This window comes from Cnephaeus nilssonii, assembly GCF_951640355.1.
Source record: "Cnephaeus nilssonii genome assembly, chromosome: 13".
NCBI classification, from domain to species: domain Eukaryota; kingdom Metazoa; phylum Chordata; class Mammalia; order Chiroptera; family Vespertilionidae; genus Cnephaeus; species Cnephaeus nilssonii.
Window position 1 is genome coordinate 60,775,284 of NC_137084.1, and position 72,089 is coordinate 60,847,372.

Below are 72,089 nucleotides of genomic sequence, written 5' to 3' on the forward strand. Positions count from 1 at the left end.
CCAGGGAGTGATGCAGCCCCATGACCCCTGCAACAAAGCCTGTTCCAAATAAATGCCAGCAGCACAGAAACCACGGGGGTTGTTTCTCTGTCTGTCTCTATCGTTTTCCTTTTAAATATAAAAATAAGTGCAATTTTTAAATGTCAAAAGAGAGAGAAACAAATCCATCCTTTCAAAAGCCAACTTAATGGCGACTGTAGATTTTTCATGAGCTTTTCAGTATCGAGCCATTTGGGCTCTGTACTAATGCATGCCTTGGGTTTTGTAGGTGGTCTCTTAACTTTGGCATTCATGCATTTCCCCCAGGTTATTGTCAAGCAAAGCCTGCAATCTAGTCAGAAGGTTGCCCCAGAATTGCAGAATGTCAGAGCTATATAGTATTTTGTAGATCATCTTCTCAAGGAATTCTTAACTACCTCTCCAGAGATGGGCTTCAGCCATTTGTATTGCTCTGGAAATTATATGTAGAATTCACAACAGGATGTGCACCTTTCTAGGGATAGTGATATTCCTGTTTTTCATCACACCCTCAAAGCAGTTTAGACCCCCAAAATTATCCATTCTTTCTACAAGTGTCACTGTGTGCAGCCACAACTCCAGGTGAGTGGGAGGGCTTCACATAGACTATAACACCCCCTAGAGTTGTGCAGTGCACACCCACGGACGGTGAGCCTGCATTCTATTCTACATTCATTTTATGGCTGGCATTGTAATTAAGTGAAAGCTCCTTCTGCTCACCACAATGACAGCCAATAAGTCAACTGACAAGGAAAGCGACTATTCAGAAATCCAGCAAGCCGAGAAAATGGAGGACTAGCATCCTAAATAACCATCTTGAGAAAATGCAGAATTCTGGCTTCTTTTATGTCCAGGGAAGGCCGGGGCGGGGGGGGGGGGGGGAGGGCAGTAATGGAAGGGGTTTGGAGTCAGGAGGTGATTGATAACTGAAGACATTTGTATGTCAGCAAGGGTTCCAGGGAGATGGTAAAACTTCTTTGCTTTTGGTCAACAAATTCTGATTGCCAAGGTCCCAGTCACAATGTTCCTATAAACCTTTTGCTAAACAATCATTATTGTATAGATACCTTCCTTATCTCCTTCAGCACCATAGACAGGGCCCTATCTTCCAGTACTATTTTGAGCTGGGAGGCTGTTTCAGTAACTCCTAGGCTACAGGTTAGATCCCTTTAATGAATAGCATATCTATGTGCAGGACTAGGCAGAAGTGCTAACACGCATGTTATGGAAACTGGGCAAGCACAAGAAAGATGGAATCAGAAAGACTGGTTATTTTATTCTATCACAGCACCAAAAGTCTGGGAAGTGGTTTGCCCTTTCCTACTTCCATGGCTCCCTACATACATTTTGTCCCATCACATTTAGATTACATTGGAATAATTTTAGGAGGTATGTCTGTCTAGTTCTAGGATTCAGGATTAAGAAATCCACTGCTGCACATACACTCATGTTCTCCAATGTCAACTTTATTATGAACAAAACTGGTATTTTATTCTCCTTGAGCCTCACTCATTTTTATTTTTAGTTGGTTCCCAAAATCATGTAAAGAAGAGGAATGCTATTTATTTTCCCATAATCTCTAAATATGTTCATGAAGAGTCAATCAACAATTCTTGAGTAGGCTGGGTGAAAAAGATAAAAAGATTAAGCAAAAAAAAAAAAACCCACAGAATAGTAAGGTGATTACCAGAAGGAAAGGGAGGTTGGGGAAGGTAAAAGAAAATGGGGATAAATGGTGGTGGAAGGAGACTTGACTTGGGGTGGTCAACACAGAATACAATATACAGATGATGTATTATAGAATTGTATATCTGAAATCTATATAATTTGATTAACCAATGTCACCCCAATAAATGCAATAAAAAAGTAAAAAAAAAACACAAAACACAACACCACTCACACAAAACAAATTCATGAGTAAAAGGAATGTAAAAAATAGTTGTGTGAGGCAGTAAGGACTAAGGACCCAATGAAAAATCAATCCCTTTTCTAATCACAGCTGCTAGCAGTAGTTTCCCTAAGGCTATTTTTGTACTTCGTTGTTTCTCTATTTAGAAACCTCAGCTCCCTTTTCTATTAAATCTTGACAAAGACTTCTATTAATTTTAACAAAAGCCAGTGTTTACAGCTTTCAGAACACTTGCAATTACATGAGTTCCTCTGCATCTCAACAGGAAGGACAGGTGTCATTTCCACTTTACACAAAGAGAAGAAATAAGACTCAGGGCAATGGAGGGACTCATTATTGTGAGTGGCAGAGCTGGAACTGGTAAACAAGGTATGTCTGATTTTAATTCATTGCATCAATAGTGTGGTAGACAATACAAATCATTACCAACACCTGGTTCTCCTCTATTTTCAGGTAAACGGAGAATTGCCCTTCCCTTCCTCCTTGAAGTTAGACATGGTTGTTCATATTGGACAGATATAGCCAATAAAATGAGAACAACAGGCATTTGCATCACTTTTGGACCAAAGCACTTAATTCTTGCTGGTCAACTCACCAGACCTCCCTCTTTCTTTGTTACAACTTTCAACACATGGAAGCAAGTTTTTATATGGAGATGCCATAAGATGAAGCAGCCTGAAATGATGAGCCAACAATATTGAGGACATTTGCTCTGGTGAGCCACCTGGTCCTGCAGCAGATGTTGCTTTAGCAAGAACTTTTCCTGCGGTCAGATGAGATCTGGGGATTGCTTGTTATCAGAGCATGACCTACCCTATCCTGACCAGTACTGGCAGACTCCATACTGGACTGGCATTCTCTCTATTGGAGCTCAGACTGGCATACAAAGAAGCACATGTAGCCATGCCAAGCTGCACTTCCCTCCTCCAATTCAGCAATCCCCTTGGCTCTTTGTACCATGAGCCTTAAGTTACCACATTTAAAGCCATGGATACAGCAGTAGAGTTGGGGTGGGGTAGATTTCTACACGGCTGAAGGCACTGACACCCTCAGGTGTGATGAAAGTTCTGGTCTGGGCACACATAAATTTGCCATGATTGGTTGCAATGGCCTAATGAGATGAGGTCAAGATTATGGTTCCAAGACCAGTGAAAAAGCAAAAGATCAAAGTAGCAGTGATCAGGGTCAAGTAAGAGAGGGGATGGGGTCAACCTGGCTGGGAGCTGATTCAGCACCACAGACAGGGCCCTATCTTCCCAGTTGTTTTTCCTGGGCGGCTCAATCTTCTCCGGTTAGCCTGCTGTGTTTCTACTTTCACATTTTAATGGTTATTAACAGCCCCACGTTGGTTTTGTAGGGCTGCTATAACAAATAATCGAAAACTGGCTATCTTAAAATAGAAATGTATTTTCTCACGGTTTCAGAAGCCAATAGTCCAAAATCAAGGTGTAGCCAGAACCATGCTTTCTCTGAATGCTCTGGGGAAGGCTCCTTTGTTTTCCCTTCCTAGCTTATGGTGGTTGCTGGCAATTCTTGGTGTTCCTTGGCTAGTAGGCACATCATTCCAATCTCTGCTTCCCTGTGTCTCTTCTCTTCTTATAAGGACACCAGTCATATTGGATTAGGGCTCACTCTAATAATGATGTCATCTTAATTTTATTACATCTGCAAAAACACTATTTCTAAATAAGGTCACATTCACGGGTACCTAGGGGTTAGAACTTCGACATATCTTTTTTGGGGGACAAAAAACTCATAACAAGCCTGATCTCATTTTCAAAATGTTTTTGAAGTGACTTACAAAAATGAATGAAACTGCGATAGCCCAAGCCTCTCACCAGCTTGAGAGTTTGAATTCATACCAGTATTAATCTCTTAATTACACTAACAAGTTCTCTCTACCTGTTTATGGGGAACCTCAGCACCCTTCCAAAACCAAACCGAACAACAAACCTAAGAGCGATTCTCCCACCAGGGAGGTAGACCACACTCACACTCCTGTGCTTTTGCTCTGCACCGAGCCATGTCTCCCCACCTCTGTGGCTGGGCACAGCCTGAGAGTACTTGCCACTGCTAGGCCCACTGCATTTCCGTGGCAGCGCTGCACTGTGGTTTGTGGCAGTGGAAGGAACTTGGGCCCTTTTTCTCCTTCTGGTTGCACTTTGTCACCTCCCTGCCTTGCTTTATAAAGTTCATCTTGAGCCAACCCCTGCAACCCGGGGCCCTATGCATTCACACAGAGGCTCATATCTGGGCTGGGGCCACTTTCTCAATAGACATCATTTCAGAATGTCTCCTCAAACACAGGGCACACAGCTCCACCCCCCTTAATTTCCCTTTTCTCCTCCCAAACACACAAATAAGCAAACACCATTTCTTATCAATTCATAAAACTAGACCCTAGCAGAGCCCTAAACAAATCCATAAGTTCCTTAGCAAACAACCTTTGAAACGTGGTTTGGGTTCACCCCAAAAGTAGGAGCCCAAAGGTATCTTCTTCATATACAAATCCATCTCCCCAAGATTGAGAAAGAAATGTTATAAAGAATGAAATAAATGGAGAACTGACATATAAGGCTGGAAGAAAAAGATCTATAATAATAAAGGCATAATATGCTAATTAGACTGGACAGCCGAGCGACCTTACGGACGTCATTCCAGAAGTCCTTCTGGACAAAGCCACGGTGGAGGAGGCCGAGGCAGAAGCGGTTAGGGGCGATCAGGCAGGCAAGTGGTTAGGGGTGATGAGACGGGCAGGCAGAGTGGTTAGGGGTGATTAGGCAGGCAGGCAGGAGAGCAGTTAGGAGCCAGCGGTCCCTGATTGTGAGAGGGACGTCCTACTGCCGGCAGTTGGACATCCCCCGAGGGGTCCCGGATTGCGAGAGGGTGCAGGCCGGGCTGAGGGACCCCTCCCCTCCACCACCTCCCCCCCATACAATAATTTCGTGCACCGGGCCTCTAGTTATACATAGAAGCACACATTGTGAAATTTTACAGTTGAGCTTTGTAGTGGCCAAAGTAAAGATAGAAAAAGAATCAGCAAGAAGATTCAAACTGTCTTCAAAAGAAAACAGAATGGTAGATCAGGAGGCGTGAGGCTTAGGCTGACGTTGCGGCCTGGAATCTTTATTTCAGTTAACTTTATGTATTGGTTTGCTGCTTTGTCATACTCAGCCCATTTCCCTCTCCTCCTAGGCACACAGCTAGGTGAAGCCATGTGACTGAGCTCTGGCCAATGAAATATGGCACAGGTGATGTTTGGGCAGAAGCAGATAAAGAGGTATACATTTTTAGAGTTTCTGCCCTCATCTATAAGCTGAATGGGGAAGACTCTGACCTATGAGGAGGGTGAGCCACACAATGGAAAGAACCTGGGTCCCTGAATATTGATGTAGAATGTGGCTGGCCATGCTACTCAAACATCAGACTGTGTCATAGAGATGGGCAACTCTATTGTGTTAAGCCACTGAGACTTGGGGGTTGAGATGTTATAGCAGCTAGTATCACTTGAACTAAAATAGGTGGGATAACACTGGCCTCCTCTGTCTTGTACTTCTCTTCCACCCTCTTTTTCTGAGGCACCAACAAAGGTTCCAAAATTTCAACTGCAATGTCTCCCAGTACAATAGAAAATATTTTAACGGCGGGGGAGGGGTCTTCAAGTCACTTGGATGAATTCTGAGCCCTTATGTGATCTTTGTTTCTCCTGGATCTCTGTGCCCTCTGGCTAATATATGTAATCTTGTTCTTTCCCATCTGACAATTATTCATTCTTCTTAATAAAAACGACCACACTGAGGTAGGACTTGGGAAATTCTGCGTTCCCTCTGGCTACACTACTGTTTTCTTTGATGACAAAACATGTGTCCTTCCTCCTGCTGAGTGGCAGAACAAGCTGTCCTCACAATTTTCCCAGAAGAGCCAGGCAGAATGAAGAGAGGGGAAAGGGCCTACTCCAGCCACTCGTGTTTTTCATAGAGTAGGTTAAGCATGGGCCTGGCATGATGTTCACAGGCATGCTGAAATGGCTAATGGAGTCGCTGTGTCACACCATTAGTACTCTGAATGACTCAGGCACTATTGTTTTCTGGTAGGTCATATTGACATAAAATTCTCATGATGATTGGCTTTGCAAAACTCACTGGTCAAAATGTTTATTTCCTGAGCACAGATTGCAGTTGGTAGCCAATCAATGAAGCCAATCATTTAGCACTTCCACTTACAGCTTGAAGAGGACTGAATTTCCTGATCATGGGTCACTTGCTAAGATCTAGAAGAAGCACAAATCTGGAAGACACACTGCCTATTATTGATCCAACAATAGCTACCACTTACGGGACACTAGCAGGTGTTCCAGAGCATTCTGGCACTTTGCATGCATCACCTCAAACATGTCCGTCGAAATAGGATATAATTTGCATGTCTGCAAATTGTATAGATATCTCTATTTTGTAATAACTTTACAAATATTCCCATTTTGCAAATAAAGACACTGCGGCTCTGTCCACTATATGCTGAACAGTATACTCATGCCTTCTGGAAATAGATTAAGACTCAGATTTTGAGGAGTTTAAAATCTCTTTAAGGAAGTGAGACTTTCTGGAAGTAATTTTGGAATTATATACAATAGCATAGAATGCTGGGTGAATCTGTTTGGTGCTCAAAGCTAGAGACTGAAGGTCGTGACTACAGTGGGTGTGAGTGTCATGTCCCACTTGAGAATCAGGCTAGGATATCAGGGTAAAATCAGTTCAGTTGCCAGCTGTCTGTATAGACAAACACGAGTAGCTGAGTGGGAGTGTGGCCAGCAGTGAAGTGTGGGTGGGGAGGCACAACAGACACCAACCTGGGAGAGAGGAGACGAATGCTCAGGAGGAAGTTCAGGATGGGCTGTTTGTATTCTGTTGGGCAGCTGGCCAAGGGTTGCCCTTAGAGCAGTGATTCTTAACCTTATTTGAACCTACAAGATGCTCAGGGGAGCTTTTAAAACATACTGATGTCTGGTCCTCATCCCCCAAGATTCTGACTGATTTAATGGAGTTGGATCTGGGTGTTGGGATTTTTTCAGAGCTGCCCAGATGTTTCTAATATAAAGTCAAAACCGATCATCTCTGCCTTAGAGGTGCCACCACTCACCTGCCTGATCATTCATGTGTGGTTTTAATAAGCTCCCACGTTCATTGGCTCTATTCTAACTCTTACAGTTGCTTTCCTGAGAAAAAGTATCGAAGGGCAGTCTTCCTGGAATCTGTGGGTCTCCAGTCAGTTAGTCCATGTTTCTCTCAGAGCCGGTGTGGTTGTAGAGCAGTGGAACTGTTGGTAGTAGAAAGAGGACTCTTTCACATTATCGTAGGAAAAGCATTTCAAGGATACAGGTATAGGAGGAGGGGTGGCATTGTGGCAAGATTTATTGGAGCAAAAACAAAGGAAGGTCTTAGGCCATGTCTCATCCACAACAAGGTGGTCTCACCGTGAAAGAATCCAGCCCCTGGGGCCTCAGGCCCACACGTGTCCTCACCAAGCCAGGAGGACCAGGGTCCAGAGATGCTGTGCCCTTGCCTGGGCGTTGATATTGGAAGCTCTAGTAGTCTAGCTCAGTCTCTGTTTCCGGCCGGCTGGGGGCTGGCACTGTGCTTGGGCCTGCACTTGAGCCCCTGTGACTGCTACAGAGAGAGAACGCATGAACTCTGGGCCTTTGTTAAACTTTGATTATATTATCTCTGACTTGGGAAAGAGCAGGCTTTCTTTCAAGTTAACCGGTCTTTTCCCTGACTCTTTGTAGCCGTGTGCTGGGGACCTCCCCCTGCACCATCTTCGCTTCTACTGTGAATGTGCCCAGCAGAAGGCATTTCCCTTTACTGGTGCCAGTAATGTATTGAATAGAGAGGTCATTCCTTTGGGAGATTGGAAAGCCACCAGCTTGAGGATTCAGTCCCTTTTGCGTAGGATGTGGCTGTCCCCTGAGGTGTCTGTGAAGTTGCCTCTTCCTACCAACAGCTACTTACCTACTGTAACAGACCAAGGAGTTGGGATGCCAGGTGAAATCCTGCCTCCACCTGAGGGTGGAGAGAAGCTGATAAAATATTTCACACGTTGGCTGAGGTCTTGCCCTGTGAGCATGGGCTCCTTCCGGGTCTTGCCTTCTAGTCAACCTTAGAATTTACATTTGCAGGGTTTCTTAACAAACACCGATGGAACACTTTTTGTGTTCCAGGCCCTGTGCTGGGGCTTATTCATGTTACCTCACATTAGGCTTTCTTCCTCTTTTTTTTTTTTTTTTACAATCCCTTTTTCTCTTAGGTCCTTGGAGACTTCATATAAACATCTTATCAGCTGGATTGTGGAAGAGGGATTAGCTTTATTTTTGGAGGCTTTCAAGAATAATTAATACTTATTACTATTATCATCATTTATTTTTAAATTTATTTTATTATTTTTGACCACAAGAATTACAAATATATTTAAATCTCAGACCTGGGAAATGGACTATACACAGCCTTGTGTGGGAGAAGAGAAATGCCTTATATGTTCTGACTGCACTGCCAAACCTCTGAATGACAAACCTTTGGCTTATTTTCAGTGGTTGGTGGAACATGAATAGGAACCACATTGTTGCTTGGAGACATGTCATTTTCACGTCTGTCTGACATTTGCTTCTGGGAAACAATGCGGTATATCTCTGTCAGAATTGTCTGAAAAGCAGCTTCTAACTTTGTAGAGTCTAGAGCTGATGTCTCAATGAATGACAAACCATTCTTTTCTGCAAAAGCTCTTGCTTCATCTGTAGGAACTGCCCTGAGATGATGCAAATCACTCTTATTGCCCACAAGCATGATAACAATGTTACTATCAGCATGATCTCTCAGTTCTTTCAGCCATCGCTCTACATTTTCATATGTGAGATGTTTAGCAATGTCATCAACCAACAAGGCACCTACAGCTCCATGATAGTATGCTGATGCTATAGCTCGATATCACTCTTGCCCAGCCGTGTCCCATATCTGTGCCTTTATTGTTTTCCCATCAACCTGGATGCTTCTTGTTGCAAACTCTACTCCAATGGTGCTCTTGCTTTCAGGATTAAACTCATTTCGAGTAAATCAAGACAGGAGCTTACTCTTTCCAACACCAGAATTGCCGGTAAGGACAACTTTGAAGAGGTAGTCGTACTCGTTGTCGCGGGTGCCCATTGCGCGGCCGAGGAGAGAAGGGGTGGGAGCAGCAGTGGTATCGGTCACTATTATCACCATTTATTGAGCACTTACTAAATCCCAGGCATGAATTAAGCATTTTAGATTTTTGCTCTCCCAATTCATTTTCATAGCAACTCTAGAGATGTATCATTCCCTCTTAGAGATAAGGAAACAGATGTTTAGAGACTTTAAATAAATGTCTAAAGGTCCTCTAATGGTCTTGCCAGGACTGGTGCTCAGATCTGTTTGTGTCCAATCAGACTGCTCTGATACCCTAGGATTGTGGTTCTCAACCTTTGGGGGCATAAGAGAACTTTCATGAAACTTTTAAAAAAAAATGTTTTATTTGGAATAATTTTAGGTTTGCAGAAAAGATGCAAAGATACAGTGTTCAAGCCCAATTATGTTGAGTGTTCAAATATAAATATGGAAAATTTGATTTAAAGAAACAAATGATGAATTTAATCCATGTTTGGGGTGGTGGTGGTGGTGAAGGATGGCTGCACAGATATTGGTGCTAAGTTCTAAGGAATGTGTAGTTTCCCAGCAGCCAAGTAGGAGGCAGCAGGGACCTCATAAACAAAGGCACAGCTGCCTGAAAGTGCATGAGGATATCTGGGCAAGGATAAGCTCCAAGGTGCGTCTGAAGTATGAGCTCATGGTAGAAAAGTAGATTAGGTCAGGAAGAGAATCCTAAAATATCTTTTTAGTAACACGATCAGGTATGTTCATCAGAATGAACAGTTTGGACTATGGATTAGAGGTTTGCTGGACTGTGGTTCTTCAAACTCCACAAGTCCAAATCGGAATTAATTCCCCATTGTTCTCCGGCATTTCTCATCTTGGAAGTTAAGGCTTGCGTGTCATATCCAATCACTCTCCAGGCCTATTGATTTTTTTTTTACCCCCTTCTCTCCAGCCCCACTGCCATTGACATAATTAAAGGCTTCATCTCTTTTCTGAGTATTGCATTAGCCTCCCACATATTCCCTTGATCATAATGTAGCTCTCATTTAATTTACCCTCTCCACTGTTGGTAATGTTTCTAGCATACTGAGTTGATTTATGTCACTCCCACACTAAACTCCTTCAGTAGCTGTCTTTATCCATAAAATAAAAATAGAAACCCCTCGGCATTGCTTCTAGGACCTTTCATGGCAGGACAGATCCCTACACTCCACCTCTTATTCACCCATTATAGCACTTCATGTTTTAGCAGCATGGAGCCACTCATGGGTCCCCCAAACATCAAGCTGTCTTAGGCCCCTGTGCTTTTGCATCTGCCATTTTCTCTGCTTCAGACACCATCCTTCCCAGCCCCATGTATCCACCTGCAAACTCTTGCTCCTGCTTCAAGTCTCAGCCTAAAGGGCACCTCCTTGGTGAAGCCTTCCCTGATCCCTCCAGGCAGACCCACAGCCTGTAGCAACCAGCCTGGAAAGGCAAACCACAGCCTGCAGCAGCCAGTCCATGACATTGAATCACAGCCTCTATAGCAATCGGTCCTGTGTGGCTGGGATTTAATCGATACCTGACAGCTTCCCTAAGCTTTGTCCTCACTTCCAGCTGAGAACCAACAAGAGAAAGCTAAATACGTCCCTCTAACCAATCGCACGGGATGCTCTGCTTCTAGTTAGCCTGCATCCAGCTTCCCCAGGCCAACAGCTGCCAACTGAAGCCTTCCTTTTGCCCACTACAAAGCTTTCCCACACCCCTGCCTGCTTTTGAGGCTCTGTCAAGATGCAAGTGATGGTGGTTGACTCCCTTAATAGAGCAAGTTCTGAATAAGTAGCCTTTACTTATTCTCATGTGGGTGGTGTTTATTTCCACCCTTGATTATGTGCTGGTACGCTTTAGTAATGGTGTTAAGAACATGCCAACCTCAAATGTGCCATTTTGCTATGTTGATTATTTTGAGCTGAAGCACTTGAAAAACAGCAAAAGGGGGGAGAGAGGGAGAGGGAGAGGGAGAGGGAGAGGGAGAGGGAGAGGGAGAGGGAGAGGGAGAGGGAGAGGGAGAGGGAGAGGGAGAGGGAGAGGGAGAGGGAGAGGGAGAGGGAGAGGGAGAGGGAGAGAGAGGGAGAGGGAGAGGGAGAGGGAGAGGGAGAGGGAGAGAGAGAGAGAGAGAGAGAGAGAGAGAGAGAGAGAGAGATCCTCTGAACTCCTCTTATCTATCTAAGGACCAGTCCTCCAAAAGGATCTCAATTGTCATAAATCCCCTTTCCCCTGGGATTTCATCAACCAGAGAAGACTGACTCTTACACAGGAGAGGAGGCTGGCAGTCAGCACCACACCGAGGCATACCTTCTCACAGCTGTTGTATCTCCCATGTATTCTTTGAAGGGCCCATTCATTCATCTTTTCTAGAAACCATTTACTCTCCCCTAAGTTGCCTACACCCCTTCCCCTATTAAGATGGCACATAAGCTCTCAAACCTCACCACTTCAGAGGGTATTCAATTTTGTTTGTGGTGCTCGTGTGCACAGAGTATTAAAAATGAATAAATGTGTATACCTCCCTCCTGCTCATCTGCCTATTGTCAGTGTACCTCGTGGACCTAGAGTAGGAGGGCAGAGGCAAAGTCTTTCTTCCCCTACAGCATCCCCTGGAGCCTTGCGAACCCTTTCTATGGAATTCAGATGACTCCTACCTTGAGGAGTTACTATAAGAATTAGAGACACTCCAACACAGGTGAATCACAAATGCATTATGCTAAGGAAAAGAAGCAAGATTCAAAAGGCCACATCACACATGACATTCTGAAAAGGGCAAAACTAAAGAGACAGAAAACAGGTCAGCGAATGCCAGAGGTGAGGGGTGGGAGGAGGGTGGACAAGGGGCACGAGAGAATTTGGGGGGATGACGGAACTGTTATACATCTTGATTACAGCGATGGCTGCATGTCTCTTAGTGTCAAAATTCACAGAACTGTACATAAAAGTAATGAATTTCACTGTGCAGAAAACAGACCTCAGTAAACTTGCTTTGAAAAGTCATGGCAGAAGTAAAAGGCACGGACACAATCATTCTCTCATGCCAGCCCCTGGAGACAGCCACGTGGGCTTAGATGGCACCTCTGAGCTTGCTGAGCTTAGTCCAAGCCTGTTTTTCCTCATACTTGCCTACATCCTCTAAGACTGCCCGCCCACACCTCCATGTCTTGGGGAATTTGTCACTCTGTGGAACACAGACTCGGCCCAGGGAAGGCGGGGTTGTGTGTGATCTGGAGTGGTACTAGGGCCACTCAGAACCAGCACAACCATCCTCACCTATGGAAGCAGAGACAGCGTCGTGCCCTGTTGCTCAGGATCCCATCAGCTAACACTTCATTTATCATCAGCATCTATGGAAATTCATGTTTCTTACTCCAAGCCACCAACTATGATGTTGACACAACCAAAGAGCACCGGCCACAAATCAGAAGTGTATGTTATGTGTAACCTGCTAACAAAGTGATGAATTTCCCCTCATTTACACCAGGGAGACAGAGAGCTGGAGTTGTGAGTGTTTAATCAAACCGGAAAGTGAGAAAGAAACAGAATATGGCAATGGAGCCTGTTAATCTCAGCCCAGCCACAAGCCTCCATTTCTATGGAAACCGTGAAAGGCAGTTTGGATAAAAGGAAATGAAATCAGAGAAAAGAAGGGATTGAATGCGTTCTAAGTAAGGCTGAATTCCAAGGCTGGTCAGTTGACAGGCAGCTTCACAGCTCAGGAGACCCGGAATTCCTGGTACTGGCCAAGGCCTTTCACAGCCTGGGGGCCAGGGGGGAGCCTGGGTCTCCAACCTCTTCAGGCCTCAGGGCTACTTAAGGAAATCCATGTGTGTGGGTGGGGCTGGTCAAAAGCACAGGCCCGAGAAAAGAACAAAGGAAGTAGTTCCTGCACCTCATATTGGGGATGGCACCCCTCCTCAGAATCGATTACATTCAAATTATTAATGCCTGATGGAATGTTCCTGATGCCTGACCAGCTTCATATCACTCTTATCTGTAGACTCTCCCACCAGGAGAAAAGACTCTTTGGAATAAGTACGGAGTGTTAGAGAATCCAGGTAAGCAATAGAAACCGTCTATGCATTCGCTTCTGACAATTGACTGCTTCCCTGACCTCCCACAACATGTAGATTCCTCATCCATAATTTATAAGCTGGAGAAAGCCCTGCATGTGCCTCCACTGTAGCATGGACCATGTTACCATAATAGGCTGTTTACCTGCTCTCTTCACCATCATGTTGCAATCCAGCTCAGTGCCCAGCCCTTCTAACAACTACTGTGAGAGGAGCAGCTAACCCTTATGTAATAACTAGCACACACTGCCCTTAGAGTGTCTGCTATACTCTACATTCTTACATGTATTAGCTTTTAAAATTCTCACGATTAATATATCCATTTTATAGATGAGGAAACTGAGGCACCGAGTGTTCAAGGTGCTTGCCTAAGTAAATGGCAGAGCTGGGCTGTCTGCTCCAGATTCTATAATAATGATCTCAAGTAAAGGTCTGCTGAATGAATAGCTTGCCAAGGCCCTGTCCTTGGCCTCTTCTCTCACTTTTTCCCAAGGTCTCACCTATCTCCTCGGTTCCAGCTATTACATTTCTGCAGGTGGTTCCTAGATCTGTATCTACAGCCCCGATCTCTCTCCTAAGAGCCGGTTTCCAATTGATAGAAAGATATCCCTGCTTTCCATATGTTTATGGTTAGGTCAAGAGACAGATACATAACCAAGTAGCTGTGAATCATTCTTCCCACTGCTGCCCTACCACCCTATCTCCTATCCTGCTCTCTTTACACACACACACACACACACACACACACACACACACACACACACACGCGCGCGCGCGCGCGCATGCGTCCCAGAAGTTCATACCCTACTTCCTTCTCCTCAGCTTGGTATAACTGACCAGAGCAGTATGTCCTGCTTTCCTCTCTCCTTGTCTCGCCATCTCTCTAAAGGCCCCATAAAATCCCCGAATTAAAAATGAAATCAGATCTGCAAAACAGTTCCACAAGGGAGACAGCTGAGCAAAGCCAGTTTTAATTTCCTCTGCCACATGGGACCTTGCCTTAATTCAAAATTATCAGTGTCTTGTATTTCTTTTAAAAATTGATGTCACGTTGACCTCAGGACCCGAAGGCTAAACTTGTAGACAATTTCAAATAAGATTCAAATTATTAATGCCTCACGTATATGTCCCCGATGCCTGAACAACCTCATGTCCCTTTTCTCCTAGTCTCTCCCACCAGGAGAAAATTCTCTTCGGAATAAGTCCAGAGTCCAGATAAGCAGCAGAAACATCCCATGCATTCGTTTCTAACAATCGACTTCTTCCCCGGCATGCCTTGCCATGTATCTCCTGAAGTAGGCTCATCCATAATTTATGTCATCAGTCCGATCTACAAAAACTCAGGTTAACTTGCTGGTGACTTGCCACTGTGCTTTTCTCAAAGAAAAAAGAAGGCTGCTATTCAATATGGTGAACATTTGTTGCAAGCCCACTGCAAGCCATAAACAGTGTCAGAGCGGACACCTGTGCTTTCTCCGTGCTGATGTTTTGTTTAACCGAGGAGACAGATACACAGACAAGAGAAAAACTATAGAAAAACTTATGAACAGTAAGGAACAAAGCAAAGAAACAATTTTGTTCCAGAGGTATGTGAAGGCAGGGGAGAATTGGGACTTTGAAGGGTTAGGGTCTCTTAAACTGAGACCTCAAAAATGAGGTCCCAACCCTGTGATCAGCTCAGTCCCCTGACCAGTCCCCTGTAACCATCAAATTTAAAATATGTACCAGTTTGAGGATCAGAAATTATATCATGTGGTTGTTTTAATTTTTATGACAATGAACTTGTAAGGGTCAACATCTTTTTATGTTTTTTTGTTACAATTTGGGTTTCCTCTGTGAATTGCCCATTTTTTTCTATTGAATTTTTAATGAATTTTTCTATTATTGATTTGAAACAGTTTATCAATAAATATGTTGAAAAAAATCTAAGTTAGTCTTTAAATTTCCTCTTGTTTACAGCACTCTTTGCCATGGAGAAGTTTCAACTGTGATGTAGTCAGACATACGGATCCTCTCCTCTGTGGCAGATATCTTCCATGTCCGATCAGAGACTCCATCCATACTCTGATGTGATAAAGATAGTCTTTTATATGATCTTTTAAAAGCTTCAGCCGAAACCGGTTTGGCTCAGTGGATAGAGCGTCGGCCTGCAGACTCAAGGGTCCCAGGTTTGATTCCGGTCTAGGGCATGTACCTTGGTTGCGGGCACATCCCCAGTAGGGGGTGTGCAAGAGGCAGCTGATCGATGTTTCTAACTCTCTATCCCTCTCTCTTCCTCTCTGTAAAAAATCAATAAAATATATTTAAAAAATAAAATAAAAGCTTTAAAGTTTTGATTTTCACCTTGAGGTCTTTTGTCCATCTAGGAATTATTTTGTATATGATATGAGATAGGGATTAATTTCTTTAGTCTTATAGTGTTACTTATTAAATAAATGATCCATTCTTTTATGCCAATGTTCCATCAAAATGTGGGTCTATTTCTGGGTTATTTTCCTCCTTCGATTTGTTTATTTCTGTACTGTGGCTCTTTTAAAAATAATGTTTCAAGTATAGTCATCAAACTGACAAAAATATGAAAATACCAAATGTGGAAAATATATAGAACATTGGAAATTCTCATACAAAGCTGGTAGGGATATAAATTAAAGAACCACTTTGGAGAACAATCTAACATTTGCATGTATGAAATTGTTTCTTTTTATAGTTGAGGAATATTCCATGGTATAAATATCCCACAGTTTGTTCATGGATTTACCTTTGGGTGTTTATTCCCAGGTTTTTGCTTTTGCTATTATGAATAAAGCTGCTCTGAGAATCTGTGTAGTACATTCTTTTTGTCTTAATTCAAAATTATCAGTGTCTTGTACTACTACATTCTTTTTGTACTACACAGATTCTCAGATCAGCTTTAAATATTTTTTTATTTCTGTGGGTAATTAGCAGTAAAATCACTAAAATCATGGTAAGTGTATGTTTAACTTTATAAGAAACTTCCAAACTTTTTCCAAAATGATTAAACAATTTTAAATCCCAAGTAGTAATTATCAGACGTCCAGTTCCTCTACATCCTTCACAATACTGGGCATTGTGACTCTTTAATTTTAGCCAGGCTAGTATAAAGTGATAACTCATGGTGGTTTTAATTTGTGTTTCTGATGATTGCTATTAAGTATATTTCCATGTGTTTTTATTGGACATTCATGTACTTTTTTTGGTGCAGTATCTATTCAAATATTTTACCAATATCTTACTAAGTTGTTTATCTTCTTATTATTGAGTTGTAAGAATTATTTATACATTCAGAATTCAAGTCCATCATCAGATATGTGTATTATGAATATTTTTTATTTTCTTAATGGTATCTTTCAAGAAGCAGAAATTTTTATTTTGACAAAGTTCCATTCATCAGCTTTTTCCCTTATGATCTGCCTATCAAGAAATTTTGCTTACCACAAGGTTGTAAATATTTTCTCCTCTATTTTCTTCTGAATGTTTTATAACATGAGCTTTTACATTTAGATCTATGATTCAATTTTTGTGTATGTTGTGAGATGTTTCAGAACTCATTTTTTCCAACTATTTCAGCACCATTTATAGAAAACACCATCCTTCCTCCATGAATTACCTTGGCAACTTTGTAGAAAGTAATTGACCATATAGGCGAGGGTCCATTTTGGACTCTATTCTGTTCCATTGATCTATATTTGTGACCTTGTACCACAGCTACACTGTGTTGATTACTGTTGCTTTAGAGCAAGACTTGAAGTTAGTATAAGTCCTCTCTTCAAACATTTTTATTAATTACTTTTGCTATTCTAGGTCCTTTGCATTTTCAAATAAATTTTTGAACCAGCTTACCAAATTCTAAAAAAGGTCCTGGTGGGTTTCTCTTAGCATTGCATTGACTCTATAGAGACCTATAGATCAATCTATGAACATGATATATCTCTCCATTTGTTTAAGTCTTTAGTTTCTTTAGCAGCTTCAGAATGAAATGTGTCCTCCAAAACTTAGATGAATGGGAAAAAAAACATAGTCAGATACATCATGAAAGTTCCACTAAGGATAAGTACTCCTAAAAGCCACCATAAAGAAACATATAGCCCTCTCTGACGTTGCTCAGTGGTTGGAGTGTTGGCCTGAGAACCGAAGGGCCGAGAGTTCAATTTTGGTCAAGGGCATGTACCTGGGTTGCAGGTTCCCTGCCCTGGTCAGGGTGCATTTGCATTGGGGAGGCAACCAATTGATGTGGCTCTCTCACACTGGTGTTTCTTTCTCTCTCCTTCCCTCCTCCCTTCCATTCTCTCAAATCAATGGAAAAAATATCCTCCAGTAGGGATTAAGAAAGAAAGAAAGAAAGAAAGAAAGAAAGAAAGAAAGAGAGAGAGAGAGAGAGAGAGAGAGAGAGAGAGAGAGAGAGAGAAAGGAAGGGAAACATATAGCACATGTAAAGTAGGTCAACTACAAGGGAACAAATATTAGATCGACAGCAGATATTGCATCATCAATATTGGAAACTAGACTACGTTCTAGCAATACCCCCAAGGTGTTGGGAAATGTAACCTGTGATAGTACACCCGGTGGCAGGGCTCTCCCAAAGGATGGTTGGAGAGAGGCATCAGACACAAGCAGAGCATTTGGGTCCCTCCCTGTAGATAGAAGATACAACTTATGGCCACACAGAGCACATCCAGTCAGAGTGCAAATTCTCTGCCTTCACATCCACCTGAAGGTGCAAAGCTGCTGCTGCATCACCCAGCTCAAGTGATCATTCCATTCAAGAAGCTCTACTTGGTGTGGTTTTTGTATTGAACCCTCTTCCCCACGCTGGCTGCTTTCCTGCCAGCCCACCAGGAGCAAGTAAGTGATTATGACTCCAGCTTCCCCCAGAATGTTCACTGTGAGAGAGGGTGAATCCAAGGTCAGTCTTCCAAACTCAATCTCCCCGAAGTACCTGCCCTCCAGCAGATCCATACCTGCTCTAATCAGTCACCACGGGGACTAAATTCACTTCAGAAGGGCAATGAGTTAAAGCTTTATCTCAGACAGTTTTTCAGGGGAGGGGGGAGGACTTGGGAAATTACATGGAAATTGGAAAGTGAAGCAAAAAAATAGTTTCAGAAAAAAATGGATTGGGGTAGAGGTAGTCTATGAAAAATAGAATTATTCCAAAGACACAATGAAAAAAACATATTAGGTGACAGTCCTACATTGAGTTTATAAAATAATTGTCCCAAATTAGAATATGAAGTCAAAGGACTCCAAGATGACTATCTCGAAGTAAAGAATAGATTTCCAGCAATGGTAGTATTTACAAGCTGGAAGTTATCTAGTAATTTAATAAGGAGGTCATTTGTTTCCCTCAACATGAAAAAAAGGAATTAAAAATTCAAGGAAAAACAAAGAAACAAATATGAGAAAATCCTAGTGCAAAGATGGAGCAAACGAAAATGACATGACTTAGAGCAGCGGTGGAACGTAAGAGGAGACTTTATTTGCTCCGTGTGCTTGAACATCTCCTTCAACGTGGCTCCATGAGTATTTGGTTCAGTAGTAAATAAAAAAATACAAAACTGTCATATTGGTGGTGACATTTATTTTTGGAGTCAATCTGTAGCCAAAACATGAGAGACATAATTATAGGTACAGAACAGAAGTCAGATGGTATGCAACCTTGTAAAAATGATACACTAATTGACAAAAGAGGTGGACAACACTGCATCCGCTCTAATGTGCCCACTTACCCAGTGATGACGGTGTCAAGTTTACTGAACCACAAGTACAGATTTGAGAATATTGAGAATATTGTTCAGTTCATTCTACAGTTGTTTATGAGATGACCTCCACATGCCAGGCATAGCTTTGGGTCCAGATACAATGCTGAGCACGTCTGCAGTGGTGACTGGCAAGTTTCCCACCCTCTTGGAGGTCATGCGATAATGTGGAAGAGAGTACAAATTGACAAAATTCACCATTGTTGACAACAGCAGGAAACAGTGGATGACTCATTGGCAATTTCGGTAATAACCAAAACAAGAAGTAAAATGAAAAAATAGTTAAAAGTGCTTGCTTTTAGGGCAGACTTGTCATTGAGGCAACAGATTTGTTTTTCATTTACCTCAATTTGTACTACTTTGAACTTCTCCAAGTAAAAGGGTTATTTTAATAATTTAAAAAATAAGTCCAGTATTGCTGTTCTTAATTATCAGGATCAGGGTGGTTTATACTAAATCTAAATGTTGCATGGAAGACCTGATGTCAGGGTTTTATGACCCAAAATTCAGTGCAAAGTATGTGCAGCTGGAACCATTCGCCTCAATATATCTATTTCTCTTTATTTTGCATTTTTCCATCACCATTATCCCCTCTCTGCTCTCTTCCATCTGCACCACTATTAGGATAAGAAAAAAGGCCTTTTTTTCCTTGCTATAACCTTTCATAAGCTTTGAGAAGCACCTGGTAATTAAACTCTAAGACTGATAGCTCCTCTGATTCAAACAATACCTCTGTTCAAACAGAAGGACAAGATAAGCTACTTTCAAGGCCACGTTCTTAAATACCCCTCCTCCCTGCTGTTTTCACAACTCAGGGATAATTCCCACTGAGGAGTCTCTAGTTAATAGTAAGTTCCCTTCCCCTCCTCCCTTTCAAACATGCCTCTTCTGAACTCTTCATAACTTTTGCTCTAGGCATGTTGTTACGGGCTTGGGAAAAATACTGTTAAGACACCTCTCTAGGACATCTGCCCAGACTGTCTCCTGAAGAATAAATTACAATGCCCCCGATGTGTGCTCAATTTTGGCTGGCCCCGGGTTCCCCTCCCCTCCTTATTGCTTAGCAACAGCCAGGGCTTAAAAGGGAAAGCTGCCCTTTGTTCTCTTGCCCTTGTGTTGAGTAGCAACACACTGGCCATTTCCCTTTGGAGAAAGTAAAATAAACTTCTTTTCTGCTTCTCTTCTTTTAGTTGTGAATTCTCTCGCAGCCCAAGTCACAGGCCGAAATCCTAACAACCACCATCCATGCAATCATCACACGGTTGTCTATATCCATGAATTCTCTCTCTTTTTCTTTTTTGCTCAATCCCTTTACCCCTCTCCCCCGAAAACCCCCACCAGAGCTGTCTGCCTGCTCTCTATGAGTCTATCTCTATTTTGCTTGATAGTTCAGTTTGTTCATTAAATTCCACATATCAGTGAAATCACATGGTACTTGTCTTTCTCTGACTGGCTTATTTCATGTACCCCTATGTTCACTGCAGTGCTGTTTACAATAGCCAAGATTTGGGAGCAGCCCAAGTGCCCATTAGTAGATGAGTGGATAAAAAAGCTGTGGTATACTAGTATTTACATAATAGAATACTACTCTGCTGTATAAAGGAAGAAAATTTTACCCTTTGCGACAGCATGAATGGACCTGGAGAACATTATGTTAAGTGTGTGAACGAAAGAAGCTACCTGCTAACCTGACAAGCTCAGGGGAGGCCTGTGTGGCAGTCTTGAAAACTCAGAGACCTAAAATAACCACAAAAGATGGTCTGAAAATTAAATATTTAACTACAAACAGGTTATGGTGGGCAGTCATTCCTAGGGTGCTATCTTCCCTGACAAAGATCAACTTGGATCTTCTTTACTGAGCCCATTTGCCTTTTTGCCTCTAAGATAACATATCTGTGAGATGTCTGGGTAACTTGTAACTTCCTTCTTTTGCTGGAGCCCCTGGGGCACAACCAAATGTGGTAGGCGCCAGGACAGATGCCTCAAATTCCTTCATTATCATGTTAATTGTTCCTGTACCCACCTAAGTATGTGTCCATCATTTTACTTTTTGTCCAATCCCAGGGGTTTCCCACCGTTTGACTTTATCCAATGAATTTCATGTAGCCCACCTATGTCCCTCCTTTGATGGCAATGCATAAATACAGATGTAACCCACCATTCTTCGGAGCATAATCTCAATTCATTGAGGTTCTGCTTCCCGGCATATGTCGACAGTTTGGCTCAAATAAACTCACTAAAATTCTTTACAGGTTTCAATGGTTTTTTTTCGTTAACAAGTGAAATAAGCCAGTCACCTCAATATATCTAAATAGGTTTTCTCCTTAATTGTACATCAGGGTATTTTAATAGTGGTATGATATGAAACGAGTTTCTATAAATATACTGTGTTGCTCTTTCTGCTTCATTTATTGCTATAAATTAGCTGACTTTTTAAAAACAATATATGTATATATTTCTAAAACACTATGAAAAACTATTTAAGAAAACATTTGTCTGTATATGAAAAATAAAATTGTAAGTAATTTAACCCCTCTTTAGCCCAAACCTAATAGCCTGTTGAAATCTACCAAGGGTGTGCAACAATGATCCTTTGTAGAGGTGTATCCAGAGTTCCATTTTGCCTGATCCCTTTCAATCCCTTGCATCTTCCTCTCCCAAACTTCCTACTGCCAGGCCCTCCACACTTCCAGAACCCTGTGGGAGCAGGAGCGTCACGAGGGGGTGGAGGATTGGAGGAGGTCAGTTTTAGGAGCGGGTAGTGCTGAGGGAGAACTAGGGGCACTGAGATGGGGCAGCTCTGGGTGGTGAAGGGCCTCTTTGAGGTGAGCAGGGAAGAGCAGGGTGGAGAGGCGCCGAGCTGCTCCAGAGGCAGGGAGAAGGGGTGGGGGCTGTGGAGAGCTGGCGAGGAGTTCAGGGCAGGGAACACAGAGGCTCCAAAGGGAAGGGCAGGAGGGACAGGAAGGCAGAAAAGGTTAGAAAAAAGAGAAGACAACACAGTCAAAGCCTTGTGGTGAGAGTTAAACTGCTGTCATAGTAGCAGGCATTGCTCGGGAAAGGGTGGGCATCAGGGAGCCCGCCTATGGGGGACATGTCATCTACCTTAAGGGGCTTCAGCCAGCGATCCAGGAACCAAGCCCACCCAGGGACTTGGTGACATGGAATGGAGATTCTGTTTAGAACTCAGAACCATGAAGAATCTGATCACCGGGCCTGGCCGGTGTGGCTCCGTGGCTGAGCATCCACCTATGAACCAGGAAGTCACGGTTGGATTCCCGGCCTGGGCAGTGGGCTTAATCTCCAGTGGGGGTGTGCAGGAGGCCGCTGATCAATGATTCTCTCTCATCATTGATGTTTCTATCTCTCTCTCCCTCTCCCTTCTTCCATGAAATCAATAAGAATATATATTTTTTTTAATTTAAAAAAAAAATCTGATCACGGAAGCAAAAAGCACTGGAGGACCACACCCGACCTCAGCTGTGCTCCGCTGTTCATCTGTTCTGCTGCCTGCTTCCTGGCAGCCTCTGCTCTCATCCTCAGAGCTGATACACTCAACCGATCCCTTCTGCCTCCACCCCCAGTCTGTCCCTAGACACAGGCCTGGGTCCCAGCTCCTGGGTACTGAAGAAACGTGGAGGGAAAATGTGCTGTGCCTGAGCACCCGAATCAGAGCCATAGCGATCCCACAAAAACAAGGTGCCTCTATTGGCCCAGGTTTTCCGAACTCCCCTTCCGGGCGGTGACAACTGCCAAGCACTATTAATTCCAGGACTGCCATCAGCCTTCTCCCCTGCGGTGCTGAACACGAGGAACCACGGACCATTAACTGCCTTCTCTCTGCAGTGCAAGAAGAAATATGTCTGTTCCTTCCACCCTCAGCTTTGGGAGAGTCAGTATAATGGCCATGGGCTTTGGAAACAGATTGACTTAGGCTGAAATTCCAACTTCACAATTTAAAAAAAAAAAGTTTTAACTGATTTCAGAGAGGAAGGGAAAAGGAGAGGGAGAGATAGAAACATCAGTGATGAGAGAGAATCATGGACCGGCTGCCTCCTGCAGGACCCCTTCTGGGGATCGAGCCCACAACCGGGGCATGTGCCCTGACAGGGAATCAAACCATGACTTCCTGATTTATAGGTCGATGCTCAACCACTGAGCCATACCATCTGGACAAACCTCACAATTTCCTAGCTGTGAAGTCTGGAAAAGTTTCTTAATCTCTCTGAGCCTCGATTTTAAAAATTGACAACTTGAGAATATTAACTACCTCATTGGGTTGTAGTGAGAATATTTTTTAAATCGTTATTGTTGAAAGTATTACATATGTCCCCTTTTTTCTCCCATTGACCCCTTATAGCTCACCCCTGCCCCCTCCCCAGGCCTTCACCACCCTATTGTCTGTGTCCATGGGTTATACGTACATGTATACACGTTCTTTCGTTGATCTCTTCCTACCCACCCACAAAATAATGCCCCTACGCTGCCTAATTCAGAGTCTGGCACATTGTACAGACACTTGGTTATCTTTGTTGTCTAGCGCCTAGACATAGCTAGGGTTGCATGAAAGGATCCTTGCCCTCTGAAGGGGAACGGAATCTGGCACCAGGAAATATGCCACTTTGGCATATTATTCTGAATGAAAATTACCTGAGAAACAGCCAGTGCAAGGAGAACACTCTGATCCTCCTTTATCCCCCTGAAAGCAGGAAATAAATCTGCCCTGTGAAAGGTGCCCTGCCTGTACCAGGAGGAAGAGAAGAGAGACATTCTTATCACCAGAGATAGGGAACCAAACCTTGCTGCTTCCTTCTAACTCACTACCCCAAGCCCAAATGTCTTTGTCTCGCGGATTCTCCACAAATGTATTGTTTCTTTGTCTAAAAGGTATAAAAGCTGCCTGCTCTGGTCACTTGAGTCTCATATTTATTTGTTTCCATTTTTGTGGGCTTTTTTTTTGTTGTTTTTTTGTTATTGTTGTTAATCCTACTCCGAGGATATTTTTTCCATTTTTTAGAGAGAGTGGAAGGGGAGGGAGGGAGGGTGAGGGGAATAGAGAGAGAAACATGGATGTGAGAGAGACACATTGATTGGTTGCTTTCCCCACGCACCCCAACCAGGCCTGGGGATCCAACCTGCAACCCAGGTACGTGCCCTTGACCGAGAATTGAACCCGTGACCCTTCCAGGTGTGGGCCGATGCTCTAACCACTGAGAACACTGGCCAGGACTTGAGTCTCATATTTTTTTAAGGGGCTCCTGTACATATGAAATTAAATTCATCTTTCTCCTGTTAATCTGTCTTGTGTCCATTTAATTATTAAACCAGCCAAAGAAAGGAAGAAGATAAATTTTTTCCCCTGCTCCTCATCTCCCAGTGGGAAATGCTGGGCCTGCAGGGTCAGGTGCCTCCACAGCCCTCAGGCAGGCCCGCAGCCTCTCCTCACGTGGGGGATGGTTTTCAGGCACACTCTCCCTTTTTCTGTTTACATGACATGCATGCTGTGAGCGAGTGGCAGTCTCTGGCTCCAGTCCTACCTGCCATGCTCCCCAACTCTGCAGGGGGTGTCCAAGGCCCACTAAGTCAGCGTTGAAGCTGGGTCTCAATCCAGCCCCTGGACCAGCTCCCCAGCCTTGCTGCATGCTCCCACACCAGCCCAGCAGAGCTTGTACATCAAAACCTCAATGCCAGCTGCTCCCTCTCTGACTTCACCCCGTGTGGGTCCCACCTGTCTCTTTCAGCTACTAGAGCAACTCCCAGACGTGATAGCAAACAAGTCTGCAGAGCCATTTGAGCCTCTTACTGGAGCTCAGCGTTCCAGATGCAGCAAGGCCGGGCCCGAGAGAAAAGGCCCTGGGAGGCCGGCTGTTTCCTCCTCTCTGCTCTGCTCTTGTGTTACTCTATTCCTTAGCGTTCCCACTGAAAAACACACTTTATATTAACAACACGGACAACTTAAACGTAGCCTAGTGGTCGAGAAGACAGGTTTTAAGTCTGAATAGAACTAGATTTGAATTTTGCACCACAATTTCCCAGCCAGGTGACCTTGAGTTACTTTATCTTCTCACCCCCAAAATGAAAATGACAGGATGCTACAGCACATGCTTTGCATCATTTGTTTACAAGTAAAGAAACCTGACTCACGTTGCTTAAACCAAAAAAGATACAGTTTTTCTCACTGAATAAGAGCTCTGGAAGTGGTGACTAAATGCATTGGTCAATACCTCAATCATCCCTCCCCTCCCTGATTCTTGGGGCCTTTCCCTCATCTTATTGCCTCATGCTTATAAAATGACTGCCGTCACTCCAGATAATCACGTTTCTATTCAAGGCAGCCACATCTTTCCTTTTAAACAGGAAAATAGAAGGCTTCTCAGTAGTCCTTGTCCTGGACTTCCTAAATCCTGTTAGCCAGAACTGGAGCATATGGCAGCTCTGACCGCAAGGAGCTGGCAAACTGGAGAATAGGGTTGTCCGTATTTAGACCAACCAGAATTCATACGTTGCAGCTCAGAAAAAAAAAGTCAGGATTTACGTAGCTATCAAGTGTGATACTGTGATTTAGTATAAGAAATACATATTTGGTCTTCATCCTGTTGCTGGCACAGAGCTCCAAAACCTTAGAAATTTCTTAAGTGTTGAGAGTGATAACGGTTCTTTTGTTATGTGCATGAGGAAACTTTTGGGAAGCACCTAAACTGGGGGGCTTGTGGCCAAAGGAGCCAACCATGTGATTCGAGGATTGGAACTTTCAGTGACCTCCTTCCCAGCCCCCAGCCTCCACAAAACCCCAAGAGGACAGGGCTTGGAGAGTGTGTGGAGATTTGAAGTGAATGTGCAGAGATTTGAGGTGAGCGGTGCTCCTGGAGAGGGCGTGGAAGCTCCTCACCCTGTCCCTTGCTCCATGCATCTGTCCCATCTCTCGATCTCTGAGCTACCAGTATATCCTTTTATAGTAACCCAGTAACCCATTCAGTCAAATGCTTCTCTGAGTTCTCTGAGCTGCTCTAGCAAATTACTCCAACCCAAGGAGGGGGTCATGAGAACCTCTCACTTACAGCCAGTCAGTCAGTGAACAACCCGGGAGGCCACTGGGATGAGGAGGCTGTGGGAACTTCCAATCTGTAGGCAGCTGGTCAGAAGCATAGGTAACCTGGGCTTGCGACTGGCATGTGAAGTGGGGGGAGGCGGTTTTACGGGACTGAACCTGTGGAACCTGATGTTATCTCTGGGTAGATAATATCAGAATTGAGTTCAATTGCAGTCCTTGTACTGGGCTCCCTAAGTCCTGTAGGAAGTCTAGTGGGAGACCAGTAGTCCTTGTAGGTTTCCCTGGAGAGTTAGTGGTGGTGTGGGGAACCCCCCACCCGCACACACACAGGAATTAAGTCTTAGAACCATTTTACTAAGAGGTAGGTCTGGTTAAAGGGTAGGTAACCAATGGGGTTGGTTTGACACAGAGTTGTAGTAAGTTTTAAATTTAATAATATTTGTAAAGTGCTTAGCACAGTGCCAGACTTTTAAGTCATGTTTAATAAAGTATAACCATTATTACCAAGAAAACATAAATTGCCAAAGATGGTTGGCCATGCCCTACATGCAATTAAATATAGTATTTACAAACTTCTAACACTGAGAGCAGAACTCAGCTGTACTGATTTCTCAGTGTGTCCCCACCCCCACCAGCTCAGGACTTGCTCTCTGTCATTCTTTCATGCACAAATATTTATTAAGTACAAAAATTAGTGCCAGATACAAGGCCAGATATGACGGACAAGCTTTTTCCCAGACTCAATGGGGTTCCCAAGCTTCAGAAATTTCCTTTCCATGCCTTTTGTGCCTATGTTCCCTCTGCTGGAACCTCAGGCCGGAGCTCCTACAGACTCACAGGTCTGCTGCTTTTTTTCCACAAAATCGGAACCCGGAGGATGGCTTTAACTTGGTTAAGGGCAGCACAATAAACTGTGGCCAAGCCCACAACTTCACTTTTAGATCTTAGATCACCTGGGCGTAAATGCGAAGAAGCACACATCCAAGAAGCTAGTAGGGAACGCTTCACAAAGCTCACTTCTCGAGGTGCCACAACAACAGCTCCCCCAGATTCTGTCATCTCATCATCACCGGCATCAAACGTTTGCTGCGGAAGGGCATGTGCAAGCTGCATTCCCTGTGTTGAACCCCAAGAACACTTCAGATTTGTAGTATCTTCATTTTCAGCAGCAGTGAGATCCTGAGCCCTCATTATCTTTAATTTATTAATGAAGGTGCTGGGATCCATAAAGGAAGCTATTCACAGTACCAGCCGTGTACACACATTCACTCGTTTAACCTTCATGAACCACTTGAAATACTGGTGGGTAGGTCAGAGGATTTCTAGTTTACAGATGAGAAATCTGAGCCCCAGAAAGGCGAATGGACCTAAGGTCACACAGACTGTCGATGGCCAAGCCACAGCTGGAACCCGAGCCTCCAACGTCCAATGCCAAGCACCGTCTCCTGGGCCCTGGAGCCTTCACTATGCGCAACCTTTGGGATAAGGTAACTGTGATGAATATTTTCATGCAGTCTGAGTAAGAGGTTTTTAGAGAAAGATACTATCATACTATGATTGTGGATTTCAATTGCATATATTTCCTGTCATTACATTTACAGAAATGACAAAATTGCCTAAATGTCTTGTAATTATACTAGAGGCCCGGTGCATGAAATTCGTGCATGGGGGGGGGGGTGTCCTTCAGCCCAGCCTGTACACTCTCCAATCTGGGACCCCTCGAGGGATGTCCGACTGCCTGTTTAGGCCTGATCCCACCGGGCTCGGGCCTAAACGGGCAGTCAGACATCCCTCTCACAATCCAGGACTGCTGGCTCCCAACTGCTCACCTGCCTGCCTTCCTGATTGCCCCTAACCGCTTCTGCCTGCCAGCCTGATCACCCCCTAACCACTCCCCTGCCAGCTTGATTGATGCCTAACTGCTCCCCTGCCAGCCTGTTTGCCCCTAACTGCCCTCCCCTGAAGGCCTGGTCACACCTAACTACCCTCCCCTGCTGGCCTGGTCCCCCCCAACTGCTCTCCCCTGCAGGCCTGGGTCCCCCCCAACTGCCCTTCCCTGCAGGCCTGGTCACCCCCAACTGCCCTCCCCTGCAGGCTTCATCGCTCCCAAGTGCCCTCCCTTGCAGGCCTGGTTCCTCCCAACTGCCCTCCCTGCTGGCCATCTTGTGGTGGCCATCTTGTGTCCACATGGGGGCAGCCACCTTGTGTGTTGGAGTGACAGTCAATTTGCATATTACTCTTTTATTAGATAGGATTTTCTACCCATTCTGTTCTCCCTGCCAACGGGCAGCCCACCATCACCAGTGTGTGCTGCTTTTTGCCGCAGACAGGAAGCTATTGGATGTGTGTTAAAACAAGCTTGACAAGAGTATTGCAAAGAATCACTGAAGTGGTGTTAGCATCAGTCCCAAGTGCTGGCTGCCTCATCTCAGTTTTCCTCACAGGGAGAGACCCTGCAGGTACCAAGGACACATCAGGAAGCATATCATGGAGAGAGAGGTAAAGAAAAGGACAGAATAGCCCATAGGCTGAACCATGGCCTGGAGTTAAAGCACTGAGTCAGGTCAATGCTAGGAAGAAGTAAAGAAAAATAATCCTGACATGAAGATGGGTGGGCCCCTGTTCCTCTTCACCTTGTTCCTGATGCAGAGATTACAAAATGGAGTGGGACTTTCCTTAGAGGTTGGCAAGAGGAAGAAACCAATTCACTGAGTGTTAAAAGTTCCAGGCATTTAATAAGCATTAATTTATATAATCCTTAAGTAATTCTTCAAGGCTAGCATAACTAAATGTGAGAAAAACTGAGGCTCATGGAGGCCTAACAATTTGCCCAGTATTTCAAGTGGTGAAAGTGGGATTCAGATTAGGTGTATCTGACACCAAGCCAGCTCTCCAAATTGCTATAATCTATTGCATCCTTGTTAGAGTTGATGGTTTGGATCTGTAGGACTTCACATTGACCTCTCTTACATTTTGTTTTGTTGGATTCAATGCATCAAGGTTATGTTTGATGAGGCTTGTCAGTCACATGGGTAGCTCTACATCCTACCTTTGTGCCATCTGCAAATTTTATAAATAACAATAAGTGCCATTAAATTGATGTGGTGGTGAAGCATTTGACTGTTGACATAGTGTCTTGATAAAGTTGTTGACAACTTCTCCTTCACCCCTTGTGCTTGGTTGCCTCTGCCTCCTGCATGATTGAAAGAAATAAAGAAAGGTATAGTGGCCTGGCTGGTATGCTCAATGGTTAGAGCATCGGCCTGTTCATGGAAGGGTAGCTGGTTTGATTCCCAGTCAAGAGCATGTATCTCAGTTGTGGGTTTGATCCCTGGCCCTGGGGGGCATGCAGGAGGAAACCTATCAATGTGTCTCTCTCACATCTCTCTCTCTCTCTCTCCCTCCCTCTTCCCTTTCCCCCTCCATCCTCAGGTGAGGATTAAAACCAAAATTAAAGAGAAAATGTATAGCAATAGATTGTCACAGTTACTATAACCCACATTCACTGTGTTCTATGCTCAGCTGAATTGTTACTACCTACTTGGTCCAACCAAATTGCAAGCATGGCCTCCTTCTACCTCCAGTGCTTTAGGAAAACTGAAAGGAAGCCCCTGTGCCAGGTCAACCCTGAGAGAGTTATGAAATTACACCTTGCATGCTGTCGCAGCCCATTGTACTTATGTCACTGTATTTAATACCGTGTCCAAAAAACAGGGCTTATCTTAGAGTCAGGACCGAACAGAAACACCCAGCAGGTAGTCTAACCTAGAGCCTCACAAGGAAATTTTCTCCATCATGAAAATTGAGTACAAGGGCTGCTTGCAAGAAAATTCAGTCCTATTACTTGTGAATGTCCCAGTCTTTCTGGAAAGCAGAGTCACATGGCACCATCTTTGTTTTTTGCCAGGACCTGCTGATAACATCAGCTTTCTCTAGGACAGATGAGTGCCTGCTGTTTCTTCCTGGAAAAAGGAAGCGAAGGGGCCAAGCTATGGATCACAAAGTACTTTGGACAGAATCACAAAGTCCAGGAAGCACAGCCAAAGTGAGAATCCTCTTTTTGGTGTGTGTGGGAGGAAGTTGGGGGTGGTGTACAGTGACCAACAATCTTCTTAATTTGAGAGGGACTAGACCTATGGGTTTGGGTGAAGTACGTGTCAAAGGCTGTGGAAAGGGACATAGCTGTTTGGTCCATTCCATTACCAATGATTCACTTATTTGTTTATTCACGGCTCATCCGTGCATTCATTCACTCAGTTCTCCATCAATTCACTTATTCATTCATTCCACAATCATGATTGTGTATCTACCATATCTCTAGACAGAGAGCAGGGAAAGACCCACGGATGAAATATAATCCCTCTGCTTCATGGTAGGGCGAAAGCAACCCATGAAGGGTTTACCTCCTAGGTGCCTCTTCTGCTTTTTCTCTTTTGCACACACCTTTCTTAAATCTACAAATAAAAATTGTACATATTTAAGATGTACAACATGATGTTTTGACATGCATACATTATGAAATGATTACCACAGTCAAAGTAATTAACACATTATCACCTCTCATAGTTACTTGTGCGTGTGTGTGTGTGTGTGTGTGTGTGTATGTGTGGTGAGAACATGAGATTTACTCTCTTAGCACATTTCAAGTATGAAATACATTATTACTAATTAAGTAAATCCTCACTTGACACTGACAATAGGTTCTTAGAAACTATGACTTTAAGCAAACTGACATATAATGAACCCAGTTTACACTACGCTAATTGATATAAACAAGAGTTAAGTTCCTACAGCATATTTCTGGTCACAAAAACATCACCAAACTTCTAAGTAAAGACACCAAACACTTCTCATATTAAACACTGAAATAAATGTGAGCTAGACATACATTTAAGAAAGATTTTTAAAAAACAAGTAGGATCATTATTTTTCAACCTGCTTCTCCCAGGGTCAATGTGGCCGGAGCCTATCCCGGCAGCTCAGGGCGCAAGGTGGCCACCCACCCTGAAGAGGACACCCTTTCATCACAGGGCGCCCTCACACACTCACTCACACTGGGACAAGTTAGACACACCAATTCACCGAATATGCGCATTTTAGGGATGTGGGAGGAAACAGGAGTCCCTGGAGAAAACCCACATAGGCATGAAGAGAATGTGCAAATTCCACACAAATTGTCTTGGCTGGGAATTGATTTTTTCCTCTCATCAATGTTATAACAAAGTGTTGAATGAAGCAATATTATTCAAGGACCTGTTATATAGTCATTAGGTCTCCAGAATTGATTCATCCTATAACTAAAACTTTGTTTCCTTTGATCAATATGTCACCTTTTCCCCCACCCCAGCCTCTGATAACCACCATTCTACTCTCTCTGTTACTGTAAGTTTGACTTTTTTTTTGTTAGATTCTCCACATAAGTGAGATCATACGATATTTGTCTTTCCGTTAATGGCTCATTTCACTCAGCATAATGTCCTTCAGATTTCACAGTGGCTTCTAAATACATAGTAAGAAATATCCATTAATTAAGGCAATACTATCTGCTGAAACCGGTAACCCCCCAAATCCTAATAGTGTAACATATCAGAAGCTGATTTCTCATTCTCATAGTGACCCAGTAGTAACTGGGGATGGGGATTCTAAAGGATGATTTAGGGATTCATATTGATGAGGATTGCTATCTTCAAATAGAGTTTCCATGGCTCTCCCGGACTCAGTATTTGGACTCTAGATGGTATATAGGAAGAGAGAGAGAGAGGAGAGGACTATGTGGTGGGTTTTTATGAACCAGCCCTAAAAGGGCTTTCATCACTTCCACCAACATGCCATTGCACAGTGGGCCCACAGTGGTAGGGAGCAAATAGCATGCATGTTATGTAGCAGCAAATTCTTCAGGCCAGAGAGAAAACCCCCACATCATTTCTATTCAGAAAGTCCTAGCTGAGCAGGGGAACAGACCCAAAGGTCTGTGCAGCTATGACAAGTTACTCTCTTCAAGCAGCTTTGCCTGACTCAGTATGGGGAGTTCAGTTTATAAAGCTGATGAAAGAGTTTTGTTAAAAAGTGCCATGGTCTGGGTTTACCTATATGGCAGGAAAGCCTGTTCTCAACAGACATGAATTCAAATCGAGGCCTGGGTCAGAGTTAGGTCACAGGGCCAGGGATGCAGACAGAGCATCAGTGACTGAGTGTCTACCACCTCTCCACACTCCACCCACTGGGGGCAGTTCTCTTTTGCTGGCTGGCTCCTGGGACATTTTTATTCGGATCAGAATGGTGGATAATGAGAATAACCAGAACAGCTGAATGGGCCTAACATCTTTACCTCTGAACCGACAGAGAGTTATAGGAAAGAGACAACGTTACAGGATGGAAAGAAGAAAGATAAAACAAGCGTAGAATGAGTTCACGAGTTTGTGAGACTTCAGAATGATGGAAGACTTCAGTTTGAGAGGAATTGCCACACAGGAAGATACCAAGTGATAGGCAAGAAGGAAGAGACAAAAGGAAAGTTTAATTTTTTTCTGAACATTTTGTTTCATGAAGACACTGAATAAAGTTTGAACTATTTTAATTAATTTGGGGACTAAAGACTTCTGTTATCTTAGGTGTGACTCCACGCCAAGGGGAGGCAGTTCAGCTACAAAAATGCTACATCGTGAGAAGAATGGGAATTTAGTCCAGGATGGAGGACATGGTACTGTCGTCAATAAATCATCGTTAAATGAAATCTTCCTATAGCAAGAAATATTTTTAGTACAGATGACACCCATTTCTTTCTCTTCATCTCAAGCTTCCTGATGCTGTAGCTCTACAGATAAAAAAAGCTTTAGCCGACAGCAATCTTACCTCTCTGAGATCAATGCAAGTGACCCTCAAATTGGGCCACTTATGCTACCACTTAAGTCAATCTCTTGTTCTTCTCTCACCAGTGGTAGCTTGTACTCCAAGTCTTATGAGAGGAGGCAATCACAATACCATGGAGAGAAAAAGAAAATAAAAGAAAATCTGTATGCTAGGAATCCTTTTCATGCAAATGGCAGAAATCCAACTTGAATGAAAGAGTTAGAACATGGGTGTGCTGCAGGGTCTTGGTGATATCAATGTAATTAGCTAGTTATTCATAATAGAAAAGGAGCAAGAGGGAGGCCACAATTATAGGCATTGACATTTTGGCAGCTTCACCAGGAAGCTGCAATTTCACACTCCCCAGGGAATCCCTAGCCCATTCCTTGCAGACCATTAAGGGAAGGAAGATAGACCTATGCACAGTGAAGTTGGGGTGTCTGGGGAAGGTGCCTGTCAGTCATACTTGGGAATCAATATCATTGGCCAGAATGGGCGTGGCCAATGAAAGCCCATGAAAATTTGGGAATACATAAGCCCCAAAACAAAGGAATTATCTTTTTTGGCTCTTGGCTCATGGGGCTCTCTTGTTCTTGCTTCCTTGCATTCCCCCATGATGCCTCCTTAGCCATGTGGCCTTGTGGACCCCACATGCAATGGGCTGATGGACTGCAGCAGGAAGCACAAGCTAAGCCAGCCTGATGCTGAACTGGACTGTCCCAACATGGAATGGAAACTCTAGACACTGACTGATTCTAGCCCTATTGAAGCCACAGCTACACTTCTTCCTTGGTGGGACGAGGGGAAATGCGACCTTGGAAACTCAGGGGTGTAATTCCACAGAAATAAAAAAAAATCACTTATTCTCCCATGCAAGTCTCAGAACATTCTTTTTCTCAGGATATCACAAGAATTCCACTCCCATGAGCAACAGGTAGTGATGAGGGCCTCTCTCTGCCAATAACATTGGGAATAACTAAAGCCAGGAAACAAAATGCTGTCAGGACCTTTTCTTCCCACCTGATAACAGTGCTTTGCTCTACTCTTCCCCATTGAAAATTAAATTTCTCTACCTGGCTGACAATGTGAACTTTTAAAAATTAGTTTATTTTATTAGTTTCATGCTATGGCAGAGATTAACCTGATAAATTTGATCTCATGTCCAAAAACTTAGAGAAGGATCTCATTTGCCTAGTTTAGGTCAGGTCCCATCCCTGTAAACCAAAAAACTATGGCAAGGAGCGGGTCGCAAAAGAACAAGGCAGCTTCTCCACATATAAGGAGAGAAGGGAGGAGCAGTCTCCTGATGAAGGGGATGACCAAATCCAACCAGAAGCAGCCTGTATGTAAGTAGGCAGAGTGACAGGTGCTCATCACCAGGTGAGGACAGAAAGAGACAAGGAAAGGGAAACAGGGTCTAGTTGCTAGTCCCCTCCCTTGCTTCACCGACTGAGAAACCAAGGCCCATGGAGGTAGATTCGAAGAGAGAAAACTTCTGGATTTTCACCAGGGAAGCATGTGTAGTAATAAAACGATATCAAAATATTAAAGAATTTCATTCAAACACTCACCAATAATAACAGCATTCACTGGGAAGGAGAAGATAAGAGGACCATGAAGTGAGGAGAATGTAAACCTTCACTAATTCACATCCTTCATCAGGATGGTTCTCTAAACTTTCATGAGCCTAAGAATCAGCTGGTGGAGCTTATTTTAAAAATGAACTTTTCTGGGCCCTGCGCCAGGCCGACTGAATCAGAATCTGAGGGGTAGAGTCAGGAGCCTTCATTTTAACAACTGTCTGAGGTTATTCTGATGCAAGGGTTCTTTATACAAACTCTAGAGACACACTGCCCCAGAAAGAGCTCTCCTCTCCAGAGAGTTGGCTGGGTTCTTTAATTTAGTGACAGAATTTGAGAAACAGATAGCTTTATGACCAAGAGGCATTAAAATGTAATAAAGTTTCCAAGAATGGAAAAATAGATTGATGATAGATGATAGATAGAAAAATAGATAGATATATAATAAATAGGCAAAAGAAAACATCTTGTGTGAAGAGATAGTCATCAAGTTAAACTCTAGTCTTATAAACTGGAGTCATCAAATATTCATAACCATTGACATTTTCCAGATAATCAAGTCTTAAGTAAACATAAAACATTCAAGAGCTTTGCATAATATTATGTCTTATCCTATATAATAAAAGAGTAATATGCAAATTGACCATACCTCCGCTACACCCACCAGCCAATCAGGAGCAAGTATGCAAATTAACCCAACCAAGATGGCTGTGGCCACGGAGCGAGCAGGAGACTTGGGTTTCCCCGGCAATGGAGGAAGCCAAGCTTCCTGCACACCCTGGCCGGCCATGGACTCCACTCAAGGCTACAAAGTTTCAATTATAGAAGATAAATAAATCCCAGATACCAGAGCCTCCGCTTGGGTCTCCGGGGGGCGTGGCCAGCCTGCAAACCACAACAGGCCCCTGGCCCAGGCCACCCCATGCCCCAAGGGAACCCCCACCTTGATCTGGGACACCCTTCAGGGCAAACCAGCCGGCCCCCACCCATGCACCAGGCCTCTATCCTATCTAATAAAAGAGTAATATGCAAATTGACCATCACTCAAACACACAAGATGGCTGCCCCTATGTGGTCAAAGATCATGCCCCCATATGGACACAAGATGGCCACCACAAGATGGCCAGCAGGGGAGGGACCAGGTCTGCAAGGGAGGGCAGTTGTGGGCGATCAGGCCAGCAGGGAAGGGCAGTTGGGAGGGACCATACCTGCAAGGGAGGGCAGTTAGGGGGGACCAGGCCTGCAGGGGAGAGCAGTTAGGGGTGACCATGCCTGCAGGGGAGGGCAGTTAGGGGCAAATAGGCTGGCAGGGGAGCAGTCAGGCATCAATCAGGCTGGCAGGGGAGTGGTTAGGGGGTGATCAGGCTGGCTGGCAGAAGCGGTTAGGGGCAATCAGGAAGGCAGGCAGGCAAACAGTTGGGAGCCAACAGTCCTGGATTGGAGAGGGTGCAGGCTGGGCTAAGAGACACACACCCCCAAACCCCCCCCCCCCCATGCATGAATTTCGTGCACCGGGCCTCTAGTTGATTTATAATAGAGGTCACTGAAAAAAATCACAAAAATTCACTTTTCTAGAAATGGCAGCTACTTAATCATTGCATTACCAGAAGGTAATTTATCCATTGATTCTTGAAAAATTTATTTCCCCCTCTCTATCTTTTTTTTTAATTTTTAATTTAATTTTATTGTTTAAGGTATTACAAATAGTAGTACATATGTCCCCCATTGCCCTCCCCACCGCCCCAGTGTCTTGTGTCTATTGGTTGTGCTTATATGCATGCATACAAGTCCTTCAGTTGATCTCTTACCCACCCCGCCCCCCAATAATCTCTTACCCGCCCCTGCCTTCCCGGTGTAGTTTGACAGTCTGTTTGATGCTTCTTTGCCTCTATTTTTGTTCAACAGTTTATAATATTCTTTATATTCCACAAATGAGTGAGATTATCTCCAACATTTACAGGAAACTCATACAACTTAACACAAGGAAGATAAACAATCCAATCAAAAAATGGGCAAAGGACCTAAATAGACACTTTCGAAAGAGGACATTCAGAAAGCCAAAAGACATATGAAATCATGCTCAAAGTCACTAATCATCAGAGAGATGCAAATCAAAATGACAATGCGGTACCATCTCACACCTGTCAGAATGGCTATCATCAACAAATCAACAAACAAGTACTGGCGAGGATGCGGAGAAAAAGGAACACTCATGCACTGCTGGTGGGAATGTAGACTGGTGCAGCCACTGTGGAGAACAGTATGGAGTTTCCTCAAAAAACTAAAAATGGAACTGCCATTTAACCCAGTAATCCCATTTCTAGGAATATATCCCAAGAAAACAGAAACACCAATCAGAAAGGATATATGCACCCCTATGTTCATAGCAGCACAATTCACCATAGCTAAGATTTGGAAACAGCCTAAATGCCCATCAGCAGATGAGTGGATTAGAAAACTGTGGTACATCTACACAATGGAATACTATGTTGCTGTAAAAAAGAAGGAATTCTTACCATTTGCAACAGCATGGGTGGAATTGGAGAGCATTATGCTAAGTGAAATAAACCCCCTTTCTATCTTTTCATTTGTGGACATAAGGGCATAAGGAGTCAGATATTTGCCACCTCAAAACTATTTACTTTCCACCATTTTTTATAAACTACAAAACGTTCTGAACCTTCCAATCCCTCTGTGCATTTTCTGACATTTCCAATGCAAGACAAAGGCAAAGACTGAAACAAATCTAGGAAGAGGTATATTTATTTTCTTTAGTGTATGAAATATAAACTGACCCAATGCCATTCTTTAAACTTGAAATTGTGTACATGCCTAAGAAACAATTCACCAGCCACATTTGACAAACTCATGGCTAATAGACCTGTGGGGCATCAGTTAGATGGGCAAACCAAGGCCCTCCAGGCATAGGTCATATAGTAATAAATAAGAGGCAAATGAAGAACAGAAAAACAATTCTTTTAAAAAGGTGAAAACCCATGAACCTATACATCACATACACATGAACTCTTATGACTGACTACACAAAAACTCTGGGGGTTCCCAGAATTTCTCCTGATTTGCTTCTTAGTAAAAATGCATCACAGGAGAGAATCTTTCTTATCAAAAATAAATCAATAGTTCATTTAAGTACCCGCTGGGAGCCTACCGTGTACCAGGCACTGCAGTGACGGCTGTGAAGCTGGCAGGCATGGTCTCTACTGGTCCAGGAGCTTTCAGTCAGCAGGCAATTCCAGGGTAGTGATGGGGGTAACCAAGGGCTGTGAGAGCACCAGGAGGGACACCCAACCTAGGCTTCAGCCTCCTTGAATGTGGACTGCTCCAAATTGAGACCTAAAAAATAAGGCATCAGCTAAGGAAGGCACTAAGAGTGCTGAGAGTAGGGGAGAGGTCTCAGTTGAAAGGGAAAAGCATGTGCTAAGGTCTGGAGCAAGAGCGATCCCAGAATGATGAAAGTATTAAAGACAGTTCAGGTTAGCTGGAGTTTGGGACCCTGTCTCTTTCTCTCACTAAGGATAGCATTGTGGTTACAATTCTAAGGCAGGCGTGAGCCTGTAGGCAGGCGTGAGCCCGTAGGCAGGCATGAGCCCATAGGCAGGCGTGAGCCTGTAGGCAGGTGTGAGCCTGTAGGCAGGTGTGAGCCTGTAGGCAGGTGTAAGCCTGTAGGCAGGTATGAGCCTATAGGCAGGCGTGAGCTGGTAGGCAGGTGTGAGCCTGTAGGCAGGTGTGAGCCTGTAGGCAGGTATTCACAGCGACAGGTGGTAAGACCCAGGACAGAAGCATGGAAGACCCCAAGAGAACATCTCACTAATCCCTGGGGACAAGGAAAACTTCCCTGAGAAGCCCTTCATTCTTTGAGCTGAGGGACAAGTAGGAATTCCCAGTCACAAAGGGTGAGCTTTGAGAAAACATCCCCATGGAGGAGCCAATTAAGAGAGCAGGACAATAACTGATGTCAGGTAAGGAGTGCCTGCCGCGTAGTTGAAAGGATGACAGGTGGGGGGAGAAAAATACATAAGGACCAGATTAAACAGGGTCTGTGTGCCATGTTAAGGATTTGGGATTTATCTTAAGCCCAGAAGCGTCTTTTTTCTAAATATTTTTTTTTTATTTCAGAGAGGAAAGGAGAGAGAGAGAGAGAGAGAGAGAGAGAGAGAGAGAGAGAGAGATCAAGGATGAGAGAGAATCATTGATTGGCTGCCTCCTGCCTGCAATCCAGGCATGTGCCCTGACTAGGAATCGAACCATGACCTCCTGGTTCATAGGTCGATGCTCAACCACTGAGCCACACTGGCAGGGCCTAGAAGGATCTTAAACATGGGAGTATCATAACCATCTCTGCCTTTTAAAAAGATCCTTCTGGAAGAAAAAATCCTACAAATGCTGACTCTAGTTAACGATACGCATGCTTAGGAGGAAGCATGCGGATGTATGCAATCTCCTGTGAAATGCTTGAAAAATAAGAAGATTGATGCATGGCTTGAGGTGTGACAAAGAAAACAAAGTAAAATGGTAATGGTAACATCTCAGTCAGGGGTCCTCAAACTTTTTAAACAGGGGGCCAGTTCACTGTCACTCAGACCGTTTGGAGGGCCGGACTATAGTTTAAAAAAAACTATGAACAAATTCCTATGCACACTGCACATATCTTATTTTGAAGTAAAAAAACAAAACAACAAAAACACCCGCATGTGGCCCACAGGCCGTAGTTTGAGGACGCCTGATCTAAGTTGTGGGTCCACTGTAAATTTCTGTCAACTTCCCTTATGTTTGAAAATTTTCATGATCAAATACTCTGAAATAAAATAGTTCTGGCTGCTGTTTGGATAAAGCGTTAGAAGGGGGCAAGGCAGGCAGTTAGGAGGTTGTTGCCTAATTAAGACAAGAGATGATTATGGTCCAGACAGTATGAGGAGAAACGGGGATAAAAGAATTTGAACTCGAGGTATTCAGGAGTGTAAACCGCTTTGGTGATGGGATAGATACGGAGGGAAGGACCAGGTGAGGATAAACAATACTCCTGTTTCACCTGCTCTCAATACCAACCAATTACAAGTTGAGCTATGGATGATCAATAGATTTGGGACGAGAAGGACTCCTGTGGCCCACTAAGAACTCTGAATCAGCACTCTGGACAGTGTTGCTCAGCGGTTAGAGTGTCAAGGCCCAAACATCAAAGGGTGGAGGGTTTCATTCCCGGTCAAGGGCACGTGCCTGGGTTGCAGGTTTGATCCCTAGCCCCAGTCCAGGCAGGTACGGGAGGCAACCAATCAATGTGTTTCTCTCTCGTGGATGTTTCTCAATTGCTCTCTCTGCCTTCCCCTCTTTCCCTTCTACTCTCTCTAAAAATCAATGGAAAAAATATATCCTCGGGTGAGAATTAATAAAAAACAAAAACTCTGAATCACTATGTCCCCTCCAGCTGGGCTCTGACTTCAGACTCTTACCAGGAGACTACTGGCACTCCTTTTCCACTCTTCTAGTCTGTTCTCAAACTCAGTGGGCGGCAGCACTGCGGGCAACCTCCTGTGCAGGGAACAGAGGGAGAGTCCTGTGCTGTGGTCTCAAACCAGGGAGGCTGCCCTGCTTCTGCTGCTGCTCCGCCTGCCTCCCCCCCCCCTCCCCCAGGACCCTCTGGATGCAGCTGTAGCTCTGCTCCTGACAATTCTGTGTTTTGTTTTGTTTTGGTGGGGGGTTTTTTTGGTTGTTTTTGTTTTGGCAAAAGTAAAGTTTTATTACACAAAAGCTCCCTGCTGCCGGAGGGAAGGGACCCAAGCGGGTTGCCCTGTGGGTTCATTTTTATAACAAAATTGTTTGGGATCAGCAGCTTCATCCACAGCCAGCCTTGTTCTATCTGCTTTCAGGCAGAAAACTGATTTCTCTGCAAGACTCAATCACAATAAGGCACAAATGAGTTTTCCTCAAGTGCTGCACCCAGCCTCTCTGGGGGGATGTCACCCTGATGACATCTGAGAGGCAGGCTCCATAATTTTAGTTCATTTCCTACAGCCTTGTTCTAGAGACCGTTAGCAAATCCCTCCCATCCTTCTCCCTTCCATGTGAGGGATGTTTGCCAGAGGACCTGTTTCCCATTCCAGTAATTGCTTCCATGCACATCCACAGCCATCTGACACTTAACGTTCAACCCAAACTCTCTTTCCTCGTCAAGCCTTAGAGTTTCCTGAGTATAGATGACCCTTAGACGACACAGGTTTGGACTGCCCAGGTCCACTTATACACAGATTTTATTCTATAAATATAGTTAGCCCTTCCTATCCTGGATTCAACCAAACACAGATCAGTTGGGGGTAATTTCACACTCCCAACTGCAGATTCCCAAACACACGGAAAAACTGTTTTCCATTCGTGGTTGGTTATACCTGAGGATGTGAAGAGCTGGCTGTAGTTAAATTGTGGGGGAGTCAAAGTTATATGTGGATTTTTGACTGGGGTGTGTGGTGTCAGCTCCTTTAATCACCCCCATGTTGTCCAAAGGTTACCTATATTTGTGAGGACTTGAACAGGGTGTGCACACCTGATTTCCCCTGCAGAGTGGGTGCTCCTGGGAAGAAAGCCACACTGCAGGAGAGCCATTACCACCTGATATCAGACCCTACAATGGAGACTCCTAACTCAGTTTAAGGCAAGGACATGGGAGCCTGGCTGGTAATTGTAAAGACGGGAGGGGAAAAAAGGCCTTTCTTTTTCTTTGCTGTGGTCTTTCACAATTTATGAGAAGCACCTGGTAATTAAACCCCAAGATTGTTAGCTCCTCTGGTTCAAACTGCCCCTCTGTTCAAACTGAGAGACAAGATCAGCTACTTTCAAGGCTACATTCTTGCATACCCCTCCTCCCTGCTATTTTTACAACTCAGAGATAATTAGTAGACAGTTCCCTTTCCCTTCAAACAAGCCTCTTTTGAACTCTTCATAATTTTTGCTCTAAGAATGTTTTAGCAGCTTTGGAAAAATACTAGGACACCTCTCTAGGACATCTGCCCCTGCCCAGACTCTCTCCTGAAGAATTAACAAAGCAACCTCCCTGAAGTCTGCTCAATTTCAGCTCTCAAATCACCCTCCTTTCCTTGTCACCTATCAGCAGCAGCCAAGGCTTTAAAAGGGGGAGCCACTACTGTTCTTTGCCCTTCTATTGATTAGCAATGCACCGGCCCTTTCCCTTTGGGGAAAGTAAAACAAACTTCATCTATCTCCCTTTTTAGTTGTGACTTCTTTTACAGCCCACATGACTGGCCCAAAACCCTAACAATAGCCATCACTGTTCCCAAAATAAAGCCAACACATGCTTCCCAACATACAATCTGATTTAATATTTTTTATTGATTTTTAGAGAGAGAGGAAGTAAGGGAGAGAGAGAGAACCACTGATGTGAGAGCCAAACATCAATTGGCTGCCTCTTGCATGCTCCCCACCTGGGATCAAGCCTGCAACCCTGGGCAGCTGGCCTGACTGGCCATCAAACTGGCAACCTTTTGGTGCAAGAGATGATGCCCAAACAACTGAGCCACATGAGCCAGGGCCTTTCTTTAAAAACAGACTTCACCCGAGACCCAGACAGCATCCACCCTTCCAGAGCTAGAGATCTCCCCCTCACCTGGTTCTTGTGCATCAAAAATGGAGTCGTGTTTACCTGAGTTCAGATTCTAGCTCTGCCACTACTCGGCGGAGCTTGCTTCCCCCCGGTTAAAACAGGAAGAGCATTCACTTTAGGGGTGGTTGTAAGGAGTAAGCCAGACCATATACAACCACATTATCGATAGGCCCTTGGAAACTGCAACGTACGCAAAACGACGGATAAAGAAACCAATTACGACAGGCTAATTGATATAAAACCAGAGTTAAGCTCCTACAGCAACTCATCAATGTTATAATAAAAATGTTTAATGAAGCATTATTTGATGACCTGCTATACTTCACAGGATGATAGTCACTGCCCGCTACGGGAGACCATTACATGGGTTGTGGAGGGACTTTTTGGGTTTTGTTTGTTTTGGCTTTGGTCATACATTTAAATTCCCAAAGCCTCACTTTACTCTGTGTCTCTGTGCTGCTGGGTCTGCTCTCCCACAGGAACCTTAGCTCCTGAGGGCTGAGAGAGGTCACCGTTACTGTTACAACCCAGGTAGTCCATCCCAGGTAACTACGCAGATGAAGGGGCAGGTGGAACAGGGCAGAGAAAGAAAGGCTTCTGAGGAGAACAAGATAGGAATAAAAATCGTTAAGACTTACTCTTGTCGGGCATGATGCCAAGTCATTTTCACGAACTTTCTTTTTCACTTCTTTTTCCCAAAAATCCCATTATAACAGCCTCCTTTATAGGCATGAAAACTGACACCTGGAGAGTTGAACTCATTTTCTCAATGGCGTCCGGCTAGCAAGTAGCAGAGCTGAGAGCAGAATCCGGCGGCTGACTACAGAGCCCAGAATCTCACTCTGTGGGGCCGCTGTTTCTCTGAGAAAGCAAAGCTCTTTCTCAGAAACCCCGGGGCTCCAGCCACAGGAGGGCCCTACCCTAGGTAAGACCATGCTGATGCTGCTTAACTGGAGCCATCTGGAGTTCCGCATCTGCACCTGGACAGTGGGAACTGGAGTGGGTAATAAATGGGCGGGCCGTAGAGTCTCCTCGGCCTCACAATCTCTGGAGGTGGGAGGGAGCGGCTCCTGCTGTGAAAGTAAGTATGAAAAAAAAAAAACAACTAGAAGGGCAGTATCTTTCCTCTTTTTACCTGGTTCTTTAAAAATACTCCATGCTTGAAACTGGTGCTGAGGAGAGAGAGCAGCCTTAGGTTCGGGCCTGGAAGGTGGGGTTGGGTTCTCTACCAGGAATATCTGAGATTCTAAACTCGGGCTAGGCCCGTGGTCGGCAAACTGCGGCTCGCGAGCCACATGCGGCTCTTTGGCCCCTTGAGGGTGGCTCTTCCACAAAATACCACGGCCTGGGCGAGTCTATTTCAAAGAAGTGGTGTTAGAAGAAGTTTAAGCTTAAAAAATTTGGCTCTCAAAAGAAATTTCAATCGTACTGTTGATATTTGGCTCTGTTGGCTAATGAGTTTGCCGACCACGGGGCTAGGCCAAAGCTTTTCAAGTTCACCATGATGGGTCCACTGCCAGTTCCCGCCAGTTCCTCGGGCTGGGCTCTTCCCCTCTCCGGGCTTTAGCTTCTGTGTGTGTGCAGTTGTTGGGGGTGAGTGTCAGACCTCTAAGGCTTATTCCACCTGCCTGACATGTTATGATGCTGCCTCCGATAGAGGTCCTAGGAGCAGCCAGAGCATCATGGTCTCTTGAGAGAGCCTTGAAGCTCACCCCTGGGATAGGGGAGAGAATAGAGCAGATGTCTTCTCTGTCACATGAGCGGGTGGGTCCTCTCTCCGCAGTGGCCATGGAGTGGTGGTGGCAGCTCTTGTTAGGGCTGTGGATAGTCACGCCCATCTGGGCTGGGGACAAGCGGCTCAATGTCTGCATGAAGACCAAGCACCACAAGCCGGAGCCTGGGCCAGAGGACCAGCTCTACGATGAGGTACAGAGGCCAGACCTGGTTCAGGGGTCAGGGAGGGCTGCTTCCGCCAATCAGGGAAGGGGCACAAATGCCAAGATGGTTTCTGAGCCCTCATCGACCCTGACTTGTTTGGTTTCTCAGGTTGGAATTTGGGCAAAGCCCACTGGAGGGACACTATGACCTGTTGAGACCATAATTGCTGAGTGATTGAAAGTTCCTGTCTCTGAGCTGCCTGGCCACTCGGGGAGCAGCGGCAGATGGGGATTCCAGAGGCCCATCATTGGCTCAGCATAGATTCAAACAGACATGGTCCTCCTTCTCTAGCCTTCCTACCAACAGGCCCCGGGGAAACATTTGACTTAAGTGTCTCCTCCCCAAGCTCCTATTGGCAATTGACAGGGATGTGGGAGGAGAAGCAGAGCTGGCATCTACATGGCATTTACAGTGCCCTTCTCAGCTACAGTGCCCTCCCACTCAGTGCAACCCCACATCCCCCCGGGTCTCATGGGGTTCCTCTGCTGCCCCTCAGGAGCTGAGACCCTGGAAGTCACGCTTCTAGGGGAGTGTGGCAGCCGCCCTGTGGCAGGGAGGTCAGTGTGCAGGTGTCCTTGGGTATCAGTATTGACAGATTGTTAGCATTCCTTCTTTACAGGGGGTGCTGGCCTAAAGGCATTGCACCTGCCCAGGTCCTCTTCTAGGGGACACATTTTCCTTTCTACCTTAGATACTCATCAACCCCCTGCCTTTACCCCCCCACCACCCCAAAATTCCCTTTGCTGCTGCTTCCACCTTCAGTGCAGCCCCTGGAAGGACAAAGCCTGCTGCACGACCAACACAAGCTGGGAAGCCCACCTGGAGGAGGCCCTGCTCTACAACTTCAGCATTATTCACTGTGGACTGATGCGGCCCGACTGTCTGAAGCACTTCATCCAGGCCAAGTGCTTCCACCAGTGCTCCCCAAACCTGGGGCCTTGGATCCAGCAGGTGGGAAGACTGGGCTGAGGAGGCGGGAGGCACATCTGCGCAATGCCCTGCTCCTGGGAGTCCCAGGACACTCACAGGAACCGCTAATGCTGTCTCCTGTGGACAAGAGCAGAGTCAGAGGCCGCTGTTGGGAAAGGGATGGAAGGAAGCTGCCTCGGGAGAATGGCCCTGTCGGGAGACGGGTCAGAGGAGAACAGTAGGACGAGGGACTATTTGAGTCCCATCTTCTGTCTGTAGGAACAGAAGCTGTGTAGCCTGGGACAAACTGTTTAATCTCTTAGCCTCGTTGTTCTCATTGGTAAAATACTCCTTAAAGACTTCACAGGAGGGTATGTTCAGATAGTACCTGGCACAAGAGTCCCATTGTAGCCACTGACAGTCTTCAGATTTCGACTGTTCATTTCTTGTCACTGGCTACTCATCCAGGTGGCCCCATGTGAGCAGGAAGAGCGAGTTTTGGACGTGCCACTCTGCCAGGAGGACTGCGTGCAGTGGTGGGCAGACTGCCGCACATCCTTCACTTGCAAATCCAACTGGCTTAGCGGCTGGGACTGGAGTCGGGGTGAGTGGTGCTTGACAGAGCCTGGGGAGGTGGGGGGCAGGGCCCTGGAGGCCCCTGACCTGGGGGGGCAGGTGCCAGCCTTCTACGCTCCCCCAAGGCAAGGATGGGGATGTGAGGTTGGGAATAGTGGGAGGTAAGCTGTCCCTGCCTTAATCCCTACAGGGAGGAGCCGCTGTCCTGCAGGGACCCGCTGCCGACCTTTCCCCTATTACTTCCCCACCCCGGCTGACTTGTGTGAGAAGATTTGGAGCAACTCCTTCAAGGCCAGCCCTGAGCGGAGGAACAGTGGGCGGTGTCTGCAGAAGTGGTTCGAGCCCTCTCAGTGCAACCCCAACGTGGCCGTGGCCCAGTTCTTTGCTAGCCCTGCCCCAGCCTGGGAACTCTCCTATACTCTCATGGCCTTCTCTCTGTCCCTGCTGTTTCTTTCCTGAGAGCCCCTACTTCTCCCTCCCACACTCCCCCGGCTATGGCCAGGCCAGGCCCTGGCAGCCTCCTTCCTCAGTGCTGTCCTGACACAGAGCAGCACAGCCTGGGGGACCGGGGGGCACTGAGGCTGCAGGAGCCGGTGCCTGAGCCTTGCACATTAGTTCTAGACCCCTCCACTGCTCTGCTCTGCCTTCCCCTGCCGGGAAGGCAGCCAGGGGTGGGAACTGACAAGGTCACTCACCCATCCTGCCTTAGGCTGGTGGGCCCTTCACATCCAGTGAACACCAACCACCCTTTCCCTGGCAGAGCCAGTGGGGACAGCCTGGGCTTCCCTCCCACGATGGTGCCTCCACTAGCACAGCAGCTGAGCTTTTCCTCTCTGTGACCCGCCCTGTCCGAGCTCCATGCTCGGGGAGTCAACTGCACCAAGGGGGGGGGGGGGGCGGGGGGCCGGCTTGCCTGCTGTGCTGAGGTCGGAGTTGGCTGTTACTTACTTAGAATGATGACCAACTTCTTTAACGCATACCGGGCCCTCTCATTATACCCTCACACTGCTCTGGTGGGAGTGCTTTCAACGCCCCCTCTTTTCAATAAGTGAGGCACTGTATGAAAGGCCTAAAACCAGGGCGAGGATGGGACCCCCCTGACCACCGGCTCTATTTTGGACACCAGGATTGAAGCAGCTGCCTCAACTGCTTTCAGCTTTTCCCTCAGCACAGCCTGGACCCTTGGAAGCCCGAGTTCTGACCCAGCTTTCCTTTCTGACTTCTGGCAAGTCCTCTCATCTTCATTTAAGACGGTCTGGGCTCCCCTCCCTGCTGAGAGGAATGAGGTAGTTGGACCACATGCTTTTCACTTATAAAAAGGAAATGGGAGAGCCAGTGCCATTGTCTGTGGGGATATAGTCTGTGCTTCTCAGGCAGTTCCATGTCCCAAAGAACAAGACCGCAGAGTCAGAACTGGGCTAGAGCAGGTGTCCCGGGGCAGCCTTCACGTCCCCTTTGTAAGTGGACTGGCAGCCGACTGCCCGCTCAGAACCTTCTGGAGCCTGAAGCCCAGTAGCTTCCCAGCATAGGTGTCGTCTCCCCCCTCAACCTTCTCTTTGATGAAGAGAGGCTTCTAATGCTTCTGCACCTGAGTTGGTTGGCTTTTCTAACAATGACTCATGCTTGCCAGGCACCAGCAAGCCCTGCTCATCAGTTAAACTCCACCCCCATTCCTCCCACGCTCACCTTGCACATGCTCCTCCATGGAGCAAGCCCTGGGCCAGAGGGCACTGGGGTCCTAAAACCAGCAAGAGAGCGCCCTTTCCAAGTGAGTGCTCAGAGTCTGGAGGAGGGGACAGACAGCAGTGGTGGTGGCAAAGCACTTCTCCGGAAGTCTGCAAGAACGAGGGGTGGGGTCCTGGGAAGGCCTCACAAGGGGGTGATGCTTCAGCCCCACCGAAGAAGGGTCACTTCATTGAGAACAGAAAGAAGATGTTACACAAAACCACCTGCGTCCCCAAGGCATGAATTAGATGAAGCAGAACCTTTAGCTGCTCTTAATAAATTGTGGCCTCAAAAACATATGTAAGTAAAATTTCTTAAGCACTGTATGAAGTGTCTGAGGTTGTATGCTTGGTAAGAAAGCTGAGCGTTTAATCACTTTCTTTAGTATTCTTAGGTATAAATATAAAAAAATAGCCTGGCTGGTGTGGGTCAGTGGTTGAGCGCTGACCTATGAACCAGGAGGTCACTGTTCAATTCCCGGTCAAGGCACATTCTGGATTGCAGGCTCGATCCCCAGTGTGGGGCATGCAGGAGGCAGCTGATCAATGATTCTCTCATCATCGATGTTTCTATCTCTCTCTCTTCCTTCATCTCTGAAATCAGTAAAAATATATTTTAAAAAATAGTCAAAGGATGGTTAAAATTGAGACAAAACCAGAGTAGTTCTGGGAGCCCTAATAACTGTTCCTATTTATTGATCACTTACTCTGAGCCTGGGCTCTGCTATGCTCCTACCATGCATTATTAGCTCGCTGGAGCCTCACAAAAGCCTTGAGATACACTCCTGCACGCCCATTTTCCAAATTAGGACAGAAGCCTATGTAAGTTTGAAACCAAGTAAGCCTGACCCCACGCTCCCAGCTCCGAAGGCTTACACCAGACATCCTGGTAAGCTGCTGGATGGGGCTGACGTTGAGTGGGGCGAAGGGAAAGGAGGCTGGCTCAAGGCCGGTCATGGTCAGGAAAGAGCTCGCTCCCCATCTGTGGTTGGAAGGGGTGATGGATTTTAAGCAGTGGAATGAAACTTTCAGATTTGCAGTTAAATTATTTTTTTCATCAGTGACCCAGGCACATGACTAAAATACTCAAAGGATCTCTAATACAGAGCAACAGAGCCTCAGCCAGCCAGCCCCTTGGGCTCAGGGCCCCTGCCCAGAGGCACCCACTCTTAACCATATCTGGACTTAGCTTTGCAAAAGTTGCAAAAGGGGGCTTGATTTTCTCTCTCTCTCTCTCTCTCTCTCTCTCTCTCTCTCTCTCTCTCTCTCTCTTCTGTTAGAGTTTCTCAACTTAATCTTCCTATCTTTTTAATTTGGGCAATCCCCTTTTAATTTCCAGGAGCCTTTTTATTTTTCATTCCCTTATTGTTTTCAGTTTTATGAATATCTTCTAAAATCTCACTGAAGATCTAATTAGATTTTTTTTTTTAAAGCTTGTTTCTAGTCTCTGAATGACCTGTCTCCTCCAAGGTCAATCTGTTCTGTTTATCTTGATCTTCTGGGGGCTGCTGGTTTTCTCTGTGTCTGGTGACCTTGGCCATGAGTCCATATTTATGAGTGAGGACTGGGTTGATTTTCCTATTTAGCTGCTATAGGAGTCCTCCATGGTTATATATGTGGGTTCTCTCCCCTGACTAACAAAACTGATGAGTTCTGTAGGGCTTGTTGGCTAGAAGACTTTGCTTCAGATTATGGAAATAAATGAAGACCAGCCAAATGAGAACAAGCAAAAGCTGTTTACTCAGAGCTTCCCTAACAAGAGAGTCTCAGCTACCATTACGTGTGTTTTGGCAGAGACTCAGGCAGAGTCAGGGGGAAAGCTTTTTTAGTGAGGCTGTTGGCATGGGGAAGCTGTAGACAGGTTAACCAGTAGCGGACATCCTATGTGATTGATGAGAGGTGCATTTTTGGCTTTCTCTAGTTGGTCCTCAGTTGGAAGCCAAGATTAAAAATTAGGGCAGCTGTCAGTTATTAATCAAGTCTTGGCTGTTTGGGACTAATTGTTAGGGTTATTGTTTTGCTTCTTGGGCTGGTTGCTAGAGATACTGGCCTAACTTCCTGTAAGTCTGACCTTTAAATAGCAGGCTGGCTTTCTGGGCTGATTACTGCAGATAATGGGTTAGAATTATATATATCAGGCCATTGTGCACTGTATACATAGTCTCTCAAGACTGAGTTGGCAGGAGCTACATTGGAGTGCAGAGCCCTCAAATGCTGGAACAAATATGATTCCCTCTGAGGTGCCAGCACCATGCATTTAACCACATGTGAAACTCCAGCACTATCCAGAATTTAATGTTTTTAGAGAAGACTTCGTCCGAGTTCCCCCTACCTAGGGGTTCAAGTTGGGTTGCCTGAGCTGTAGACGTGGGCAGAGGACACAGGGGCGGGCACCTGTACACGTTCTCTTTCTGTCCTCCATGCCTGCTAACTCTGAGCCTTCTTCCGCTGCAGCTGCCTCCTCCACTTCCTCTGGCCACCTCTGTTCCCTTCGGTGTGTTTTTATACACTTTCCATCTTCAAAATATTTATTGAACTCTCTTGCTCACTGGTGTTTTCCTTCACACTCTTTTAGTAAAGGAACACTTAGAGAAATAAATATTTAGTGGGATCCCAGGTAATAAATATTGTAGTGGGATCCCAGGTATTCATGCTACCTACTCTAACCAGCAGCTGCAGATTTTTAAAAAGATGTCGTTGTTATCTGAAGAGCAGATTAAAAGAGGGCCAAACAGGAGACACAAAGGCTGAGGACAATGTGTAGGATGAATTTGCAGGAGGGAAATGAAATAGAAACGCAGGTGATAGAAACCTAATTGTGAGAAATGCTCTAGGAGGAAGTCGGACTGCAGGGGAGACAGACCAGAAAGGGACAGATTCAGAAACTGTTAGGAAGACAGAGCCCATAGAAATTTGAACCATAACTTTGAATACAGTGCCACAAAATACAGTAAGTCCTCATTTAATGTCATTGTTGGCTTCTTAGAAACTGTGACTTTAAGCAAAAAGGTTTATAGCAAAAGGAATTTTACCCTAGGCTAATTGATATGAGTTAAGTTCCTGCAACATACTTCTGGTTACAAAAACATTACTAAAATTCTCAATAAAGACCCAATACACTTCTAACATTAAACATTGAAATAAATGTGAACTATATATACATTAAAGAAAGAGTTATAAAAACAAGTAAGATCATTATTTTCCAAGTCTGCTTATTTCACTTCAGGGTCCGGGATGACCGGAGCCTATGTGGCAGCTCAGGGCGCCAGCGGGAATCCACCCTGGATAGGCTGCCCTACCATCCCAGGGCACACCCACACACACACACTCAGGCTGGGATGATTAGGCATGCTGATTCACCTAATGGGTTCATGTGTGGGATGGGGAGGAAACCAGAGTCCTCAGAGAATGCCCACAGACAGTGGCCCTGATGTGAATTGTTTTCTTTGTCTGTGTCATCAACATAACAAAACCGGAGGCCTGGTGCACGAAAGTCATTCACAGGTAGGGCCCCTAGGCCTGGCCGGCTATCAGGGCCGATCTGTGGGGCAACCAGCAGGGCAATCGGGGCTGGGGGGGGGGGGGGGGGGGAAGCGGGTGCTGGCACCCGCCTTGGCTGGCCTGGGGCCTGAGGGCTGGGGGCAGCTCCTGAATTGAGCGTCTGCCCTCTGGTGGTCAGTGCACGTCATAGCTACCGGTCATTCCACTGTTCGTTTGATTTGCATATTAGGCTTTTATTATATAGGATGTTGAACAAGACAACATTATTTGAAGACGTGTTGTAAGTATAAGATAAAATGGGGAGAGAGAACTAGCACAAGGACACAACAACCTTGGACACCTCAACTCCAAAGCTCCCATTTGGAAGAGGTCCTTTCTCCAGTCTACATTGTACCAGGTCTTGGTTGGGGGCAGGAGGCAGTGGTTAGGGGGTGAAGGGCATTCCTTCTACTGGATGCAACCCAGGCACTTTCCCACTATGGGAACATCAAACCCTGTTCCTGTTCTTCCTCAGAGAATGCTGGGAAGTGTGGAGTAGCAGGTGAAAAAGAAAGACAAAATGGCCCGCTTTTGTATGCATCCCTTGCTTTACGACCCCTTTCTGAGTCACTTTCTTCAGTAAGACCCCTCTTCAGTAAGAGGGCAGAAGCTGCTACAGCCCTCATGCACTGGAATCTTGTTCCCAGACCATCTCTGCTGAGCACCCCTCCCGCTCCTCCTTCACCATGTTCCTGCCCACTCCTTTCCCTAACCCCCCAACTTACTCCCACCACAAAAATGAATGCTTTCTTTGGTACTACTGCCCACTGTCCCATCGCTTCTGCTATGGGGGACCCAGTTTTGGAGATTATTTTGGTGTCCAGGGCTGGTGTCTTTTGGATTGGATCACACTCCCCAACTCCAGCTCTGGTGACAGCTTGACTGTCCAGTCTCATCTCGCATCTCAAGGGGGCAGTATTCCTGCCAACAAAACCAATCACCCGTTTTTAATTTTCAATCCTTCCCTCTGTTCTTCTCACACCCATCCTCAGATTTACCCTCCTACAGAATCAGAAATCACATTAGTAGTACTTTTGCTACAAATTAACTAAACAGAAAAATCTGGAGGAAGAGAGAGGACCTCCTGGGAGGAGAGGCTGCTGATGGGCGTGGAGATGCTGGTGGGATGTCAGCATGGAGATTTCCATCAAACAACTGACTTGGAGTGTGTGAGAGAGGTCAGGGCTAGAGATAAGAACTTTGGAATCATTTTCCTGGAAGTGTTATTTGGACTTGTGGAAGTAGAAGAGTTTTCTAAGAAAAATTACAGAGGGAAATGGAAAGATTATGAAGAGTCTCTAACTTACCTACAATTAGGAGGTGACCGGGGAAATGGAGCTGGTGAAGAGACAGAGAAGCAGAAGCGAGGGTAGAATAGAAATAAAAAGAACTGTATCCCAGATGGACAATGTCAAATTCTGAGTTGCCATCCATATATTAATCCATAAATAACTACGGAGTTCTTACTCTGTCCTAGACATTGTGCTGGTCCTCGGGACTGACAAACTGAATGAAAAACAAAAAAGAAAAATGACTAGACTGTGTATAAAAATAAGGCTCTGTCCCATAATCTGTAGGAACCCAACCTACTATCTACAATAACAAGACCAAGAAGTCAAACTACTTATCTATAGCAACCAGTCCACGAAGCAAATAACTCCTCTAATAATCAGCCCCAAATGGCCAGGACTTGATTAAGAACGGCCAGCTTCTCCATTGTTGGCCCCCTGTTTCCAACTTAGGACCAACTGGAGAAAGGCAAATATTCATTTCTAACCAATCTCATGCAATACCTCATTTCTAGTTAGTCCACCTACAGCTTCCTCATGCTGACAGCCTCTGATGGGTGCACACCGGAAGCTTCCTCTTTTTTCCATTCATCTGCCTGCCCTGAGGCTGCCAACATTCAAGTGACAATGGATGGCTCCGTTGCAAGTTCTGAATAGCCTTTGCATGTTCTCATTTGGTTGGTCTTTATTTCCACAGGTATAATAATGAGCGAGATAAACATGGTTCCCGGCCCCAGAGAGCTTAATAGAGTAAAAGGGCACACAATGGAAATATAAGTAAATAATTAAAATTAAAATAGCTTCAAATGTGACAATTGTTAAGAGGGAGAAATATAAGGGCCTCAGAGAGGGGTGGGGGAAGTGGCTAATTTAGATGAGATAGATACTTCAAAGAAGTAGGCAGCGTGAGGGACCACTTTGAGGATCAGGGGCCATGTTTGTAGGGTAAATGGAAAGTGCTAGTGGAGGTAAAGTTAAAAGAGAAAAGAAGGGCTGACAGGATGAGTTCAAGATGGGTGGCTGATCAAGTGTAGGAACACAAAGATTGACCTTGGCAATGAGGAAAGATAAGAGGAGAAGAGGTGGGGGGGGGAAGCAATCTCAAAATTAAAATGCTTCCAATAGAAACCACTGAATCAACATTAGGGCTTTGCCACCTGCAGGGAGTTTGGGAGCTGAAACAACGGGGCTGGTGGGAGCATTCTGGCCCAAGTGTGTGGCCTGGGCAGCTGCTCCCCACCTTTGGCTTTCCAAATGCACAGCCCAGGCAGCTTGTCTATCCTGAGTTAAATGGTTAGTGTAAACTTCCCAAAGATCAAAATCGACCCAAGGGTGAGATAAAAAACACACACACACAGAGACAAGATTATTTTCAGGGCCAGTAGAGTTTAGGAAGAGAGAGGTTAAGACTTGGCACCAGCAATGAAAAAGCAAACATTTTAAATTCATCTCGGCCTTTTCTGAGCTCTGCGTCTGTCTACAGAGACAAGCTTCCAATCCCAAAGCAGCCACTGATGGTGAAGCTGCTAAGGTCACGCTCCATGACTCCAGCTTCAGAGAAGAAGAACCTAGACTTTATTGGGCTGTGCTTCCTTTAATTCAAAGGTGAGCTTTGGAAGGAAAGAGCAATTTTCCCTGGGGTGGATACTGGCACCTTAGCAGACAGCTCCAGGAAGGCAGATCACAGATGGGAACCAAGAGAGGCAGCCAGAAGGGGCCCATTTCTAACTTTCCATTAAATTTAGAGATTGCCCTCTGTAGACATAAATGTGTTTTGTTTTTTTTCTTTTCCCTCCAGGAGCATCAAAGTACACAAAGACACTAAAAGCTATATGTTGCTAAATTTTCATTTTAGGCAAGAGGTTCTTAACCCATTTTCTAAAACTAAGATAAGGATATTTGTCTTGCACATGATTTAATTTTTTTCAAGAACTGAAAAATTAATGATTTGTGAGAGTAATGAGTGAGATGAAAATGTGGCTGAATAGTTTCATGATTTTGGTAAGAACTTTTTATTTATCTTTTAAAATACATTTTATTGATTTTCTTACAGAGAGGAAGGGAGCGGGATAGAGAGTTTGAAACATTGATGAGAGAGAAACATCAATCAGATGCCTCCTGTACACCCCCTATTGGGGATGTGCCCGAAACCAAGGTACATGCCCTTGACCAGAATCGAACCTGGGACCCTTGAGTCCTCAGGCCGGCGCTCTATCCACTGAGCCAAACCAGTTAGGGTGGTAAGAATGTTTTAAAGTCAGTATTTTTATAAAGTAAAAACAAAAAACAAAAAAACATTTAGCAGTATTTTTTTAAAGCAAGAAATAAAACCAAGGAAAGGGGATTTTAAAAAATACTATAAACAAAGTTAAAAGACTTTAAAATAGGGGGAAATATCTCCAATACATACATATAGATGTTAATATTCTTAACACAAGATTTTAAAAAAATCAATAGTAAAAATATGACTGCCCCAATTGAAGTATGAGCAAAGGATTTACATAGGTAATAAAGTCTAAACTCCTTACCATGGCCTTATAGATTCCATTTATGTCACTGCCACTCTTCTGACCTCAGCTCCGAAGACTTTCCTTTCCTGCTTACCACTCTCCAGACATATGGGATTTCTTCTAGTTCTCAAATAAACTAAGCTCATTCCTGCCTTAGAACATTAGCATTTGCTGTTTCCTATGCCTGTGATGTTTTTGCCCCATATTTTTGCACAACTAGCTCTTTCTCATAATTTGGATGTTAATTCAAATATCACATCTTCAGAGTAGCCTTCTGCAATTACCCAATATAGAGAAGTTCTCATCCCAAGTTGTACTCCATGACATCATCTTGCCTTATTTTTTTATATCGTGTATTATCATCTGAAATTATGTGTGTATATGTGTATATCCTGCTCTATTTCCTCCCATTCCCATTAGAAAGCAAGTTTCAAGAAGGAAGAGACTCATATCTCTTATTTATTGCTCTATCCCCAGCACATAGAACACATCCTGATGCACAGCAGGAGCTCAAATGAATAAAGAAAATTGAGAAAATATGATCAATAAATGTAAACAAAGGTTTGATTCCATGGTTAAGAAAAATGGAAATTAAAACAATGAGGAACTTTTTTAACCAATTAGATTGGCAATGATAAAAGAATATGCTGGTGGGGATGTAAATTGGTCCACAGTTTGTAAAGGTAAATTGGAAATATGTGTCAAAATTTAAATTTTTCAAATTTTTTAAACTCACAATTCTATTTCTATAAACAGACCTAAGAAAACATCACTTCTACTTCAGATCAAAATGATAAACTCAGAGATCCAAGAATCTCAATGAATTCCCAGCACAAGAAACATGAAGACAACACCAAAACAAATCATAATAAAATTACTCAAAATCTTGGATAAAGAGAAAAATGTTAAAGCAGCCAGAGGAAAAAGGATTCAGTATATTCAGAGGCACAAAATTAAGGATGACAGCATATTTCTCACAGGAAACAATGTAAGTGAGGTAAGAGTGGAACAACATCCTTAAAATACTAAAAAAAAAAAAAAAAAAATGTCATCCTATAATTATATATATGGAAAATATATCTGTTTTGGGATAAATTGTGCCCCACCAACCACCAAATTCATATGTTGAAGCCCTAACCTCCCAGTAGTTCATAATATGAATGTATTTGGAGAAATGGCTCTGAAGAAGCCATTAAGATAAAATGAGGTCACATGGGGGGACACTAATCAAGTATGACTGATATCCTCATAAGAAGAAGAGATTAGAACACAGGTACAGTTTGAGGAATGACTATATGAAGACATAGTGAGAAGGAGGCCATCTACAAACCAAAGAGAGAGGCCTCAGAAGAAACCTAACCTTCCAACACCTTGATCTTGGACTTCTAGCCTTATGAAATGAGGCAAAATAAATGTCTGTTGTTTAAGACATTTAGTATGTGGTACTTTGTTAAGGCAGCCCTAGAAAACTAATACAATCTCTTTTACAAATGAAGACAATGCCCAGCCGGTGTAGCTCACTGTTTGCGCACTGACCCAGGAACCAAGAGACCACCAGTTCAATTCCTGGTCAGGGCACATGCCCAGGTTACAAGCTTGATCCCCAGGTGGGGGACATGCAGGAGGCAGCTGATTGATGATGCTTCTCTCTCATTGATGTTTCTATCTCTCTATCCCTCTCCCTTCCACTCTTTCTAAAAAATCAATAAAATAAAATAAAGAATTTTTAAATGAAGACAAAGTAAATATTTTCTTTTAGATATACAAAAGTGTGAAAGAATTCATAACTTGCAGACCTGCACAATAAGAAATGTTAAACAGGCCAGGGTGGGGGGAAGAGGGAAGCGGGCTGGAAGAGGTTAATGGGGAGAAAAGGAGGACCTATGTAATAGTTTCAACAATAAAGGTTTAAAATAAATATATAAATATATAAATATATAAATATATAAATAAATATTAAACAGGTAGAAGGAAAAATGATAGATTGAAATGTTGATCCAAACAGAGTAATAAGGAAGATTGGAAAGATTAACTGCATGAGTAGATATAAAAAAAGCTTTAAACATTATTTAAATGTCTTTTAAAAATTATTGACTATTTAAACAAAGTAATAACAGTGTAGGGTGGGTTTATAACATATGTAAAAGTAACATGTATGACAATAATAGTATAAATGGGGGGAGGGAAGGCCTATTAGAAAAGAAGAAAAGTCTCAAATCAGTGACTTCAGCTTCTGCTTTAAGAAATTATTTTTAGGCCTTGAAGACACCATCGCCCTGGAGCCACCTGTGTCCTGCCATAGTGAACTCTACTATATTCTTCAACATCAATGTCAGTGGCAAGCCCTTGGACCGCCTCTCCTTTGAGAATTTTTTTTCAAAACTCCAAAGACAACAGAAAACTTTTGTGCTCTGAGCACTAGGGAGAAAGAATTTGGTTATAAAGATTCCTGCTTTCGCCCTACCTGGTTTGACTCAGTGGATAGAGCATTGGCCTGCGGGCTGAAGGGTCCCGGGTTCGATTCTGGTCAAGGGCACATGCCCAGGTTGCAGGCTCGATTCCCAGTAGGGGGCATGTAGGAGGCAGCCAATCAATGATTTTTCTCTCATCATTGATGTTTCTATCTCTCTCTCCCTCTCCCTTCCTCTCTGAAATAATAATAAATAAATAAATCCCTTGAAAGACACAAATTATCAAAATTCAAGGAGAAAAAGATAATCTGAGTAGCCCTATATCTATTAAAAAATAAATTTGTAGTTAAAAAAACATCCCCACAAAGGATACTTTAGGTCCAAATAGTTTCACTGATGAAAAGTTTAAAGAAGAAATAACATCAACTCTACACAAACTCTTTCAGAAACTTGAAGATGCAGGGACATTTAGAACAGCTTGGCCTCACAGATGTCCAGTAGTAGGCAGCAAAACACATGTACGTGGAGCAAGAGGGTGCCATGAAAATAAATGAAGACCACCTAAATGAGAAGGAAAAACCAGAAACTATTTAGAGCTTGCTATAACAAGAGAATCAGCCACCATCACTTGCCATTTGGCAGAGATTCAAAGGCAAGCAGGGAGTAGAAAAGTTTTATAATTAAAAAAAAAAAAAAGTGTGGGGATAGCTTCAGGCATGCTCTGATTAGAGTTTCTTGGCTGGGGAAGCTGGAAACCAGATAATTGAAATGGAGCATATATTAGGTAATTGATTTGGGAGAGCACATTTGACTCATTGTGTTTGGTTCTGAGTTGAAAGTAGGGGCAAAAAATAAGGAAGCCGGCAGTCACTGTCCAAGTCCTGACCATTCCGGGACAATTGCTGCAGAGATTGTATTTCGATCGCTGGACTGGTTTTGAAGAGTTCTCCTATAATATATGGTCTGGCCATTGTGTGTGTAGTCAGTCTCTCTGTGCTTAACCACCTTGCTTGGTCTGTCCTTCCTGCGCTATTCTGGGGCCACCCACAGGAGGCAGGATTTATGTCCCCACATCCTAGACCAGTGGTCGGCAAACTCATTAGCCAACAGAGCCAAATATCAACAGTACAACGATTGAAATTTCTTTGGAGAGCCGAAAACCGACTTCTGCGCATGGGCCACGAAGTTTCAATCACACTGTACGTGCGCGCCCGCACGTGGTATTTTGTGGAAGAGCCACACTCAAGGGGCCAAAGAGCCGCAGGTGGCTCGAGAGCCGCAGTTTGCCGACCACTGTCCTAGACCTTCATGGAGGACTCCCATGATCAGCTTTGTATGGTTATTTATTGCTACATAATCAATTACCCCCCACATTTAGTGACTTTAAGACAGCATTTAGTGTCACAGTTCCTGTGGGTTGGTCCAATTCAACACTGTCACTTCCACGCCCATGCCTTCCGGCTTCCAGCATGGGGATGCTTCCTTGGTGGCCGGCGGCCTTTGCCTTGCCTCTGTGCTCCAGTTCCTCACTCATTTTGAACTGCCTCAGGCAGGACGGGGAAGAAGAGGGGGGAGGGAAGGAGAAGGGAAAGGGGAGGGGAGGGGAGGGGAGGGGAGGGGAGGAGAGGGGAGGGAAGGGAAGGGGAGGGGAGGGGAGGAAAGAAAATACTTTTTGAGCACTTGTATATGTCAGGAGTGTCCTAAATGTTTTCTCCATGTTAGCTCATAAAGGTCCTCCTTAGCCTGTGTCTGCTTTAGGCAATCCTCCCCGCCACGTTCACACACACACCAGGCCAGTAAACTCAAGTTGCCCCCACCTACTCGGGATCCACAGAGGAGGTCGTTTGGAGTCTAAGGGAGCCTGCACAGTGCACACTTTTGCTGGTACATGATTATTATTCATAAATAACTTCTAGAATGCAAGCTGATTGACCCATACACCATTGCTAGCTCCTGGGCCTTCCATTTTTTATCTGTAAAAACTGAGAGTGGAAAAGCAAACATTGTGTTGGGTTTACAGACGCTTGAATTTTCTATTTCTTAGATAGCCACAAAGCATTTGGGAATATGCTATGAAAAGTCTCAGGTCCACCTTAAAGAAGGAAACTTTTACAAAATAAAAAGTGTTTATTAACACTTTTTATTAACAAATCCTTCTCATGATACAATCTTCTGCAACATACCAGCAAGCCCACACTTTCCCTGATCCAACCACAAATACAGCCCCATCCCATAGCAAACCCAAGGGGCCAACACGGAGACTTCTGATAGTTTGGCTGTTGAAGGGTTTTTTGTCTGCTTTCCAGAGTATTCAGATAAATGCTTTGCGTCTCCAACTATCCCAACTTCCTGGCATCTACCAGAGTAAATTCAACACTGGAAACAATTTCCTACCAGGAAGGCCATAAAACACTGCCAATAAGAGGAAATACAGAATGTAACAAAGCAAGGTAATTACATAAACAACTTTAAGAGCTGTTTGGCCTTGGGGAAAATGTGACTGACTCATCCAATCTACAACATCACTTGTTATAATACAGAACACAAGCAGAGAGTAATATTGTTCTAAATCCCCCCCCCTTATTTTTTTTTTTCCTTTAGGACCATATAAACCTCTTGTGTTGGGAATAAGCTTTTGTAAAGATAATGTGGAATGACATCAGAGGAATAGTGGCGTGAGTGACCCCCCTAATTTCTCCCCTTGGTGTTTCAATTATTTGAACAGCTATAATTTTAAAAAAAGGATTCCCTGCTGAACGAATTGAAACATCTAAAGGTGGGCAAATGGTAACAAACCAGGGAGGCGAGAAGGAAGAAGAGCTCAAAGGAGCCATAGATTCAGCCCTGCAACCTGGAGAGGGGATGAATCAGGTTGTAGATGGCACTCCCTTCAGCCGAGAAGAGCAAGGAGATTTAGTGAGCATTACGGCAGGAGTGAGCGGTACAAGCTGTGGCTGAGCCCAGTGACCAGGGCAGGGATGAAGCACAGAGAGGCGGCCATGGTTGTCTGGCAATCAGCATGTCAGAGAGAGACACAAAGCCCTAGAGCCTGGCTGCCTCCCCTCAATCTCCCTGAGCTCGCCTCTCCTCACCCTTCAGATAGGGTTGCAGAACACATTATCTGCAAACCTGAGAATTGTTACAGAAACACCTTTTCCCTGAGTAAAGGGCACACTCTATGACTAATCCCAGGGTTGGGTAGAGGTACAGGGGGAATGCCATGGAGGTCCACCAGTCGACATTGCTGTGAGGGCAAAGCAACAAAGGAGGCAGCCAGGTTCCCTCAGCTCACCCCACCCCCACACATCAAGGCTACACTGCCAGCTGCTTGGGACAGCACTGGGGTTTCACAGATTTGGAGGCCCGTCACTCACCACATTCCCCTGCAGCGTTGATTTCCTCGGAGCAGAATGACTGGATCACAGGGGAGGTGCCCACCTTCCCAGGGAAGACAGGGCATTCTCCACCTGCGGAGATCTGAAAAGCCAGAGAAGTCAAGAGAGCTAAAACCCTTATAATTTAGTGCCACCTTCTGGAAAACTATCAAAAGACTTCTTATCACTCTATTAGAGAAGTACCTCTCATACATAGATGCCTAGACAGACAAAGAATCTATCAAATAGCATGAATAACCAAGGTAATGAGGCAGCTCAGGAAAAAAGAGAAAAATATCCATAAAATGAACTTAAAGACATGGAAATATGTGACTTAAAACAGAGAATTAAAGATTGCAGTTCCCAAAAAAAAAACAAAAAAAAAACACAACTCAATGAGATGCAAGAAAACATATAGACCATTTAATGAACTCAGAAACCAAATCAATGAACAAAACGAGTACTTTACCAAAGAGATTGGAATGTTTAAAAAGAACCAAATAGAAATTCTGGAGATAAAGAACCAATAAAAGGAATCAATAATAAACTAATGAGCATAGGAAATAGAGCTAACCAGATGGAGGAACGAATTAGTTATATTGAAGATAGAAATATGAAAATGATGCAGAGGGAAGAAGAGAGCATAAGAGAGAGAGAGAGAGAGAGAGATAGATAGAGAGAGAGAGAGAGAGAGAGAGAGAGAGAGAGAACTGTCTGATTCCATCCAGAAAGATCAGTATAAGAATAATAGGCATACCAGAAAAAGAGGAGGAAAAAGAAATGGAAAGCTTATTCAAGCAAATAGTTGATGAGAACTTCCCAAACCTATAGAAGAGCAAGATCCTCAATTCCAAGAAGCAAACAAAACACCTTATTACCTCAACCCAAAAATGCCTTCTCTAAGGCACATAGTATTCAAACAGTCAAAAATTAATAACAGAATTCTCAAGGCAGCCAGGGAAAAAAAGAAAATAATCTATAAAATAAAGCCCCTAAAATAGGTTATCATCAAACTTCTCAGCAGAAACTCTACAAGCTAGAATAGAATATTCAAATTACTGAAAGAAAGAAATTATCAGCCAGGAAGACTATATCCTTTAGATATGAAGGAGGAATAAAGACTTTTCCACATATACAGAATTTTAGGCAATTTATTGCCAGAAAATCTCCATTGCAAGAAATACTAAAGGGGGTTACTTTACCTGAAACAAAGAATAAAAGGTCACAAAACTACAAGTAAGATCATCAACAAACTTACAGCATAAACAGGGATAATTTTTGACAACAAAAACATAAAGGGGTGGGGTAAAGTTCTGAATTTGCAAATGAGGATGGAGATCAGATGCATTCAAAAGAAAAAGGACTACTGTATATATGAAACATTCTTTTTTCATAAACCTAATGATAAACACACACACACACACATGCATAAAAACACAAAACACTGAGACACATAGCATACAAAAAAAGAAAACCAAAAAAAAGTATGGAATACCACCAAACAAAAACGACAGACAGAAACACAAAAGAAAAGAACCACAAAGCTACCAGAAAACAAAAAATAAAATGGCTTAAAAAAATACCTAAGCCCTAGCTGGTTTGGCTCAGTGGATAGAGCCTCAGCCTGAGGACTGAAGAGTCCTGAGTTCAATTCCATTCTAGAGCACATGCCTGGGTTGTGGGCTCGATCCCAGTAGGGAGCGTGCAGGAGGTAGCCAATCAATGTTTCTCATTGATGTTTCTATCTCTCTCTCCCTCTCCCTTCCTCTCTGAAATCAATATATATATATTTTAAAATCCTCATACATCAATAATTACTGTAGAGAGGCAGCGGGAGCCCAGGAGCATGCCAAGCCGGCCATGGGCAAGTCAGCTTCCAAACAGTTTAATAACAGCGCCTGATGGCCCACAACGAGTACCAGCAGCAGCACGGCGTCCCTCCACTGAAGCTCTGCAAGAAGTGCAACTGGGAGGCTCAGCAGTATTCGGAGGCGCTGGCCAGCACGAGGATCCTCAAGCACAGCCCGGAGTCCAGTCGGGGCCAGTGAGGGGAGAAGGGGGGAACCTGGCCTGGGCATCCTCCGATCAGCCAGGAAAGAAGGTGGCTGATAGATGGTACAGTGAAATTAAGAACTACAACTTCCAGCGACCTGGCTTCACCTCTAGGACTGGACACTTCACGGCCATGGTATGGAAGAATACAAAGAAGATGGGTGTGGGAAAGGCATCTGCAAGTGATGGGCCCTCCTTTGTGGTGGCTAGATACTTCCCAGGGCTTGTTGTCATCCAGGGCTTCTTTGAAGAAAATGTCCTGCTTCCAAAGAAGTCACTTGCCAAATGTAATGGGCAGGCAGCAGACTTAAGAACATGGATCTGAAGTGCCTAGAACAGTAGTCAGCAAACTCATTAGTCAACAGAGCCAAATATCAACAGTACAACAATTAAAATTTCTTTTGAGAGCCAAATTTTTTAAACTTAAACTATATAGGTAGGTACATTGTTATTAACTTAATTAGGGTACTCCTAAGCTGGCCTTTGCTAAAAACTCAAGGGGCCAAAGAGCCGCATGTGGCTCGCGAGCCGCAGTTTGCCAACCACTGGCCTAGAACAACAAAAACTCAGCTGTGTGTCTGTCTTTGTGGGTATATGTGCTTGTGTGTGTGATGCTTGTGCATGTCTCTTGCACACACCCTTTGATACACTGTTGTGCATGAACTGAGCTGATTCTTATCAAAGGATTGAGCCAATGAAGCCTTTACTCTGATGGTTAGACCACAATTATTTGGACTTTGGGGGGAAATCAAGTTTTAAACTTTTGGGGGTTATTTTTAAAGTAAACTTCTTTTGTACCTTTCTTAATAATAATAATAATAATAATAATAATTACTCTAAATGTAAATGGATTGAATTCACCAGTAAACAGTCACAGATTAGCAGATTGGCAAAAAAAAAAAAAACCTCAATCATATGTTGCCTTCAGACACACCTAAGCTGCAAAGACAAAGACAGACTCAAAGTGAAAGGTGGAAAATGATTCTCCAAGCAAACAGCATCCACAGGAAAACAGGTGTAGCCATACTTATATCTGACAAAGTATATTTCAAGTTAACAAAGGTAACAAAGGAAAAAAATGGACATTTTATGATAAAGAGGAGACTACATCAAGAAGACTTAACACTTCTCAATATATATGTACCCAATCAGGGAGCACTGAAATATGTAAAGCAGACTTAAGGGAGAACTGACAAAACACAGTCATAGTAGGAGACCTAAATACTCTATTGACACCTCTAAATAGATCATCCAAACAGAAAATCAATAAAGAAATATTGGCCTTAAATGACACATAGATCAAATAGACATAGTTGACAGAGTCTTTCATCCCAGAACATAAGATTATACATTCTTCTCCAGTGCACATGGAACGTTCTGGACACACCATATGTTGGGTCACAAAACTAGCCTCAAATTTAAGAAGATTGAAATCATACCATACTTATGGGATGGCCCTGACCGGTTTGGCTCAGTGGATGGAGCGTCGGCCTGCGGACTGAAGGGTCCCAGGTTCGATTCCAGTCAAGGGCATGTACCTTGGTTGTGGGCACATCCCCAGTGGGAGGTGTGCAGGAGGCAGCTGATCGATGTTTCTAACTCTCTTTCCCTCTCCCTTCCTCTCTGTAAAAAAATCAATAAAATATTTTTTAAAAAACTTATGGGATGCAGCAAAAGAGAGAAGTTTATGTCATTGCCGGCCTATCTCAAGAAACAAGAAAAATCTCAGGTAAACAACCTAACATTAATCTTAAAGAACTAGAAAATGAAGGACAAAAGCAGCCCAAGGTCAGCAGAAAAAAGGAAACAGTCAATACTAGAGCAGAACTGAATGAAATAGTGAACGAAAAGATTATACAAAAAATTAATGCAATGAAGAGCTGGTTCTTTGAAAGATTAATAAAATTGACAACCTTTTGGATAGACTCACTAAGGAAAAAAGAGAAAAGATGCATATAAACAAAATTAGAAATCAGAGAGAAGTCACCACAGACATCACAGAAATGCAAAGGATCGTATTAGAATACTATGAAAGACTATAAGCCACCAAATAACCTAGAAAAAATGGATAAGTTCTTAGAAATATATAACCTTCCCAGACTGAATCATGAAAAATTGGAAAATCTAAATAGATTGATCAACAGTGAGGATATTGAAACAACCATCAAAAACCTCCCCTTCGCCGAAACCGTTTTTGGCTCAGTGGATAGAGCATTGGCCTTCGGACTGAAAGGTCCCAGGTTTGATTCCGGTCAAGGGCGTGTACCTTGGTTGAGGGCACATCCCTGGTAGCAGGTGTGCAGGAGGCAGCTGGTCGATGTTTCTCTCTCATTGATGTTTCTAGCTCTCTATCTCTCTCCCTTCCTCTCTGTAAAAAATCAATAAAATATATTAAAAAAATAATAATAAACTCCCCTACTCCTACCCCCAAAAAAGTTCAGGGCCATTAGTGAATTCTACCAAACATTCAAAGATTTGATACCAATTCTTCTCAAATTTCTAAAATATTGAAGAAGAGGCAATATTTCCTAACATATTTTATGAAGCCAACATAAACCTGGTACCAAAACCTCTCAAGGATAACACAAAAAGAAAGAAAAATTTTTTATCTGATGAATACAGATGTAAAAACCTAAACAAGCCCTAACCAGTTTGGCTCAGTGGATAGAGCGTCGGCCTGCGGACTGGAAGGTCCCAGGTTCGATTCTGGTCAAGGGCATGTACCTTGGTTGCGGGCACATCCCCGGTGGGAGGTGTGCAGGAGGCAGCTGATTGATGTTTCTCTCTCATTGATGTTTCTAACTCTCTGTCTTTCCCCCTTCCTCTCTGTAAAAAAAAAAATCAATAAAATATATTTTTAAAAAAATAATAAATAAATAAATAAAAACCTAAACAAAATACTAGCAAATCGAATACAACAACACATTTTAAAAATAATACATTACTATCAAGTGGGGTTCATTCCAGGGGCACAATGATGGTTCAACATATGCAAATCGATCAATATAATATACCACATTAACAAAACAAAGAATAATAAATGCAGAAAAAAGCATTTGATAAGATACAACATTCATTTATGATTAAAACACTCAATAAAATAAAGGCCATGTGTGACAAACTCTGTTAATATCATACTCAATGGTGAAAAACTGAAAGCTTTTCCTCTAAAATCAGGAACAAGACAAGGATGTCCACTCTCACCACTCTAATTCAACACTAGAGGCTCAGTGCACAAATTCATGCACGGGTCCAGCTGGCCTGCCCCGATCAGGGTGGGGGCGGCCAATTGAGGTCAGGCCGGCTGGGAAGAGGGGCCGCAGGCGGTTAGCGGGCCAGCCCCACCCCCTGGTCAAACTCCTAGGACCTAGTAGAACTCCCAGTCGAGGGGACAATTTGCATATTAGCCTTTTATTATATAAGATAGTACTGGAAGTCCTAGCCAGGGCAATTAAGCAAGAGAAAGAAATAAAAGGGATCCAAATTGGAAAGGAAGAAGTAAAAGTGTCACTTTTTTGCAGATGACGTGATTCTTTATATAGAAAATCCTAAAAAAAAAACCACTAAAAATTACTAGAAACAATAAACAAATAGAGTAAAGTTGCAGGATACAAAATCAATATACAAAAACCCACTCATTCTGTATACCAAAAATGAAATTTCAGAAAAAGGTATTTGCTTTTGTAAAAAGAACCCTTGAGCTGGAGGCATAATTACTAACATGAGACCCTATGAAGTTCTAATGTTTCCAACGCATAATAGCACGCATAAACATGCCCATGAGTGAGACAAAAAGAGCTCCATTCCTTTCTCCTGTGGTCAACCAGGCGGAGTTGACTGCTCAGGAGAGGGTCATACAATAGAGGAGAGATGGTTTTTCTCCTGATGTGGGAGCAAGTTTTTGAAAAAAAAAAAAAAAAGGATAATAGCTCCTAAGTGCTAAGAGCTAGTTTTAAGAGCTAAGATAATATAAGGAGGGCAGTGTCCATCCACATCCAAGGCAGCCTCCGAATGGAATTTAAGCCCCCTGGGACCCACAGTGTGCTCCAAGGCAATGACTTTCAAATGTGTGATCAGTTTGTTTGAACCACACACCAAAACAAAAGCCTCAGGATGAGAGTAAAGAATGCAAAGAATCAAGTCTCAAAGGAAGTTGTGGAAATGACTAGTGAGTGAGTGCATGAAAGGAGAGAGCCTTGGTCCATTGATGTGAATCCATTTCATCCTTCCTTTCTGAGCGAGGTGGGGAATCTCACAGGAAATAAGAGCTGCCATTTACAGAACAATTACCAACGTGTAAGCACATTACATGCATTCATTGGTTAATCCTTACAACCGCCTCATTTTACAGATAATGAAATGGAGGCTCAGAGTTCATCTAGTTGCCCAAGAACACTCACGGCCGAAATGGACTTGCACCCCAGTCTGTCTAGTCCTCATAGAGCTAGACATTAACCACTGCACCCTCCTGCCCCACCTGGCTTCAAAGTCTCAGGATGAGACAAATACCCAGCAAGAGACTCCTCACTGAGCCCCACTCCCCAGATGAGCACCTCCAGGAAGAGCGATCTCTCAGCGTTCCTGAGGAAATAGTCCCTGTTTTAAAGCCTCACACTGGGACTGCTCGGAGAGCTTCTCCCTTCTTTCAAAAGCTCATTGCTTCTTATTATCATTTAAACTCATTGCTTCTTATGTGGTTTATTCAGAAAGACGTAGAATAATTTGAAATTAAAGTGTTATTCATCAAAAACAGCTCCGCGATCCTTTGGACTCATCATCGGCAGGAGTGATTCATTCTGACTTCCAAGAGCATGCTCCAGCTAGTAAAAATAAAACGGGAGTGGGTAGCAAGATAAAAATTATTCCTTGCCAAGGCACTGGGGCTCAAAAATCGTTTTTCCTTGAATAGAATAGAAAGAAAAAAAATCTAGCATGCTTTCTAAGCTACCAGTTCACTCTTCGCATTATTTTAAACTGCTGTACTTTTTTTCCCCTCATGCTGAAGTTTGAGGGCAACCTTCAATCCTACACATCCCCAGATCTATTTCTAGCACCATGTGGTTCCAATGACAAATATTCACCAAACAATATATCCTGAATTTTCAGTATTTTACCTTCAAAAGAAGAAAAGGACAAGCTGTTCAGGTCTCACTGACACAGGACAGCGGATCCTTGACATTTTCAAGGGTATTCCCAGGACTTTGACAAACCCTTCAGAAGGACAGATGCTTATACTGGCACCTAATTGCCCTCCAAATCACATTTTAGTCAAAAGTCATGTGTTTCCTATAGACAGCCTCGCAATCTAAGTTAATTAAGTTTCCATTTTTCCACTCAAGTTTTATCTTCTACTTAATAAACAAATTAGGGCCGACTGGATACTCATTGCAATAAGTGCCTAAAATTCCCTTTACCATTTTTTTTCTGTATGAATTGGTCTTGTTCACATTAAAATCTTGAGTCCTTTTTAATATGCCCCTCTTTAATATAACCTGAGCTTCTAATCTCTGAGCAATCATAGTTACTTCCCTTTAGAAGTAAGTGTAGAAAGCTACTTTGATCATTTTCATAAGGAGTAGTTAAAATAAGTGGTATAAATGTAACAGAACAAGAAAAGAAAGTTTGAGCAAATTATTTATGATACCTGTTATGGATTGAATTGTGTCCCCCCAAATTCATATGTTGAAGCTCCAACCCCAAATGGGACTGTATTTGGAGATAGAGCCCTTAGGAAGACAATTAGGTCAAATGAAGTTGTAAGGGTTGGGTGCTAATCCATAAGGGTTGGTGTCCATATAAGCAGAGGAAGAGACATCAGAGAACTCCTCTCTTTCTCTTTCTCTCTCTCTCCACCCTCCACCTCTACCTCATGTATACAGAAGAATGATCATGTGCCAGAAAGGGGGGCTGCATTAGAAACTAACCCTGATAGCACCTTGATCTTGGAGTTGTAGCCTCCAGAACTATCTATACTAATAAAAGGGTAATATGCTAATTAGACTGGACATCTTCCGGATGACCTTCCAGACGTCCTTCTGGACAAAGCCATGGTGGCAGGGCCAAGGCAGAGGCAGTTAGGGGTGATCAGGCTGGCAGGGGAGAGCAGTTAAGGGGATTAGGCTGGCAGGGGACAGCAGTTAGAGGGATCAGGCCAGCAGGGGAGAGCAGTTAGGAAGATCGGGCAGGCAGGCAGAGGCAGTTAGGGGCAATCGGGCAGGCAGGCAGGTCAGCAGTTAGGAGCCAGCGGTCCAAGATTGCGAGAGGGATGTCCGATTGGCAGTTTAGGCCTGATCCCCAACTGGCAGTCAGACATCCCCTGAGGGGTCCTGGATTGGAGAGGGTGCAGGCCGGGCTAAAGGACACTGCCCCAACCCCCCCGTGCATGAATTTTATGCACCAGGCCTCCAGTCAGAAAATAAATGTCTGTTGTTTAATCCACCCTGCCTGTGGTATTTTTTTGTGGCAGCCCTAGCAGACTAATACTGTACCACTATAGATGGATTTTAAATGATTATGTAAACAACAAATGTAGGGTTTCCTGGTACAGTGCAAGGAGGCTCCAAATTCATTTAGCACCCACAAGAGTACCATAGCTAGGTATTAAACCATTCTGTAAGTCTGCCTCCTCCTTGAGCCATTACTTTGGGCCTTAAAGATGGCTGCTAGCAAATTCTTGGCAAGACTCAGAGCTGCATAGAATAGTGGTCAAAAGCATGACCATTGGGACTAGGAAGACTTGGGTTTGACATCCAGTACAGACTGTTTACCAATTGTGTAAACTTGGAAAGGTCATGTCAGCCACACTTTGAGTCTGTTTCCTCATTTATAAAAGAGATAGTAACACTTCATAGTTCAGTCTTTGCAGTGAGAATTCATTACTATATTTCTAGCACTTAGAATGCCTGGATCAATAAATATTTATTCAACATTTTCTGAATGTTTTCATTTGTCCATAATATAACAATTTTCTTTGGAGTATTACTAATGTCTGAAACGAATACATCATTTTTGGTGTATGGTGACTCTTAAGTAAGCTTTTAATTTTAAATTGACTAAATTGCATACCATTCTCAGGTAGTTAATGCATAATAGAAGCTAAACTTTCTCTTAAAGGTATTTTTATTGATTTCAGATAAGAAGGGAGAGGGAAAGAGAGCTAGCAACATCAATGATAAGAGAGAATCATCGATCGGCAGCCTCCTGCATGCCCCCTACTGGGGATCGAGCCCACAACCGGGCATGTGTCCTTGACCAGAATCAAACCTGGGACCTTTCAGTCCGCAGGCCAATGCTCTAGCCACTGAGTTGAACCGGCTAGCTGGGACGAAGCTAACCTTTAAAAAATATTTTAAGAAATCCTTATGCAAAATGAATTACTGGACTTTTGTTCAGAATGCACGACTGGGCTGATGCAGGGTGCTCCATGACTACAAACATAGAAATGCTTAATACTAAGAAGTGGAAAAATCTAAATTCCGTAAACAAGGAGTAAACTAACAGTTAATCTGGTAAGTAGGAGTCGATATCAGAATTGCCGGTGGGGATATCAGGACTGAATATCCATTTCTGATGCTAAGAGTATACTGCCTCTGGGAATAGGAAGCCCATTCATAGGGGGAGGGAGTCAAAGATGGAACTGCCTGCCTAAAGCTGGAAGCCTGAAAGAGACGGTGCTATCAGCATGAATGGTGGAAGTGGAACTAGAAGACAGGGGAAGTGATATAGACGCCTCCCACTCATCCTGGACCATGAGTGGACCCACAAGAAACTGGAACTCTAAGCCAGCCCTCTATCTGAATGTGGGGGCAAATTTACACTACTAATGGGGTATGGAACGCTTAAGCTGAGAAACTACCTTAAAACTCATCCAGAGTGGTAATAGCAGAATAGCTTGGTCAGATTAATCTCTCTGTACTAACAACTAAAAATCTGGAAAAATATCTTACAGCAACTATATGAAGGCTCTGGAAAGGGACAAAAAGTGTGTGGAAACTAGGTAAGAGTCCATTCTTCAAATACAACATTACAAGAAGAGGTCAATGGAGTGGGGAGGGGTGTCGTATGTAATACTTTCAACAATAAAGATTTTAAAAACAACAACTTTACAATTTGTGTGATTTGAGAGCTGGAGGTTTTTTGTCTGCAGACATTCCTCAACGTACATGAAGCTCAAAGGGGCTAAAAGCCAGGGCTTGTGAAGTGATTGGAAAGTTAGGGGAGAAATTGTGGGGAAGACAAAGCTGCAGAAGCTGTGAACCCCAAAGCCTTAGTATAAACTATATCCTTGCCTGACCACTGAGCTACGCATGTGCTCTGAAGGCCCCAGAGGGCCCAGCTAATGAATAGCAAGTGAAGTTGGGGAAATCGAGAAGAGATTTCAGCTGCCCACCACAGGGATAGCAAGGTTAACTGCCTCCTAGGCCAAAACAAAGAAAAACCTTTCTCTGATGACAGAGAAACAAAATCCAGAGTCTCTTCAACATACCATCATAATATCCATATATAATCAATGGAAAAATCACTAGACAGGCAAAGAAACTGAAAAATATGAATCATACTCTAGAGAAAAATAAAGCAATAGAAACCAATTCTAAAATGACCTAAATGTTGCAAATAGGCATATAAGGAACTTTAAAGCAGCTACTAATATAACTGTTCAAATATTTTACAGGAAAATATGCTTGTAGTGAACGAACAGGTTGATAATCTCAGTAAAGAAATAGATATTATAATAAATAATTAGGGGAAGGATGTGATATGGCAAAGAAAGTTCAGGCAATTGCTCCTAAAGATAAAAATTATAAAAATGGGACAAAATTATTTAAAACAACTTTTGCTCTATGAAAGATAATGTCCAGAGAATGAAAAGATAAACCACAAGCTGGGAGAAAATATTTGTCAAAGACACATCTTAATGAAGGATTATTAGAAATCACTCCTAAAACTCAACACTAAGAAAACAAACATCCTGATTAAAAAATGGGCCAAAGACCTTAACAAACACCTCACCAAAGAAGATACACAGATGGCAAATAGGTATATGAAAAGATGCTCCATATCATTTGTCACCATACAAATGCAAATTCAAACAAGTTACCACTACCCACTTATTAGAATGCCCAAACTCTGAAACCAATAGAGAATTTTAAAACTAAATAATACAACCTCTAAAATCCACGCTCACCACTTCTCTTCACTTTTGTACAGGAAAATCTAGTCAGTACAATAAGACAAGGAAAAGATATGTAAGTCATATATATTAGAAAGAAGAAAATTTGTATTTATTTGCAGATGACATGATATGTGCATAGAAAATCCTAACAAATCTACCAAAAAACATCTACTAGAATGAAGTACTGATTTATTATGACTGCAGGATAAGATATATATTGGATCTACATGAAGGAATGAGAAGTCCCAGAGTGACAGCCTAACAAATGCCCTTAGGATCTGACAGAGGTAAGGAACTTTAATAAAACAGAAATTTAGGTGAGCAAAAGCACCTCAGCACAACTTCACATAATAAGAAAGAGCAGAGATTCCAGCTTCCCCCAGAGGAAAAGAAAGCCTCTGGCTGACAAAACTGCTTTCTGAAGCCAGCTAGGCAGCCCTTCCTTAGAAGTGACCGTGCCTGGATTGACTACCTGTACTCTGTCAAGGATGGAAGCCTCAGCTCCCCAGAGTCTAGGAACGTT

At 43.8% G+C, this 72,089-nt stretch overlaps 1 protein-coding gene and 2 pseudogenes across 3 annotated transcripts; 2 read left to right on the forward strand and 1 right to left on the reverse strand.

The window, feature by feature from the left end:
- Positions 1 to 8,448: 8,448 nt before the first annotated feature.
- On the reverse strand, positions 8,449 to 9,156 carry LOC307110169 (ras-related protein Rab-11A-like; annotated as a pseudogene). Its single transcript has one exon. The product of its transcript is annotated as a ras-related protein Rab-11A-like (transcript).
- Positions 9,157 to 43,859: 34,703 nt separating this feature from the next.
- On the forward strand, positions 43,860 to 45,953 carry IZUMO1R (IZUMO1 receptor, JUNO; the record flags this gene model as incomplete). The annotated part of the gene is made up of 4 exons (XM_079789185.1): positions 43,860 to 43,997; positions 44,772 to 44,960; positions 45,387 to 45,522; positions 45,685 to 45,953. 4 exons carry the CDS (start codon positions 43,860 to 43,862, stop codon positions 45,951 to 45,953), a joined length of 732 nt encoding a protein of 243 aa, XP_079645311.1.
- A 16,249-nt stretch (positions 45,954 to 62,202) lies between these two features.
- LOC307110171 (Golgi-associated plant pathogenesis-related protein 1-like) lies at positions 62,203 to 62,719 on the forward strand (annotated as a pseudogene). The gene has a single exon. The product of its transcript is annotated as a Golgi-associated plant pathogenesis-related protein 1-like (transcript).
- The last annotated feature ends 9,370 nt before the right edge of the window (positions 62,720 to 72,089 follow it).